This window comes from Protomyctophum bolini, assembly GCF_963924005.1.
Source record: "Protomyctophum bolini genome assembly, chromosome: 16".
Taxonomy (NCBI): domain Eukaryota; kingdom Metazoa; phylum Chordata; class Actinopteri; order Myctophiformes; family Myctophidae; genus Protomyctophum; species Protomyctophum bolini.
In genome coordinates this window covers 7623519-7695607 of record NC_137877.1, presented here as the reverse complement: position 1 = coordinate 7695607, position 72089 = coordinate 7623519, and the positions used below count along the sequence as shown (strand labels likewise).

At 42.7% G+C, this 72089-nt stretch overlaps 2 protein-coding genes across 6 annotated transcripts in view; both read left to right on the top strand.

Annotated features, from left to right (window-relative positions):
- LOC308330211 (uncharacterized protein) overlaps positions 1-9976 on the top strand; it is a 25482-nt gene extending 15506 nt beyond the window's left edge. For 4 of the 5 annotated variants that reach the window (XM_080784985.1, XM_080784986.1, XM_080784983.1 and 1 more), the window contains 12 exons: positions 351-587; positions 1177-1568; positions 1659-1786; positions 3518-3634; positions 4240-4356; positions 5642-5737; positions 6373-6587; positions 6733-6785; positions 7369-7412; positions 8180-8248; positions 8742-8892; positions 9025-9976. In XM_080784985.1, coding sequence (XP_080641111.1) covers positions 351-587; positions 1177-1568; positions 1659-1786; positions 3518-3634; positions 4240-4356; positions 5642-5737; positions 6373-6587; positions 6733-6785; positions 7369-7412; positions 8180-8248; positions 8742-8892; positions 9025-9153 — 1748 coding nt within the window. In that variant the 3' untranslated portion in view covers positions 9154-9976. The remainder of the gene's footprint in view (positions 1-350; positions 588-1176; positions 1569-1658; positions 1787-3517; positions 3635-4239; positions 4357-5641; positions 5738-6372; positions 6588-6732; positions 6786-7368; positions 7413-8179; positions 8249-8741; positions 8893-9024) is intronic. The other variant, XM_080784984.1, reaches the window with a different exon arrangement.
- A 2665-nt stretch (positions 9977-12641) lies between these two features.
- impg2a (interphotoreceptor matrix proteoglycan 2a) lies at positions 12642-43119 on the top strand (the record flags this gene model as incomplete). Its single annotated transcript, XM_080785247.1, has 22 exons — positions 12642-12720; positions 12820-13080; positions 14969-15135; positions 15274-15299; positions 15741-15782; positions 16413-16465; positions 17749-17930; positions 18547-18702; positions 20671-20729; positions 20857-20877; positions 23425-23636; positions 25836-25879; positions 27869-28079; positions 28695-29362; positions 29498-29713; positions 30377-30596; positions 33606-33816; positions 37297-37485; positions 39477-39678; positions 39897-39976; positions 41307-41380; positions 41532-43119. 21 exons carry the CDS (start codon positions 12642-12644, stop codon positions 41350-41352), a joined length of 3345 nt encoding a protein of 1114 aa, XP_080641373.1. The 3' UTR covers positions 41353-41380; positions 41532-43119.
- Between the last annotated feature and the right edge of the window lie 28970 nt (positions 43120-72089).

Sequence of the window (72089 nt, the reverse complement as noted above, 5' to 3'; positions counted from 1 at the left end):
AGGTGCGCCGGCTGGCCAGGGGAAAGAAACGAATGTCTTTATGCTAAACTTATAAAGGCTACACAGTGTACTTAAAAATGTGTCTCTGAGTTATCCGAGTACAAACCGCTTTGAGTACTGAATGTTGACCCCATTATATACAGTATACAGTGCGGAAGAACTTTGATTTGGGTCAACCTAACGGTCGGAATAATGGGATTTCGAGTGGAACCCTGAAGTTGAGCTATAGGCTTTAGACGACGGCGAGACTCTTCACAGAGAAGAGTCTCAGAGTCACAGAGAGAAAAAATCGTATGTTTGCAACCTGGGTAGTTTAGCCTATAGGCTAAACGTTGCCCTATTGTCCACAGATGTGAGTGGCGAGGTGGAGGTGATGCTGACCCTGGAGCGCGAGGAGCTGCTGCAGTACAGCGTGTGGGAGATGCTGGACATGTTCTCCCTGGGCCTGGCATATGACGACGTCGAAGACATCACGGGGCTATCTCCGGCTGCTTTCCTCTTCGTGTACGTGTCAGACACTCTGGCCAGCGCCGTAGAGAGTGACATGCGAAAGCTGTTCGTAAAACCGCAGGAAACCTTTTCCACTGGTAAGACTTAAGTTGCCACAACGGTTACACAGATCAAACACTTTGTATTTCACTTTTTAAGTGGTGCAACCACTTCTACATCCAGCTTTGTCCATGTACCTGTGTACCTGTGTCTATGAGCACGAGTATGTTACTCATTTATACCAGTAGGGGGCGCCAGAAACAGAGAGAGGGGTAGTGCTGTGTCTCTAATGAGAGCGAGAGAGAGAGAGAGGGGAGTTGCACCACTTGGTTCACACAGGTGTGATTTTTTTTTATAACTTAAAATGTTATTGATTTTTCAACAAAGACAAAAGACATAAACATAAAAAATTAAAAAGAGGCCATCGACATTGCGTTTCAAACTTTGCTTGTAACATTACATTTTTCTAGGCATTTGCTATTGTTTCTCATTCCCCCATACTCTTAAATGTTGTCCATTTGGACCATCCTTTTTTTTCTTCCTGTAGCCTCAGTTTATTTCACATTTTTGGACTGGTGAGACCTTTCTTTTTTCTTTTTTTTTCCCACCTGTGGCTAAATTCACTTTTAACGCACATCAGACCCCATTCTAACCCAGTCTTCCGTGTGTGTATATTTTTCTCTTCAGTCAAAGCCAGTCCGTTCCTCCTCATGTGCCTGAAAGAACCTCTGGTGAGTTTGAAGGGCTCATACATGCGTTCCATCCTGGACATTCTGTGTCTCAACGGGCTGACGCAGCAAAAGGGCCTCACGGACTCCAGCCTAGGTTACGAGGACATCGACACGCCTTCCCTCTCGATGGAAGACAGCCTGGAGCTGGTCAGGAGAACGGGTCTGGATCCCCACCTGCTCTGCCTAGTGGGAGCCGAGGACATGATGGAGCCCGAAGGCCACATGTCCCTGGACTGGGACGCCACCGGGCTAAATATGGAATCGTTGCCAGAACCGGACGCGGCGGTGCCTCCTCGGGACAAGCCAGACGTGGACGAGGAAATGGGACAGAAGGAACAGTCTGCTGAGGTGAGGGGTGTGGAAGAATGTGATCGCAGTGTGAATGTTGCTTCGGAAAGCACACCCATCTTTTCCTGACACAAATTTCCTCCAACCCAGGAGAGCAGTGCGGAGCCCACACCCCTATACACCGTGTGCCACCGGAGGACCAGAGGGTCCTACTCCGTGTCCCTCTGCAAACCTGACTCCGGCTGGACTAAATATAAACACCAGGGGCTGTCCCGCAGGCATGTAACCGTAATGCTGTCGTCGTTACCCACATTCAGCTGTTCACTATGCAAGATGTCTAGCCCGAAGGTATTTTTTATGACCATGTAGGGTAGGCCCTAGGGCCTAGGTGGTTGAAAAGTTTAAATTAACCCGTCACCTCTGATGAAAACATTTGACATTTATCATAGAAGCCCTCTGGTCTTTTACGACTAGCGGTGCAACAAGGAAAGTTACCTGTCAACGTACACAACATGTATGCTATTGTATAGGGTAGCCGGTACCCTCACAAAAACATGCAAATAATCCTGGCTCTCTATACTGCCTCTCCCTGGTAAGCCAGGGGCGCCTGATGGAGGGGAAAGGAACTGGTTGGAATAACGTGTTCCTTCCACGCGCTACATCCTGCTGGTGATGTAGCGCTTCTTATCACCCTGTCAGGTGATAAGAAGAGGCCTGCTTACTCCTCACGCATTAAAGGAAGCATGAGCTCAGTTCGGGGTTCTCCTCCGGTTGGCAGAGAGAGTAGTGCCCAGGATTACAGCTCAGGAAATTGGCACCGGGTGAAAATTTGCATTACAAAATCGTGGGATGAAAAAAAATAAAACATACAATATGTATGTGAAAATTCTCCAGTGCAGCTTTAAAGTATTTCTTGTAAAGCTTAATTACGACACATCTACTCATTAACCCATTTAGGCCCGACGTCGAAAAAAAAGTCTTAAAGAATATATATTCAAAGATTTGTGCCGCATTTTTACGATTAAAGTAAGAAATAGCAGACCTACAAGCTCGTAGCGCGCCACTCGGTGGTGCGCTATGAGCTTGTAGATCTGCTATTTTTCAATAGCTAAAGCATAACATAATGCTGACACCAAAAGGGGGATCCCGCCCAAAAAGGGTTTCTGCTACCAGTTGCACACAAAAAAAGCTAATTATAATTTATTACATTCTCCTCGTCACTGCTGGTGACATGGTTAAACTCACAGCTTGGGACAGCTATTACCACAGCTGTTAATACCTGGCTCAGACCAGGATATTACAATATGAATATAATAGCTTATGAGTCAGAGGCAATAACACACAAAAAAAAACGTACATGCTACTGTATGTAGCCCAGCCGCCCAGTAAGCCTTTGTATGTGCAGGACATGTGAATCCGCTCACGCTTGAAATTCTGAAAATGTGTCTACGCCACGAATTAATTTATTCTTACTCATAACTTCGGCCTTGTTGCGTCACAACTGACAGCTTCATACTGTTTGTCTCTCCCCCTCAGTCTGTGAACCTTTTGTGTGGCCTTTTTAACATTGCAGTGCTAATTCAATAGGCAGGTGATTTTCATATATCGAGGAATGTCCCCTCCATTAAAACCCATTCTGGGCGGGAACTCCTTTTGGTGTTAGCATTATGTTATGCTTTAGCTATTGAAAAATAGCAGATCTACAAGCTCATAGCGCGCCACTCAGTGAGCTTATAGGTCTGCTATTTTTTTTTAATCGTGAAAATGTGCCTCAAATCTTTGAATATATATTCTTTTAGAGTTTCGGTTTTTAACTCAAATCTTTGCTTCTGGAGGGTCCCTGGAACAACATATTTTCAGATGGGGGTCGGCGGCATATTACATATAATTTTTGGGGTCCTTGACATGAAATATTGAGCACCACTGACATAGAAACATCTGTTTTTCAGAAAAAAATACATATACAAAAATACAAAATACAATACGTTGAGCTTGTCTCTCCTCCTCAGGTTGATCCAGTTCCCTCCTCCGCCTTCGAAAGGAGGAATCACCGTGACGATGGAGGACCTGCAGTGTCTCGACAGCGGACAGTTCCTCAACGACGTAATCATCGATTTCTACCTCAAGTGAGTGTGGCGTCATTTCTCCGTTTAGACGGGAAGCGTGGCTTTCATCAGATTGTGGAACAAAAGTCACAATTGATCTGAGCATATGGATATCTGGGAAAAAACGTTAAACAAAAACTGAGGAATATGAGTGTGCTCCACTTCCGATCGCATGTGTCTTTGTTTACGTTCCAAACATTCCTAACTGTAGCGGGAGTAGCCAACAGATTCAGCTGCGTAGCTCTGAATCCATCTTGAGATATTAGCCCATTCAGGCCCAAATTAGAAAAAAAAGTTTTCTAAATCATGACAATTTTCTGAAAGATTTGAGGCACATTTTAACGATTTTTCAAAAATAGCAGACCTACAAGCTATGAGCTTGTAGATCTGCTATTTTTCAATAGCTAAATAACATAACATATATGTTACACATATAACATAATGTTTAAAACACCAAAACGGGTTCCCGCCCAGAATGGGTTAGGATACATTATTGGTAGTAAATTAGAACAATAGTAATGCATATATTGAACCGTTCTTTTCCATCCGCAAGAAGCCTCACGTCAGTCAGGTTTTAGAAAAAAACATTTCAAAGGTGTGGTGGATATGTGTGTTTCTGAATCCAGATACCTGATCCAGAATGCCTCTGCCGAGGTGGCCGAGCGCTCGCACATCTTCAGCAGTTTCTTCTACAAGCAGCTGACTCGCAGAGACAACGCCAGCGAGGACGGCACCAGTGCCTCGTGAGTACAGTCGCCCATCTGTCTTTCCCACATTCGCTGATAAGAGAGAGGAGTGTATTTTGAAGGGTGTTCTTGTTGACCACACAATGGCATAATAATAGGTGAATATTCTGCAAAAATAGCAGATCTACAAGCTCAAATCATGTTGCGACACGTGAACTGCTGTGAGCTTGTAGCTTGGCTATATTCGCTATTTGACCAGGGGGGCAGTCAGACGGATATTTTGTGAAGCCACTAAGGAAATGAAAGTTAATATAATGGCCTGTTGTGGCGCTGTCATTGGGCTCAAAAAAACCCATAGCCCCATAGAAGTCCATGTATTTGGGCCCAACTTCACCTAGACTGTATTACCTTAATAAACATGGTCATGAATACTTTTTGCTTCCAGTCACTAGTTTAAAGTCTCATTTCTAATGTCATAATATTCGTTTTGGAGAATTATGGTCCCATTTATTAAAAAAATGACCATAAAGTCGCATGTTCTGAGGGGCGTGGCTACCGTTACAGTCTATGAACGGGATCCCCCACCCACTCGAGTCAAAATAAAAACCAACGAAGAAGAAGGGGGAAGTCCCGCCTCGTTGTCTGGGCCAGCCAATGGGCCAGCTGGCCTGAACTGGGCCAAAACGGATCTAGAAAGATGGCGACTTCCATTGCAAGGACTGACAGGCTTCATTTTACGTTCACGTTAGACCCGCGGAACGCTTTGTCCATATTTTTTACAGTCTATGTATTTGACATACAACCAAGTGTATAGGGTTTAAAGACACAATGACACACACGTTTGATTCTGCATATCACGTGAACTGTTGTGTCTGCTATTCAGGTATATAACAAGTGAAGCGCAAGAAAAAAAAATATATATAGAAAAAAATCAGACCCGTCTGAAGTGAGTGGTGCTGTAATGTACTTGTACTGTACTGTACTGTCCCTCCTTCCTGTCCCTGTCCCTGTGTGTTAGGCTGTGCAACAGTGACACTTGGTGGTGAACAAAGGCTATAACGCTATTTTTGTGCTCGGACACAGGGACAGACCCAGGGACCCTGGGACACACACAAACACACATAGCTGCCTATTGTTGTTGTATTACTGTTTTCTCATTGTTTGTACAGTATGTAATCTCGGCATCATTGTAAATGAGGGGTTCCCTCAATGGTCTCTCCGAGAATTTAAATAAAGGTTGAATGAATATAGGAGTGGTTGCACCACTCAAAAAACAGTATTTTGTCGTAATGTCTTTAGATCGTTAATGTTTTGCTTTCTCTTCCACCGTTCCTGCACTCAGAAGTAATAGACAGCGGCGTCACCAACGAGTGAAGACCTGGACGCGACATGTCGACATCTTCAACAAGGACTTCCTGTTCGTGCCTGTCAATCAGGAGTGAGTAGACGGGTGGTCTGTGTATTTTTTGAAAAATGTAAAATAAAAACAAAATATTAAAAAAATAAAAATCAGGAGTGAGTGCCATGCGTGAACGCACGCCCATGCACAGTACAGTACATTAACACAGTGGTTCCCAAAGTGGGGTCCGGGGACCCCCAGGGGTACCTGAGGGAGTTCCAGGGGGGACCCATCTATTTTGTTCATGTTCATAAAGTGCTAAAGTGTTTAAAGCAGTGGTTCCCAAACTTTTTCATGTCAAGGACCCCCAAATTGACACTACTTAGCCCGTGGACCCCCATTTGAAAAGATATGCCAGGGACCCCCATAAGAGAAGACGTACACATTTAGACGTCTACATTGACGTCTACATTTAGACGTCTACATTTAGACGTCTGTATACATTTAGACGTCTACATTTAGACGTCTACATTTAGACGTCTACATTTAAACGTCTACATTTAGACGTATACATTTATTTTTTATCCGTGTTGCGAGGATGAGGGGGTACCTGGAAAAATATCTACCCCAAAAGGGGTACCTGGTCCAAAAAAGTTTGGGAACCCCTGCATTAACACACTCAGAACTGCACTTAAAACACTTCAATTCATATTCCTCTCTCGTTCTTGATTCAGGTCTCATTGGTACTTGGTAGTTATTTGCTTCCCTGGTTTGGAGGCGCCGTGCTATGAGGTCCAGTCGAGCCCAGCCTCGCCTAAAGGCGTGCAGGACACCATGTCTGCCGAGCCCCAAGCCGAAGAAGAGACCCACGAGTCTAATAAGTCCAATGGCGCCACGGAGGCAGCACTGCACGGATCAAGTCTCGCAGAAAACCAAGACACTCAGTCTGGTATGTGCGTCTTCAATGCTATATGCCTTAACCAAACACGTGTCTGCTCTGAGATTAATGCAGTTGTTGCAGTTGGATTATAATTTTCTTGCACAATCAGGCAGCACCGTTGGGCTCATGACGTTGATTATTACTGTTTTCAAAGGAGTTCCTGAAGATCAAGAAGACCTTACCAAAGAGCCACCACCCGGCCCACTGGTAGGACCTCCTGGATTCTTTACTGTCTGTCCACAAATTGAATTATTATTATTCTTGTCAGCCACTAGAGCGAGGCACATTTTGACCTGGCAGAGTTGTACGTTCTTCGATGTGGTACCAAAGAGTGCCAGCTATCTAGAACAGGGCTGGTGTATAATATATGTAATTAATTAGATTATATACACGGTGTATAATTCACCGCGTTACCCTGCTGCTGTTCATTGGAGCAATGCATCAACACGGCCTCCATATTGGCCTTGGCAAGCTGTGGCTCCTAATGCATGTATGCCCCATGTATTGCCAATGGAGCAGGAGGCCTCTCTCCACTATTAAAATCATAACTCACTGAATTATCAACCAATTGTCAAGCAGTTTGGTTTATTACAAATGTTTCAGACATGTAGTTATGTTTTGATACAGGATACTTGGTTAAATTAAAAAAATGTGGGTTTTCATACCGAAACAGCAGCACATAGACAGATACTTACTGTAATGGTTATAAAAACAGAGGAAAGTTTTAGATTCTTTCTTTCTTTCTTTTCAATCTGAGGCACATCAATTATTTATTCTGATTTATTTGTAGAACTGCACAGAGAAGACCTGCAAAAGAAAGACCGTTTGCAAGAGGTGAGTGCAAGGCTCTGCATAGATCCACTGAATTTTCTCATGCACTTTGCTCAGTATGTCTTCCCAATTTGACCGGTGAGACTTTGAGTTTGTGTAGCATGCCATGCTAATTAATATCAGCTGCAGACAGGATTTCAATGTGAGGCTTACTGCGGGTTGGGTCAACCCCAAAGTTTTAACTGCAGCCTCGGAGCAGACACTTAAACGTGATTTGTTTGTTGAGGGGGTTGGTTCTCTGGTTTTGAATATTTAACCAGTACTGTTGTTAAAGCTTATGCTCTTTGGCATCATTCTCTGTATGAAGTGAATTATACGGTGTAAAATTCCATGTCCCTCTTCAGTAACCTGTGTAAAACATTCAGTAGGAAATAATGTAAATAATAATCTCTAGGTGAAGCTCTATAAGTGGTAAAAAAATAATAATCTTCAACCGCTTATATGTAGTCGGGTCGCGGGGGCAACAGCTCCACCAGAGAGCTCCAGACTTCCCTCTCCAGAGCAACATTAGTAACTTCATTCACTGGGCGGTCCCGGCAGATATTGAAAAATATCCTCTCCGTTCAATTGACTCTTGAGTTATTAATCCCATAGCCAAATGGTTTCAAAAGCATCATGTTCTACCGGAGGAGGCATAGGGTTATTATTTGTGAGGGCGTGAGCATGCTGGTGGGGCGTGGTCCCTTCTCCACCGAGTTACTCCTCCAGTAAAACCCGAGTGTCACGCTGGACTATTTCTTATGAAATAATTGTACTGCATGTCTCTCCAGACCCTGCATTCTCATTATGGACTCCCTTAAAATTTCCCACCATGAGCGAGTCTTCAAACTTGTGCGGGAGTAAGTACGACTATTCTACTAGTGCACATGTGCATGTATGCAAGCATCTATGGGTGTAGTATGTAGGTCTATATAGTGTACAATAATCCATGTGTGTGTGTGTGTGTGTGTGTGTGTGTGTGTGTGTGTGTGTGTGTGTGTGTGTGTGTGTGTGTGTGTGTGTGTGTGTGTGTGTGTGTGGACTTAGATAGCATTTGATAGACTTATAGCATGTTATGTAGACAGCATAAGTGCATTGTATGTAGTCATAGCACGTCATAGTACATATGTATAGCATAGTAGTATAGATGTATAGCTTATATGTATAGTTTCATTATAGATATTCCACTGTTACTTTCTTAGCTTACGCATGTTTCATGATAAATGTTTTTATGTGATGTATTCCCATGCTTTTTTGTTCTTGCTTAATGTAAATCGCTCTGAATTAAGAGCGTCTGCTAAATGCCTAAATTGTAAATTGTGTGTGTGTGTGTGTGTGTGTGACGTGTGTCAGGTACCTGCAGACGGAATGGGAGGTGCGAAGGGGCTCAGTGAGGGACTTTGGTGCCGAGCAGATGAAGAGCTCACACTGCCGCGTCCCCCTGCAGGACAATACCAGCGACTGCGGCCTCTACCTGTTGCAGTATGTCGAGAGCTTTTTAAAGGTGAAGTACTGCTACAAAAAATATGATCTCCTAAGCTTTCTTTTCAGTTTTTTCTTGTGCTCGATCAACATGTTGTAATTCACGCTGCACATGTTGCTCACATCACTGTTAAAAACACTCTTTTACTTCTAGGACCCCGTGGTTCACTTTGACCTTCCTCTATACCTCCAGCGCTGGTTTTCACGGCAGCTGGTGCGACGGAAACGAGACGAGATCAGGGACTTGGTACTTCATCTCTGCCGTCGACAGAACCTAACATAATCCTGTCGTGTTCGTGTAGAAATCAACCAATTACTGCTCATACTGAGCAATAGATATATATTCAAATGTGAATGGAAAATATTTCCTTTCCTTTTATTGCGTTCTTTGTTTTTGTTTTTTAAGCTGTATGACGCATTACTGTTCTCGAAATTAGAAGAGTTTTATTTTGACTAGCTGTGGTTTGGACTTGAGTCATATTTGACATCTTGACTACCGGTATGTGAATATGAAGGGACATCTCACTGGTGCGTTGTCAAATATAATTTGACAACGCAAACGTGGTTTGTTTTAAACATTGGTTTTTTAACAATATTGCCAAACAATTTGTCTGTCAACAGACGCATCCATTTTAAATGCTTGTGTGCCCCATTGCCTTTAAAGTTTAAACATCATAATGTAGTACTATAAACATGCTAAACATGCCCATACAATTTGCAGTATTTGATAGTATACAATTGTTAGTCTTAATGATGTCAAGTGGAATATATGATTTTCGCACATAATTATGCAATTAGTTTCTGTCAAACGAAAACATAATTATGATTACATTTTCCATTCACACATTTTATTCAATGATACATCTCTGTATATTGTTTATAATGCGACTATTTTTTTTACTAATACAATGCAACTAGTATATTTACAATGTATGTGGCTGCATATTGTCTGGAATGGCAACCCGCAGCCACCGTTTCCTATTCATGCTCAGTTTTATTGGTTTTTATTTGGGTATTTATTTGTTTCCGATGTTCAGATTTTTTATATACAGTACATTACACAGACAAAACTCATTAAAACTGTGAGTGAATTAGTGTGAATTACATTGATGTTGTTATGGTCTTATGTGTTCATCCCTGAACAATGGTGCGTGGAAACTACCGCTATATTACACTTTTTTTTTTATTTTATTATATTTTTTATCCCACGATTTTGTAACCCATTTTTCACCCCTGTGTCAATCATCTACTGTGATCCTGGGCTCTACACACCCTCCGCCAACCTGGGGAGAGCAACGGACTTAACTCATGCTTCCTTCATGCTTGAGTGTCCAAGTTGCTCCATTACACCTAACAGGGGGGAGTTTCCCTGGTTGGACGTAGCGCGTGGAAGGAACACGTTATTCCAACCAGTTCCTTTCCCCTCCATCAGGCGCCCCGGCCAGCCAGGGGGGGGAGGCAGTTTAGAGACCAGGATTACTGCATGTTTTTGTGAGTATTTCTGTATATATAATATATTACACTTTCTGTGTCCTAGCCCTGAAATCATAATCATGACATGTCATGACGCAACTGAAGCCAGTTTTACACAATTTACCGCGAGAACGTGTACATAAACATTTAGATTTCGAATATAAAGTACTCACCAAGTGTGCCACGGGCGTTAGAAATTTGCTGGCACAGCGATTAGCATTGCTGCATTCCACGTTGTTTAATAAAAGGCCTTTTTATCCGAGCGCCCTGGCTACTTTTCTCTAACGGCGTCCGTTCGGAAAACTCACCGTCGCGCACCGGGAGCACACTCGCCTATTAGTTTGTATTGGCGTGCCTATATCGAACACACCCAGTGTTTCAGAGTGCCACACTCACGTGATGAGTACATTATATTTCAAATCTGAATGTTTATGTACTATGCAATTTTAAAAGCCACATATAGAAAGTTTGCTCTAGTCTAAAGGATCATGATTTACAGTGCAATATATTACAATGTTTCCATATTACAAATACAATATTCCCCATATCTACTTCTCTCCTAATATAATATAATCTGTTAGAGCAGGCAGGTATCGGCAGAATGATCAAGACCTTTTCGATTACCTTTGATGACAATTACTGGGTTCTAATTTATTTACTTACCTTTTTTGTATACAATGGCATTGGTTACTCTTGACTGTTTAAATGTGTGAGGAAAATGACGTTGATCGATAAACTGCTTTGTTATATAGGTTATGTACATTTCCACATGGAAATATAAATTGAATAAGCTGTAAAGAGACATATTTCCTATTTATCCACATATATGAACCTGAATATGGCATATATATGCAGCATATGCCATATTCTGTATATACAGTACTTGCCCTATATGGGCATACTATGTTAATATATTTTAAATAAAACCATAGCACCACCATTAGCCTTCACATGTCACGCACCCCCTAGAAGGCGCTCGCGCACCACAAGGGGTGCACGCACCACAGTTTGGGAACCACTGGCTCAAGTGGATGCCGAACTGTAAATATTTGTGTAATTAACCCTTGTGACTGCACACTTACTAGCCATTCACAACTATAATCACTTCAAGGAAGCGGCAGCTGGGATTAATTAGGCACTCGGGTCAGTTAAGTCAGTCGTAACTGAAATCCTTAGTATTCAACAACAAGTGTGAGTCGGGGGGTCAACTTTAGCCTAAGCCTCTGACTCTCACTGCTGTGAATATATACAGTGTGAGAGGGATTTACGCTCATCTCCAAGCCACTACGACCTGACGGACAGATAAACGTTTTGTTTGTCTGTATGTGTGGTCATGGTCAAGGCGAATAAGGGTGTGTGTGTGTGTGTGTGTGTGTGTGTGCGTGTGCGCGCGCATACATACAGTATATGTATGTAGAAATGGGCAACATTACCTCAAAGAAACACTTTGATGTTGTAAGTAGCTGTTTGTGATTTAAATATCATCGACATTGCATTACGGTTCTGGAAAACCGTCCAGAAATGTCTCTTGAGCTGTTTGTTGTAAAGGAGAAGCAGATGGATCAGAGAGGCCTTATAAGTGAAACCAGATCAGCATACCTTTCAAGGTGTTTTGTGAAGAAGACTGGTCCACAGAGACACACACACGCATGTGCCTTTTGTTTGGTGAGTTATAATATATATATATTTTATTTTCAATCAATACAAGTGCAAGTGACTGCAGCCTGGCTGCATCCTGCAGCAGCCATGATGACCTCTAAAGACTGTGGATTGAGTGACGTGACACTGTTGCTGCACCCTCGATTAGCAAACTGTCTGTGTGGATTAGGGCCGTCGCCGTCGACTCACTGCAGGCGGCCTTTGCCCCGACTCCTGTCCACCTTTTTCCACACACACACACTAAGCACGCACCCATCCCCTCCCTGCCAGTGTCACCACCGAGTAACTTCTCGGCGATCTGCTCTAAAAGGCTTAAACGGTAAACAGGATTAGAAGCAGCAGAGCAGAAAAATCCTCTCCAAATGCCATCTGCGCGGTGCAACAGGTAACTGAGGAGCTGTTCTTTCAGCACCACCAGGGACACACCCTCCCTTCAGCATAATACAGAAGATAAGGAGAGAAAATAATGCAATTATCGTATATATATATATATAAAAAAACTTTAATGCACCTGTAGAACTCCAAGATATGCGAACGTATGCCAAGGTGTTAACGCCTCTGTCATACATGACCTGAGAGGAAGCGTCCTGTCGACGTGAGCCTTTCCTGTGGATTTACAACATATCAAAGGATCTGAAGATGTCCAGCATGCGGTGGAAATGTGCTTTCTACGCCGCCGTGTTCACTTTTGCCCTCATATTTTTGGATATAAGGACAGGTATGTATCGTCTGCCACATCAATCAAGCCTGCGTACTCCATTCTTTTCACATGCATTGCAAGGCAAAGTGGTCTGATTGTGCTCTACCTCCACCACAGGTGCGGCGTTTGAAGGCTCCGCCATGGGTTACGCAGAAGACCTCCCGAGGACAGAGAAACCAAACCAAACTGGAGTGTCACTCCTCCAGGCGCATCATCCGCACATCGTCCAGCTCTCTGACCCCGTGGTCCACCATGCGGGCCACGGGGTGATCTCTCGCCGCAAGCGTAACATCCTTTTCCCGAGCGGAGTCAAACTGTGCGCGCTGGAGAGCGCTCTGCAGGTCGCCGCAAACCATCTGAACTACTTCCACCTCAGAGGTAAGTGGCAGCCGTGGTGCTACCATGAGCGTTTATGATGGTGAGTCAACCAGATATGTTGACGTTGTTGCTCAATGGCCAGGCCATCATCCAGGGTCAGATAGAGCTGTCTCAGGAGAGTCAGGACAGCAGACAATGAGATTAACAGCAAGATGAATCCCATAAAATATAGAATTAAACTACTGCCTTTCTTGTCCCAGCCCATGTCTACCGATGAAAACACTGTAGTCATGATTTATGTATTTCCCTGGCTTTCCCATAAACCTTAATTCATATATACAGGGTTTATCCAGCAATGTTGTTTGTTCGGTGCCTTGCTCAAGGGCACTGCAGCGGTGGGTACTGCTGGAGGGGTGAGAGTTGTGCATTAATGTTTTCCTTCTGCCACAGGCCTGCTACTACAGTACCTAAACTTTAGGTCGTCACTGTCCTTTAATGTTTTATTCAATGTGAAAAGTGTGCATGGCATACTAGTCCAAGACATCTGTGTGTTCACAGTTAGACAATTAGGCCAGACCAACATGTGGTCCATGATGGTAGAAGCCCACGAGACAGAAGTCTGGTAATTACAGTAACAACACGTGATAATTACAGTAACACACGTGATAAATCCATTTAGACAACTGGGCCACGGTGATCTCCTATACGTTCACACTGGCAGATACACAGGATACCTGTCGCTTTGTAGCTGAAGTTGAAACCAGCTCCACTTATTTGTAGCTTTCGTAACAGCTGCAAACGCCGGATGTAACTTCTTTGTATGTCGTATCGTTCAATGGCTTCCATTGAAAACAAATTAAAGCCTTAGCTTTATAGCCGCCAGTGTGAACGCAGCATAAGGGCCACAGTATACTGCATGGCGGCAGGGAGGAGAGGTGCAAGTGAAATGTTTCTTCGGTTTCTTTCAGTTTCAAAACCAACCGCACTCCCAGGGAGTACTGTAGCGGGGTGCTATTGTGTGAGATTCCATTCTGCGATGCTCTGCTACCTCTTGCCCAAAGGCAGAAATGTTTGCAGGTCTTGCAAATGGCCTTCGCAGGTCTTGCAATGGTCTTTATCTAGTATCTCTATTATGGTGCATGAAACTTATCATACAGGCTGCAACGAGAGGTAGACGGAGAAAGACTTAAGCTTCAGACTTAAGATCTTTGGATCTTGGAGTCTATGTGAGCTTTGATCTTTGATTTGTTGAGATCAAACTTTGAAATCTCAAAGGTTTTTAGGGTTCAAAACCAGCGGGTGTTGGGTGCACAAGTGCAAGATATGTGAGGGTTAAATGGTTTACTTTCTTATGTACAATAGATTTCGCTATCATACTCATAGTGGCCACTAATATGTCAGTCAGGCCTCACTCAGTGCCAATGTTGGTTGGTACGGGTTGTGCAGATGGCTAACTGGCTTTGGCATAGTAGGTAATAGGGTGACTCGTCATCTTCCTCTGAAGTGGTGTTTCCAAAATCTGCCCTTTTCTGCCTTTATTAGATAGTATTATACAGTTTAGGAAATGGGGAATGACACACAGCAAAGGTCATCGAGAATCGAACCCGCAACACACTGTCTATGGCTAGGTGCCCGGACTGCTACCCTAGCCGTCCGGGCCAAATCTGCCTTAGTTTGATGGCAATGTACATCAAATATCCTTAAACGGTATGCATTTCTTATGAATGAACTACTGTGCCTACAAGAGTCACCACCAGATGAGAGGAATTTCATGTCACCTATAAGAGCTTTAACATTATCATGGAGGGAATGCTGTTTCAAAGGCTGTTCCTCTCCATAATGGAAAATGTCTGGTGGGTGAGAAACATGAATGGATAGAGAGAGAGCTACAAGTCTCATCTTCAGTATAAGTTGACAGTGGCTCTTCCCGGTCTTGTGTTTTGACCAGTGTGCCAGGAGACCGTATGGGAGGCTTTCAAAATCTTCTGGGACCGCCTTCCCGAGCAGGAAGAGTACCAACGTTGGATGAGCCAATGCCAGGAGGGTGTGGTCACGGTGCCCGATATCGGCAACTTCTTCAGCCAGTCACCGGAGCACCAGCTTCTCATCGACGCTGTGAGTGGATGGATGCGAGAGTAATACAGACTGTAAACAACATACATACATGCTGTATGTCGTTTAATTATATTACATGCAGCTTGAATGGCTCAGGCTGGCTTCATCTAAAAAAAAAAATCTTTTTTTCTTTTTCAGAGAATGGCATTGCAAGGAATCAGAAGGTAAACAACAACTGCCTTCCCTCAGCTAGTTTAGTTTAGTTTATTTGATCATCTTCACAGTATAATCACAATACAAGAGGTTATGCGCGTGACATCATCATCATCATCATACCCGTGAAGCCTACTGAGTGGCAAAAAACGACTTTCTGGCGTTTTACAGCCCATTATATCCAAACAGAAAGGTCCTATTTGATTACGTTAAACTCACTTTGCCACTCGATTTGCCACTCCACTTTATGCACGCGCATAGCCTCTATCATCAACATAAGACAACTGTTACATATAGTTAATGGTGACTAAAACTAAGGAATATTCACCAGAATAGATTATAAGTGCTCATCCTATACGTACAACATTTGACTTAATACTCAAAACGGTTTCGATAATCGAAAATCCTGCAATAATCAATCTGAACCAAAATAATTATTGTCTGTCCTCCAGCGGCGTTGAGCCCCCCACGTCCTACCAGCAGCCCCTGTGCGGGTACGTACGTTTGTCAAGGCTCTTCCACCTGACCTGTTCATATGGATTACTACATCAAATCCATTCATCACACACACACACACACACACACACACACACACACACACACACACACACACACACACACACACATCTCTAACGCTTTCATTTGCCTCGTCCCATTCTGTTCTCATCTCTTTCCTCCGTCCGCTTTTTGAGTTACAAACGTGTATACCTACTTACTAGGCCAGTGGTTCTCAAAGTGGGGTCCGGGGACCCCAAAGGGGATCTGAGGGTAGTTCCAGCAGGTCCCCAGCTATGATAGATAGTTAGGAAGTTAGGAACCAAATGGACAACTTATATTATGGGTCTGTAACTGAGGCATTGTATACAAATGGAAACCAAATGGACACAATGTATGGACATAAAACGGGGTCCCAGCGATAGAAATGCCATTAAATGGGGGTCTGTATAGCCTAATCCACTTCAAACCTAGGGGTCGACTCCTTTGAGAACCACTGTACTAGACTAGGTGTACCTACTAGATTACCTATTTCCACTGCACCGTTGTACGTAAATTCCCATAAACTCCTCATCTCAGTAACCTATTCGTTGAGTTGACTAAGAACACAGTTTGTTGCCCTTCCACAGCAGTCCGTCCCCCGAGGACCCCGAAGAGCCCGAGGCGGTCGAGGAAGGTCAAGGTCAGTGTCTGTGATGATGACGACGGTGTGCTTTCTCATACAGTAGCTGTGCACTGGGATCACTTACCTGTAATTGTTCTCTTAACAAAATGGAGCTTATACAGGTCCAAATTATCACCCATATCTGTTTACGTTCCATCCATGCCCTGATGCACAGTACAGTGGTGTGTGTCTTTGTGTGCAGTTAGAGAAAATTTGCTAAATGTGTGTCAAATCTTCACAAATTCATACTGTATGTGTCTACTATAACATATACATTTGTTCCAACCCAACTTGAACTCCCTCGGAAAACTTTGTGACAGCTGCTGAAAGTTGGGGTACCATTATCAGCCAATATAAGGAAAAATTGCAAAAATGTCATTATGCTGAATCCATTTCAAGCATTCGTTTTGCACGAAAATACTCCTTGGGCTAAATTCGGCCATAGCCACTTGCCCAAATGTGCCCAAATGTGCTATGGGCATTTTTTAGGCAAAGGAGTGTTTTTTGTGCAAAACTAATGTTTGCAATGGATTCAGAATCATGAAAACCCCCTAGTTTGACATGTCACATGCTACTTAAAGTATAATGAAATTTAGATTTTTCTTTTGCCTTATATTGGCTGATAATGGTACCCCAACTTTCAGCAGCTGTCACAAAGTTTCCCAAGGGAGTTTGGTTGGAACACATTTATATGTGATTGTAGACACCTTTATGAACACATCTGTGAAGAAAGCTAGTGGTAAGCATTTCTTTTGCAGATTTGCCACACATTTCGCTAATTTTCCCGTATTAGTGGAGGCAAGTGTTAGAGCTGTTAGAGCTTTGGAGAGTAGTCGGGATGTTGGGGTGTGGGGGGGATGAGTCTATAAGTCTTTAGGCCTGCAACTATCCATATTAGCAATTACTCTCTCAAATAATCAAGAAGCACGTTTTTCTCAAATAATCTTTTGTAGTCTTTAGATATATCAGCGCATCGGAACAAGAATATAATGGATTATTTATAATTGACTTGATATAGTCTGATACTACTACTTAACCACCTTATTTTATACCTTGCCGTACAACATGCACACATGTTGCCATGCGACACATTGTGAGCTTGTGAGCTCCATCTGCCATTTTGACTTTTATTTCTTTTACTAATATATCTTTCAATGAAAACGATTAGCTTGATGAACTAGTTACGCCACTAAATCAGTGTTAATGAGTGACGGGCATAACATCAGCGGACTCCTGGCTTCTGCCTCCTACACATTATGACCATCGTTGTCACCTCTCTATCTCCGCCTGGACACTCACAGTCGCCGGTGATGCTGACGGGGAGGCAGACACAGCAGCAGAGGTGGAGGCAGAGGTGGAGGTGGAGGCAGAGGTGGAGGCAGAGGTGGAGGCTGAGGTGGAGGCAGACACAGCCGCAGAGGTGGAGGAAGCAGCTGTTGTCCCAGACGTGGAGGAAGACACAGCGGCAGAGATGGAGGCAGAGGTGGGCAAACATGCACACAGAATAATCGAAAAATGAGTTTGATATAAACGTATAGTATTGGACACTAGTGGTTCTCGAACATTTTCATGTCAATTAGGACCCCCACATTGTCAGTATTCTGTACGGTAATTGTAATGTATATAGTATCTGGCCCTGATCTGAAAATGTTTTGTGTTGCCAGGGAACCCTGAGAAGATTTTTTGTCAACATTTTGCAAGATTTAATATGAATTTAGCATTTTATCATTTCTACGCAGTACGCGCACGCACGCACGCACACTTTTAATGAATTACTTACTGCACTTAACCCATTCTGAACGGGAACCCAGTTTGGTGTTGGCATCATGTTATGCTTTAGCTATTGAAAAATAGCAGATCTACAAGCTCATAGCGCGCCACCGAGTGGCGCGCTACGAGCTTGTAGGTCTGCTATTTTTGAAAAATCGAAGAGCGACTAACATTTTTTAGAATCTGATCTCAGGTCAGAATGGGTTAATCAGACCAGTGTGTGTCCAGTGGAAAACCTCGTATGAATCTGATCTCAGGTCAGAATGGGTTAAGGTTGAATGAATGGATGAATGAATGAATTGTGAACATATCCCTCCCCCGGCGTGCAGGTGGACAATGACATTCCCATGGAGCCTCCCACGCCCCCTGTGATGGAACAGGTTGTGGAGCTGAGCATCCTGCTCACTGGGCAGACATACAGCGAGCAGCTCAGAGATCCTAGCAGCCTCCAGTACCAGACCCTCGACAGACAGTTCATTGAAAAGGTTCGTTTCGGTTACGGCTTGTGCTCTCTCTCTCTCTCTCTCTCTAAATTATACCCCATTCCACGATGGTGTTGCTTGCCGACAAGAGTTGATTTAGAAGAGCTGATTTACAAGCTAACAGCGGGTCACGACGCACTGCGCGACGTTAGCTTGTAAATCAGTTCTAAATATGATTTAAATCAGCTCTTGTAAATCACTTTGTGTAAATCAGCGCTTGTCGGCGAGCAATGCAGGCCGTGTAAAACGTACAGTATGTTTAGTATTGGACATGATTCATGACGTGCAGAGGAGGTACGGTACCTCTGTCAAGTGTATTTACAATGTTGGAAGGAAGAAGTACAGTCTCTGACCTGCTTTCTAGTCTGCGTTGAGGTATGAGATTAGAGCTGGTTCTTTATAACGGACACACACACACGACTATTATAGCGTTGTCGTTGTGTGTGTGTGTGTGTGTGTGTGTGTGTGCGTGTGTGTGTGTGTGTGTGTGTGTATACATGTTAAATAGGACACTCTACACTTTTAGGTCAGATTATTTACAATTTGGACGGGGGAATGGAGAAGTTTCGTGGCATCCCACAGGCAGTATAGTAGATTCATTGCATCCCCCCCCCTATGTTTGCACCAAATTTAAGGAGAGGTCAGAGGAGCTCTGGTGTTGTCCTCCATAGAGAAGTACTTTGACAGTTATATGGGCACAGTTCCTATAGTATTTTAAGTAGCTGTGTCTTCCACATTGATCCCTCACATTGTGACACATTTTTGAGGGGCGCCATCCCCATCTAATATGCACAGCTTTGCGTGTATGTCCGTTTGAGCACGGAATGTGTTTGCAGCACGGAATGTGATGATTTGATTGGCTGGTGTGTGTGGTGTATGATGTGTGCTTGTAGATTGACTATTTCTGCTACTTTTGAGTAGCGACAAAGTATAAAATGGGCCATTCATTTTCTGATGACAACACATACTGTATATGAAAGAAATATGGATGCCCCGCCTGACAGCGACGAATTACAACTTTCTTTCTTGTGCAGTGGAAAAACGCAGGAAAAGGGAGTTTAGGGGAGGATGGGAACTGTGGATTCAGAGTAGATAAGAAGTAGGTCCTACAGTACAGGGAGTGAGGAGAGCTGGATAAGCCACAAGGATGTAGGGGGCCCCAGTGGGCTCTGTCTTTATACACCTGTTGCCACTAGGTTGGATGCATAAATTGTGTCAGTAAGTCAGCAGGACAATGTGCCGTGCAATATCTTTCCTAGAAAGGCAGAAGTTGTAAAAAGGCACCAGACAAGAAACACCTGTTTTCAACCTGCTTCCATTTTTTTGCCAAGCTACTGTAATTTAGCTGCTAAATTAGCACATTTTGTTCTAAATAAATATCAGTAGAAATATTGTTTCTGTGGAGTACCGTGTCAGTGCTTATTAAATGGCAGTTTTACAGCATACTTGGTTGGGCATTGTGACACACACCAAAGCTTGTAGATCTGCTTTTTTGCATTGTGCAACAAGGGTTGACAGTGTCACTCAAAAGCTGATTTGCAAGCTCAAAACGGTAGGTTTTTTTCTCGAGTTACAGGCTGCAATAATAACTTTATTAATATAGCACCTTTTTAAAAAAACATTAAAAGAATGTGTTTTTCAAAAGTCCTCCTGGTGGCGCTATAACAGGCCGTTCTGGAGAATTTGGGGCAGAGGAGCGTGTGTGCAAAGTTTGGCATCGACCGGGTGCCGGAAATTAGCTGTACACAGACGGACGGACGGACACACACACACACACACGGACACACGGACGTGTGTGCAAAACATACTCTCTCCCCATGCCTTCGGCCTGTGCTTACTAGCTTGCCATGGTTTTAATCTGCTTAATTGTTTTGACCTAAATTGGAAAACAAACTACAAGATCTGTGTACGGTCTCAAGTGTAAACCAGGCTTGTGTCTGATGGGTCTTTTCTTTTGTTGTCTGTTAACAGATTGACGACGCTCTAGAGGGACTGCCTGGCTTTAAGAATGTCGCCGTGTTGGACTTCAGGTCAGTTTCTTCTCTCCGAACTCGGGTCCTTCTGTTGCAAAGTGAACAGACAATTGAACAAACACAGCATGTAAAGTGTGCTAGATAGATAGAACTCACTGAAAGAGTCTCTCTCTGTTTCTTGCAGGCCTCAAAAGGATTCTCTAAGGTGAGTGATCAAAGCAACACATACTGTACAGACGCTGTCTGACTGCACTGTGGGAGGTATAGGGGTAGAGTGGTTATTTATTGGGACGGTTCAGTCAGACAACTCTTAGAATATATATTTATTCTGCATAATCGAGCATAGATGAAGCATAGTTTGGCGCCAGGGCTTTGTCCCTATTCATTCCCTGTAACATTAACATTTTAGTTAAGTTTACCTGTATAAGCCAAATAGAATTACAGGGCATGACAGGGAAAGGGGGTCTAGAAAACAGAGAGAAGCCATGAATGAGCAGGTAGGCAGAGAAGTTTAAATAGCCGCTCTAATCAGGCCAAGAGTGCATGTGACTAGTCACCTGATCAGGTTGTCTGCCTGAACTAGCTACGCCGGCTGCGCATCATTAGTGAAGCGTGTGTGTGTGTGTGTGTGTGTGTGTGTGTGTGTGTGTGTGTGTGTGCGTGCGACTGTGCGTGCGCGCATTGTTTACCTGCTGTGGGCATGCGTGTGAAGGTGTGTCAAGGGTGGAGCGTCTTAATGGTCTCAGAGCGGTCACTCACCTGATAAGTGAGATCAGGGCTGATTGGACCCAGCAAGCAGCTGCTCTCCCAGAGAGACGATTACCGGGGCATTATGCCCCACATCATTCATTTAAGCCCCCGGGCCGGGCCGGAAGAGACATGGAGAAAAGGTGAAGGATAGAGATGGAGAGAGATAAACATGGAAAGCACGGGGGAAATGGGGAAAGAAAAAGAAAAGATGGAAGTGGATAGAAGTGAAGGAAGGCTGAGTGAAACACGGGGGTCTTCGGGATTTGCTCCGTCTATATATAAGCACTATGGTTTCGCTTAAACCCAAAACTTTACGAAAATAGCACAAGCTTGTACAAATGCAATGTTTTTCTTTTATTTTTTTTACATTTTTATTAATTCATATATATTTTAAAGAATATTGTCCACCTATATAATGACATGCCCAAACGTGACACACGACGTGTAGCATTTCGTCTCATCTTGTCATTATTGCATTAAGGCATACGTCAAAACGGTACCCATATCTTTGCGCCGCGGCTAGACTGTTTGATTATTTTATTTTTTATTTTAGATAATTGTGTGCGTAACCCACATTACGCAGTTGTAACAATATAAAGTGTATGCTCTGCTGTATGTGGCCATGATGAGGCTGGAGGGCTGCCTTTTCCTTTGCTGAGCACGGATCCCCGCAGGGCACACAGCAGGGGTAGAGCTGCATGTAGGCTATAGCACTATGCAGTGTGTGTTTATGTATGGTGTGTGTGTGTGTGTGTGTGTGTGTGTGTGTGTGTGTGTGTGTGTGTGTGTGTGTGTGTGTGTGGCTATACGGGGGGAGAAAAATGTGATCTGCTCCTAAATAGGGGCCGATTATAATATAGTCCAACACGCGTGCTCAGCCCTGCGCCAGGGCCCAACAAACTAGGTCAGAGTGGAGGGCTCCCAATAGTCAAATGAAGGCTGATAGATGGTTTTTTCCAAGGTCTGGAAGTCTCCTGTGGGATCTCTATGTTTATTATTATGATATTGATCACTCTGCTGACTCTGCCATTTTGGAGCGTAATCACACTGTGCGCTCCAAGCGGGAGTAAATCAGCCGGGCCCATCAGTCATGTGCGAGCGCTCTACAACTCTTTTAACAGGTTGGACGCTAAATCAAAGTAATGCCTGAACAATTTTCATGCTCCAAGAAAACGACTCTGTGCCTCCAGGAGACGTTATACATCCAGTCACACATTTTTTGAATACAGTAGCCCGAAATGTAAAGCTTTTTGGACCGACTGGTGCGTCCGTCCGTCTAAAGTAAAGTACAAGATACAACAACGCGAAGCAATTCAAGAATGGTTTTCTGACGGTAGATATTACTGTAAATGCGTGAACTCTCTGCGTGCATGCGAGCGTGTCGTCGACATATCTGGAGAAGAACCGAGCGACCGTACAACAACGGGCACTCTGAATAGTTAACCCATTCTGACCTGAGATCAGATTCATACGAGGTTTCCACTGGACACACACTGGTCTGATGAACCCATTCTGACCTGAGATCAGATTCTAAAAATGTCAGTCGTTCTTCGATTTTTCAAAAATAGCAGACCTACAAGCTCATAGCGCGCCACTCGGTGGCGCGCTATGAGCTTGTAGATCTGCTATTTTTCACTAGCTAAAGCATAACATGCCCAAACCCAAAATGGGTTCCCGTTCAGAATGGGTTAAGCCGCCCACAACACACACCGGGTGCGCAGCGACGCGGCAACAGGCGGAAAATAGAACAGTGGCGTATCGTATCGGAGCGGAGCGTCAGGCGAGGCGTGAACGCGCGTCGTACGCCGCCGGTGTGGGATATATAGGTTCATTGAAAATAACGGAGGCGGTTTGTTTTGACGCGTGGCGTTCGCAGACGGTGTGTGTTTATGGCTTAAGCAAGCAGAAAGGGTACAACGGGTGTCGCGGGAGTGGGGGAAAAATGGACGGCAATGCGATTTTGAGTGTGTGTGTGTGTGTGTGTGCTGTCCCTCTTGTCCAGACTGGACGGCGTGGTGGTGAACTACGCCGTCACGATGCTGGTGGACGGAGCGAGCGGAGCGAGCGCCGAGCAGCTGGACTACCTGACCCTGCAGTCCAACCGGGTGGAGAACTCCTACCGCGAGGTGGAGGAGCGCCCCACCGTGGTCTACACGGTCAGCGAGGTCCGGAACTACGTCACCGAGGCCCTGCACAACGAGGCACTGGAGAGCGGTAAGGCGGCGGCGCGCATACACACATTCTAACAGAGGTGACGTGTTTCTGTCTGTCTGTCGGGCCAACGACCACAGAGTTAACCTAGAATACCTACTACACCACGGCATATTTCCAATGGAGTAGCTAATACAAGGTCACAACTGCAACGCATTGTGAGATTGTACACTCGCTGTTATGTTTCCGAAGATAATTTTTCTTTGGTCATGTGGGTTTTAGAGGGAAAAGATGACGGGGCCCCGGGGGGACTCTGTCTGATCAACAAAGCTCTGTAGCAAACAAAAATGTATGATTACATTTTTTTTTTTTTATAAATGTTCCCACAGATCAACACACCTACCAGTCCAGTGCACGGTGCTAAAGCCTCCCCCCCATTGCATCACAGATCACACTATGCACACCACTAAACAACCACTAAACAACAGTCCAGGCTTTTAGCATTCTCATCCGTTTATTTTTTCATATTAGGCACTTTTTTCCAAATGTAAGGCTTACTGGCATAATTGTAAGAGAGCTAAAAAGCTCAAAAGTGAACAAATAACAGCGAACAGTCCATCCATTACAGGAAGGGTGTGTTCTTTCAGTGTGCCGTAAAAACCCTCATCACTTTAATGGTCTGTCTAATTGAATTCAGCCGTGAGGGACTTTTGTAATTTGAGCTTTTGCCATTTTTTTGTACTGTATTCCAGTCCATTGCCTTTGTGTCTGGCAGTTCATATTTGAGTTTGTTTTTCACTCACATCTATGATAACCACGAGAGGGTACCTCTGTCACATTTTTTCCCCCTTGCTTTCTGTCACTTTTGCTTTTGCACAAAAATCTCCCTGGGAGATCTAAAAAAATCTAAATCGCTGCTTTGCCGTTCATTTTAGCCAGGCATTAAAGTAGGTTAGCTAGCTCTCGCTTTCTGGCAAGCTAGGGCCCTTCTGCTGCTGCAAATGGAACAAAGTGGAGGCGATGATAATGACTATACCATTTCCTCCATCTGCGGGATTTTTATTCTCTGACCGTGTTTTTGAGAGAGCAAGTGTCATTAGTTTACTGTGTTAGCAGCCACTCTGAAGATGGATGCCATGTGACACTGACATTAGTTATATAGGCTGGGACATGTGATAGGACGGTTAACCAATTTTGAGCGGGAACCCCTTTTGGTGGTTACATAATACATACATTATGTTATAATTTAGCTATTGAAAAATAGCAGATCTACAAGCTCATAGCGCGCCACCGAGTGGCGCGCTATGAACTTGTCGGTCTGCTATTTTTTTGTTTTTATTTCAGTTTAGGCAACTTCACAGAATTACAAGTATACATTTTTCTTACAACTGCTTTTTTCTGTTTTTTTCACAACCTCAGCTGTTTCATATACTTTCACAGAATATATATATATATACATTACTCATACACACAAACAACTTCACATACATTCACAAGTATTCACAATAAAGGTCTGCTATTTTTTTTATATCGTTCGAAAATTGTCATGATTTATAGAAAACTTTTATTTTTTTGTAATTTCGACGTCAGGCCAAAACGGGTTAAAAACATTCTCATATGGCCTTCCTGGCACGTCCGCCTGGGGACTTACAGGCACTGCTTGGCTCCGAGCTGCAGCTCTGGTGGTAATACAGTAATAGTTTTGGCCCTCGGAGGAGGATATTTGGGCCAGGACTGAGTGCTGATTGCTGGGGTTCCACTTAGGTAAATGCACAGTCAGCACGACGACTGTCAGCGCTGTAGCCACAGAGAAGGGGGGCATGTGTCTAGTCCATTTTGACCCGGGGAACGATTCTGCAAAATAATGTCTTCTAAAATCCTGACTGTTTTTCTTTGAAAAAGCTATGGTTTTCTACGTCAGTCGTTTCTCAAACACTTTCATGTCACTTTTCACGATTCTTAAAAAAATAGCAGACCTACAAGCTCGTAGCGCGCCACTCGGTGGCGCGCTATGAGCTTGTAGATCTGCTATTTTTCAATAGCTAAAAGCATAGCATAATGCTAACACCCAAAAGGGGTTCCCGTTCAGAATGGGCTAGCTGATGATAAAGCTGATGGAATGAGACAGTGCTGTGGCCGACTGATAACGGGATTTTTTGTTGGATGGGTTTGGGTTGGAGTATATCCGCTCCTTTGATGTATATATTATGCAGTATATCTCTTTGTGCTGACGTTTTGCAATCTTCTGTTTTTGCTTTGCAGCTCCAGAGTTTCATGAAACCGTGCACCCCAGCAACGAGGCCGCGGTGAGTCTCTTAAGCCATTTTGACGTGAGGTCGGATTCTAAAAAAAAATCCGTTTGAAAATGACGAGTTTTCCGAAAAAGCTATGTTTCTATGTCAGTCGTTCTTTGATTTTTCAAAAATAGAAGACCTACAAGCTCGTAGCGCGCCACTCGGTGGCGCGCTATGAGCTTGTAGATCTGCTATTTTTCAATAGCTAAAGCATGACATAACACCTAAAGGGGGTTCCCGCCCGAAATGGGTTAAGCCTAATTTATAATACAATATACACATGTTAGCCATCCGTCATACGATTCTACATTTGTGTCATGGTACCATATGGATCGACTCAACTCAACCAATGGATCAACCCCCACGAATTACACTTTCCCTCTGTGGAAAAAGATGGACAAAGGTTTTGTAAAAAAGGAAAAAAAGTAATTGCTCAAAATACATTATCCACACCTTAACCAGAGCAGGTATGTAGTCGGATGAGGTAAACGGGTGGAGGATTAGTTTGGCTCTAATAATCCTACTGCTATTCTGGGGTCAGGGTTTTAGAGTATAAGCGCCACGATGCGGTTGAGCCAAGAAAAAGGGAGACAGCATAATGTGTATACTGTGCGCCGGTGAGAGATCAAAAATAACAACTTCGGCAGTACTGGACACCGTAATTTGTCTAGATCCTTTCACATCTTTATTTGTACAGTCTCAAGAGGCTCGAGCTGCGCTGCATGACAGTAATCAGACATTCTGGGCCCCGTTTCTATGGGGTCTGCTATTTCACTTTATACAGCCTCTGCTCCCTAACCCATTCTGAACGGGAACCCGTTTTGGTGTTATGGCATCATGTTATGCTTTAGCTATTGAAAAATAGAAGATCTACAAGCTCATAGCGCGCCACCGAGTGGCGCGCTACGAGCTTGTAGGTCTGCTATTTTTGGAAAAATCGAAGAACGACTTGACATTTTTAGAATCTGATCTCGAGTCAGAATGGGTTCATCAGACCAGTGTGTGTCCAGTGGAAACCTCGTATGAATCTGATCTCAGGTCAGAATGGGCTAAGTGATTAAATGGAGCCATTATATAGATTGGGGGGGGGGGAGCTTCAGTAATTAGATTTACTGGCGAGAGTGGCGTGCTGCTACTGTGCCACAGAAGCACCTTGGCCATACTGCCCCCATGACCTTTTCAGACTCAGCTCTGTGGGGTTTTTTTTGTTGTATTGTACAGTATTTAACCCGTTTAGACCTGAGCTCGATTCTACGAAATGTCTTTCTAAATCACGACAGTTTTTCTGAAAAAAAACCCATGTTTCTATATATATATCAGTCGTTCTCAAACTATTTCAGGTCAAGGGAGTCCCCAAATTATATGTAATTGGCCCCCGGACCCCAATCTCAATATATGTAGTTCCAGGGACACCCCCCCCCCCCGCCCAGAAGCAAAGATTTGAGTTAAAAATGTTCACTCTGAAAGAATAATGCAGTATTCAAAGATTTGCGACACATTTTCATGATTTTCCAAAAAATAGCAGATCTACAAGCTCTGTGATCTACAGCGCTATGAGCTTGTAGATCTGCTATTTTTTTCAACAGCTATAAAGCATAATATAAATGCTTAAAACACGGTTCCCGCCCAGTATGGGTTAATGTATCCATTTGAGGATGGTGTGAATCATGACAAAGAGGAGGTGTGTTTAGAATGTTAGCCCATTTACTGTGGAGTGATGCCAGCGGGAATGGATTGATGCTTAACCCATTCTGACCTGAGATCAGATTCTAAAAATGTCTTCTACACATCCTGACAGTTTTCTGAAAAAGCTATGTTTCCATGTCAGTCGCTCTTCGATTTTTCAAAAAATAGCAGACCTACAAGCTCGTAGCGCGCCACTCGGTGGCGCGCTATGATCTTGTAGATCTGCTATTTTTCAATAGCTAAAAGCATAGCATAATGCTAACACCAAAATGGGTTCCCCGTCCAAAATGGACTAAAGTGTTGTTTGTGATGCAGGGCGGTGCCGACACTCTGCCTGATGAGACGGCAGCAGCAGAGGTCCAGGAAGTGGAAGCCAGCGACGGGACCGTGGAGGAAGAAGAAACCCTGTCGGAAATGCCTGAGGAGGGCCAAGTGGTGGAGGCGGCGAATGATGTCATCGTCCTTGAGGAAAGCGTGACCGAGGCTCCGGACCTCGCGCTGACCACGTCTGCCCTCGAGGCTGATAGTAAGTTGTGGATGTTTACACGGCGTGCCGTGTGTGACGGCGTGCCGTGTGTGACGGCGTGCCGTGTGTGACGGCAGCCTGTTTGTTCTCACTCGCCTTGTGGTTCGTCCCCAAACTTTTTCATGTGAAGGAAGGAGGACCCCCCCCCAAATTGACACTTAATTATCATGCCTGCGGACCTCCATTTGAAAAGCCATGCCAGGGGGACCCCCATATAAGAGAAGATTTTTTTACGGCTCTAGCAAGTGATTCTCAACCATTTTAATGGACAGAGGAGACCCTCAGAGACCCCGATTTATATTGTAAAATCAATGTTAATTTAACTCTGTATACTGTACTCTCAGAGTTACTCTCATAAGGGCCCATTTGGTTTCCAAACTATCATTTAGCTTTGGGACCCCCTGGAACCGCCTCGAGGACCCCCGGGGGGGTGTCTTATACGCCATACTCGGAGGCGAGTGGGTGGGGGTGGGAAGTTATACCCTGACTTTATGACAAAAAGACAAAAATGGCTACCTTGTGAATATGGCTAGTTTTGTCACTCACATTCTACTAGTCTCTCTCTAAACACCATTTGCCACGATGTAAAGCCACGTTGTCTTTCTCATTCTATAGGCATCGTGGAGGAGAGCCTGCTGCTGGAGGAAACCCCCGTTGCAGAGGAGCTCCCAGCCGAGCCCACCTCCCCCTCCTTTGAGCAGCCAGAGGAGGACGCCGCACCTCCTGAGGCGGCGCCTCCGGGAATCGAGGCGTCCGAGTCGGCGCCGGAGGACCCGGGCTTGACGATCACGACGGTAGACGACGAACCCGGCGCGGAGGAAGACGAAGACGAGGCTGACGTTATCCCAGAGGAGGAGGAGGTCGTGGCCGAACCTGCAGCAGAAGTAGAACCAGCGCCCGTGGAGGAGGAGGAGGCGGCGGGTGAGGTTGTCGCGGACGTGGCCGACGAGGAGGTCCCGGCAGAACCCGAGACGGAGACCGCCGGAGAGGAAGACACGGACGAGGCGGTGGAGGAGCAGCTTGAGGACGCAGTGCCGGCTGACGACCCTCAACCTTCCGAACACGAGGAGGAAGACGTAGAGGAGGAGGAGGAAGAGGCCCCGGAGATCTCAACCGAGGACCTCACGGAGGACGAGATGTTGTTGGTCGGCGAGATTGTGCCGGCGCCGGAGGTTCCCGTCGCCAAACCGACCGTTCTGTCTCCGGAGAGGGAGTCGCCCTTCACCGTCATCATACCTGCCCCGGACGGTCAGCCAGTCATGGAGGTCTCCATCGCTGTGGAGGTTAGATAATTAATTGACACGACGGGACACAACATCGATGACCACACAATGACACACTTCGGAAGACAAACTGTAGCACTGCACGTTTGGTATCGGAAGAACAGCTAACGCTCTCTAATGTTCCATATGTTCTAGGAGGTGCCGGCCCCTGAGCTGGAGGAAGGAAGCAGTGGGTTCCCTGCCGGTGTGGTACACGGCACGGACCTGGCCAGCATCGCCTTGCCGTCGAACCCCGGACGAGCTCTGATGGTGTTCTTCAGCCTGCGGGTGACCAACATGATGTTCTCACATGACCTTTTCAATAAGAGCTCCGGCGAATACAAGGCCTTGGAGCAACGCTTCACACAGTTGGTAAAACTATTAGTGATATTACCCTTTTTTGCTTGGCATTGTTCCTAGTATTTGTTTAGCAGAGACATACAGTATACGCCGGGGTCGGCAACCTTTCTGACATGAAGTGCCGTGTTTTTTTTTCCTTCTTTATAGTCAGTGTGCTGTGTCAACATTATGTTGAAATTGACACCACATAAAAATAACAGATTGTCCATAAATAGAACGACATCTCTTTAGGACATTGTAACGATCATTAGAAATAATGCACCTATCTTCCAGACTCCCTCCCCAGTTGAATTCATGTAGAATTACGTGCAGGATTTGCATGCATTTGAGAGAGCTTAATTGAATGCTATTTTAAAAAGCCAAATCCTCTCTCTCACACTAATGCCAGTGTGCCAGTGATCACCCTTCACTGTGCCAATGTTATCACTCGTGCCTAAGGTTGCTTACCCTTGGTATACAGTATAAATGTAGTTATAACTACATTCATAGTGAGCATATACGATTGTGTGTGTCTTGCACACAAGGACACCTGGCTATAAAGCAGAGATTTATTCTGGAACCTTCGCTCACTCTTAACAATCAGGCCACCCTGCCTAGTTTTCTTTTTCACCGGTTGAGTTTTTGGACAACTCCTAGCATGAAATTTGACATTAATTTCCGTCCTCCCACACACAGCTCGTCCCCTACTTGCAGTCCAACCTGAGCAACTTCCAGAACCTGGAGATTCTCAACTTCAGGAACGGGAGCATTGTGGTTAACAGCCGGATGAAGTTTGGCAAGCCCGTGCCTCGCGGAGTCACCAGCAGTGTCTATCTGATCCTGGAGGACTTCTGCAACACGGCCTACCAGACCATGAACCTGGCCATCGACAAGTATTCGCTGGACGTGGAGTCAGGTGCGGCTTCTCGCTCGTGGCGTGTGACGCCGCCGCCAACACATCTGTACAGTGTTAACCCATTTAGACCCAAAAAAAAAAAGAAAAAAAAAGGCTATCATTGATTTTCAAACTATTTGAAGGACCCCAACAATCTTGTTGTAAATTGGCCGCCGACCCCCATCTTCTGAAAATATGTTGTTCCAGGGACCCCCCCCCTTCCAGAAGCAAAGATTTGAGGTAAAAAACATTCGCTCTGAAAGAATAATACGATCTTTCAAAAATAACAGATCAACAAGCTTGTAGATCTGCTATTTTTCAATAGCTAAAGTATAACATAATAATGCTTGAAACACCAAAAGGGGTTCCCCGTCCTGAATGGGTTAAGACCTGATTCTCCAAATGTCTCCTGAAACAGTTTTATGAATCTTGTCATGTCAAAGACCTCCAAAATGATATGTATTTGGACGCCTATACCCCATCTCAAAACGTCTTGTTCCCGGGGACCCACAGAAGTAAAGATTTCAGTTAAAAAACGTTTGCTTTAAAACTATAAATATTAAAAAGATTTGCACACATTTTCAAAATGAGTATAAAAGATGGTTAATGTGGTTTAAAAATGATTGTGACGCTAAAATGACACAGATGCTTTCCACGGTTTTAATGAGTTAAAGAAAGTGGTACGAACAAGAGTACACATACGCCCATGCCAAAAACAGTGACAAAAACAATGCTTTAAATCACAAGGAGTACGTATTTACGGCTATGTACTGTATATCAATCAGGCTTCATGAAAGCATCAATTGAGGCTATCATCAGATGAGTTTTAATGGGCGTCTGTGCAATCTCACAATATGACATGGTGAACCAATACTGCAGTGAGTCACCCTGAAAGAAGTGTGCGCGCGTGTGCGCATGCACGCACATGCTTGTGTGTTTGCATAGTTGATGATGGGGTCTGGGAAAGCAGGTGTTTAATTCCTTTGGGGAAACTTCTCAGCAGAACTGTGTTCATGGTCACAGAGACCGGGCCTAGATAATCAGGGGTTTCTTGGAGAGAAGCCGAGGCAACACAAATCATCAACTATTCTTTGGTCCAGACAGTGAGCATTCTCAGGCATTTCTGGTGTTAAAAGGTAACGTGCACAGTAAAATCCCCAGTGTTAATTCGGTGTATAAGTGCAACCGTACACTCTCGGAGTTCGGGGAAAAGAGGGGAAAGGCAGTATTTTCTGTATTTGCTATTACGGCTTCACCCAGCTGATGACGGGTGTTGCTGTGTACTCCTCCTCTGGGACACTTTGACACGTACACGTTCGGCGAGCTGAGGGTCAAACCGGTGACCTTTTGATTCCCAGAATGTCTATCCACTTAGTCATGGCCTTAATGGCTAATTTAACACTGAGAATTGTACTGTGTATGAAAAAGAAAAATCCTTGTACATTTGTTCGTCTCAGCTCACATGAGACACGCTAGTGTGCAGGATGGACATATCTGTTTATAATCACTAATTTATATGTATGCTTATTGCATGGCTGCATCTGAACAAAATCAGTTGTATATTGACATATTGATGTTTAAATGGTATGTCATCAGCTTCTGCATCCATAGCAATGTATCAGTCTGTTGTTGAGGACAGTGGCCCCATAGTTATTTGTAAACTAGAGGGCGGACTGCCCCGCCCCCAGCTATTAATTTCAATGTAAGTTGCTTGCTGGCGTTTGAAACACCCAGGAGGAACGCTCTACTTCCCCATTCTTCTTGAACAGCGGAACACTAACCTCCCTGAACGCGCCTGAATCGATTCATGAACGGGCGCTTAAACCCCCAGCTGCGCGCTCTTTTGCTTGTACTTCGCCCCGCCTGCAGTACCAGCTGTGGCCAGTAGGGCAGCTTCGACATTCGCCAGCCCACGACACAGTTTCCTGCACCACGAAGGGAGGGACCGTCGCCCCATATGGTTTTAGACCGCGACGGGGGTGAACTCGAAGTGAACTCGAGCCACGAGAGAGACGCCACCGAGCGAGCCAAAGCGAGCGAGTTGCTGCGTCGAACGTTGCGAAGTTCGCCTGAGCCGATGAATCATCGCGGTGCTTACGATTACACTTGCACGTCATAATCTGTCTAAACTAGTCACGGCTAAATCATAATGCTGAATTCCATTATGTAAGTACTAGCATGTACATACAGTACAGTGAGGAGGGGTGTGTGTGCTCGTGCGCACGCAAATCTGTCTGTCTGTGTTTTTAAATGGTGCCAGCTGCTTCAACGACTGACTCTGTATGCATGTGTGTGTGTGTGTGTAGGCCTATGTATGTTTGTGTGTACAGTATGTCTCCATGTAGCATGATCACCTGCAACTGATTGCAACACAAACCTGCTACTGATTACAACACAAACAGGACGGAACAGCATGGCACTCACACATGCGGCACTTACAAAGGCACGCACACAAATGCACACAAGTCACTGGCCGGCGCTGCGCGTGTGCGCCACTTATAAATGCACGCGCACACACATGGGAAAGCAAAGTGCGAACGACCATGCGTGATGCACGCACATGCACAAGCACAGACAGCGTGCATGCACGACACATGATGCACACTATGGACTTCCCTGTCTCAGTGTCTGCTTATTTGGAACCCTGTCAGCTATGACATTGGCCTCCCTGTTTCCTGTTATACTCGCAGCGATTACTTCAACACCTGGGTGTGATTTGCTTCAAGCGACACCGTTTAGCAGCCTATTGAAAAATAAGGGCAAAGGGATTCAGCATTGTTCCTCTAATTAATAGCTCAATGGGGGAAAAAAGAGAAAACTCATCAAAGGCACTTCACACTGGGTGTGATTATTTTGTCACCAATGCAATAATAGAGATGACATCAGCCTATTCATAATCCTCGTGTTATTCATAGACAGATGGGATCAATGATTGTATGTGTCAATTAAAACATGCGGTGCAACGTTGCATTGCAATTGCATGTATGCTTAACAAACTCGTGGTCTCGTCTCTCAACTCCTGTTTTGCAGGTGACCAGGCGGACCCCTGCAAGTTCCAGGCGTGTAACGAGTATGCCAAGTGTAAGCCCAACAGGTGGTCGGGCGAGGCGGAGTGCGTGTGCAACGCCGGCTACTTCAGCGTGGACGGCCTGCCCTGTCAGAGCATCTGTGAGCTGAAGACCGACTTCTGCCAGAACGATGGCAAGTGTGACATCATCCCTGGCCAGGGAGCCATCTGCAGGTGGGTTCACGGCTCACGCACGGGTGCTGAGCTGACAGGTTGCGTGCGCGCACGTCGCACGTGTGTGCTGTGTGTGTGTGGCGTGCGCACACAAGCCCTTTGCGGTTAGCATTGGCAGGAGAATTGAGAGTCACAATAAATGACTAGAAAGTTCATGGGAATGTTGTGGTACTCGTCGTATTTGTGGATGATGGATGGAGCCCGCACACCATAGATACAAAAATACTTTCTTTATTCTTCAATCTGACAACGTTCCGATCGATTTAATCTTCACCGGGTCATGTCTCGTCGTATTTGTACCATGTGACACAACAAACAGCATTATTTTGTGCTGTAGTACACTTCAATGAAGTGGAACAAAATGCTAAAACAGACTTTGACTTGGATCTGGTGTGTGTGTGTGGGGAGAGCACGTGTGAATTCATGTGCCTGTCTGGATATTTCTCCGAATGTTTTCCCATAATGCGCGTCGTTGTTGGTGAATGTGTTGCCGTGTGTGTGTCAATGGAGAGTATCGGCGAGAGAATACAGTTCTTACGGTTCTCCTCAGGCTATCGTATGTGGAGCAGCGTGATTATGAACAGACGCACAAACAATACAGTGTTCCAAGTAAGATGAGCGTTGGACCTCTGCTTCACACCCACAACAACATTAAAAACAAACAGGCACAGCCAGATGCTGCTGCATGGCTTGTTTACCTCACGTTGTCCAACTCCAAGGAGTTAACACTCGCCATGGATACAGGGAATAAACATTTGCACAACATGAACTTCACCTTTTCGTGCATTTAGCTCTCATCCAGGGCATAGACGGAGTTAGTATTATACAGGTAAAATAATACTGCAGGAATTATTTGCATGGAGGGAGCCTAGGGCTTTCACTTCTTTTTTACTAGTTGACTAGTGGCCTAGTTTACTAGTCGACTAGTTGTTTAACCCATTCTGACCTGAGATCAGATTCATACGAGGTTTCCAATGGACACACACTGGTCTGATTAACCCATTCTGACCTGAGATCAGATTCTAAAAAATGTCAGTCGCTCTTCGATTTTTCAAAAATAGCAGACCTACAAGCTCGTAGCGCGCCACTCGGTGGCGCGCTATGAGCTTGTAGATCTGCTATTTTTCAATAGCTAAAGCATAACATGATGCTAACACCAAAAAGGGTGCCCGGTCAGAATGGGTTAACTACCTATTATGTAAATTTAAAAAAATAAGAAATAAACTAAAAATATAAATTTTATTTATTTTTTATAATATTTGTAAAACTGTGTACATTCATTGTTTTTTTTTAAAATAATATTTGTAAAACTGTGTACATTGGTGACTATAATATAGCATTCTAGCTGATCTTGAGGCCTACAAAAACGGGGGGAAAACTAGTATCAACTAGTCAACTAGTACCAACAAGGTCGACTAGTGGATTTACTAGTGGACTAGTTGAATAGTGGACTAGTTTCTTAAAGCCCTCCAGTGAGGAGGTATACGGTCTAGAACAGATAAGAGCACATCACTAGAGATGGACAAGCTGGGTCAAATCCTTGACCTTCCATCGGCTCTGTTTCTAGCCATCTGGCTATCTTTGCTCTTTTAACCCATTCTGACCTGAGATCAGATTCATACGAGGTTTCCACTGGACACACACTGGTCTGATGAACCCATTCTGACCTGAGATCAGATTCTAAAAATGTCAGTCGTTCTTTGATTTTTCAAAAAGAGCAGACCTACAAGCTCGTAGCGCGCCACTCGGTGGCGCGCTATGAGCTTGTAGATCTGCTATTTTTCAATAGCTAAAGCATAACATGATGCTAAACACCAAAATGGGTTCCCGTTCAGAATGGGTTAAATGGAAATTATTGCCATATTAAAGGGCTACGTTATTGTATTTCAGCAGCTGTATAAAATCACACAAAATGTTAAATAACAACATAATTATTCAACATTATATACAAATTAAATCCACAATAAAACAGATACTGTAAACTGCTATTCCGTCACCGTGCTCTCTAAAGGAAAACTAATCGCATTCCATCCCATCGTCACATTATGATGGCCTTATGATGCATCAGTGTGGATGTTATTGTCCTGAGTTATATTAACCCATTCTGAACGGGAACCCGTTTTGGTGTTAGCATCATGTTATGCTTTAGCTATTGAAAAATAGCAGATCTACAAGCTCGTAGCGCGCCACCGAGTGGCGCGCTACGAGCTTGTAGGTCTGCTATTTTAGAAAAATCAAAGAACGACTGACATTTTTAGAATCTGATCTCAGTTCAGAATGGGTTCATCAGACCAGTGTGTGTCCAGTGGAAACCTCGTATGAATCTGATCTCAGGTCAGAATGGGTTAACCACTTAAACCCCCTATTATGTACTTAGTGAAGTAATTATGTAGCTGACCGGTGTTGGCTCTGTGCTTCTCTTAGCTGATCTGCAAGCTCTCAACACGTCGCAACGAGTAAACCTAAGGGACGGAGGCAGGGACGTGCAGTCGTGCACGCATAGACATCAAAGGGGGCTTCTCTCCAATGCAGCATTTATTTATTTTTTTAAGTAAATTTTATTCAAAGAGTATGACATGTCATTTTCACAGACAGAGAATATGACTCTTCGTTTTTTTACATTTTCTCCCACAACTCCTTTCCCAGTCGTCCCCACCCACCCACCATCTTTCCCCACGAGGCCAGACATACAAACAACATACAAACACATAAACACAGGTATAAAACCAGTAGGTTGAGTACAAAACAATACACACTACATACAGTATATACACAGGTATAAAACCAATAGGTAGACAAGATACTAAAATACAAAGAAAGGGATCATATGGTTATGATTAATAAACAACTTCAATGGGGGGTAAAATTAAGGGTAGTAATAATAATAGTTAAATAAAATAAAACAAAACATAAAATAAAACAAAGTATAAAAATAAAAAAGAATGCAGCATTTATTATGGTGAAAGAAATGCAAAATGCCACTCCTTTCCATGCCATACCGGAAAGGCAGCATTCAGGAGAATTGCTTTTTTTCCCGAATTCTCCTGAACGTGAACACAGTATTTTGTGCCCAACAAATGTATTTAGAGATCCATGTCGTTACACCTGCAATTCTCCACTAGCTAAAGACTGTTGGGTTGCGCCACCGGAAATACCTGATCTACAAGCTCTCAACGCGTCGCGCTGCGACGTGTTGTGAGCTTGTAGATCTGCTATTTTTGTCCAAAAGTGCCCTCTTGAGTCTGAAACGGGATTTCAGCCCCTGCCCCTCTAACACTCTCTGCACGTTAAAGTGGTTAAAAAGCGTCCACTTGGAGGAGCGTAGCCGGGTATGTCTTTGGTTCGGTGTGTGTGTGTGTGTGTGTGTGTGTGTGTGTGTGTGTGTGTGTGTGTGTGTGTGTGACTGTGTGTGTGTGTGTGTGTGTGTGTGTGTGTGTGTGTGTGTGTTGTTCTGACAGTTTGTCCTCTCTGGTTGTATAGGTGTCGCGTGGGGGAGAACTGGTGGTACAGAGGAGAGCACTGTGAGGAGTACGTATCGGAGCCTCTGGTGGTCGGCATCGCCATCGCCTCCGTCGCCGGCTTCCTGCTGGTGGCCTCCGGGGTCATCTTCTTCCTGGCCAGGACGCTGCGGGATCAGTACGAGAAGGACGAGGACGAAGACCCCATACGGTGAGAACAACAGCACGGGCTATAGGCTGAGAACATAGGGCTATAGGCTGAGAACATAGGGCTATAGGCTGAGAACATAGGGCTATAGGCTGAGAACATAGGGCTATAGGCTGAGAACATAGGGCTATAGGCTGAGAACATAGGGCTATAGGCTGAGAACATAGGGCTATAGGCTGAGAACATAGGGCTATAGGCTGCAACTATCCATTATGTTCTACGAGGTTATTCTAATCTATACCGATTTCCTTTTTGGAATATTTACGTGATCGAATAATTGAGTGTGTTGTTAATACATTTTATCAAGTCAACTGAAAAATGTTCTAATAGTTAAATTCTAAATTTTATAGTCAACTACACTGAGCAATTGTGAAAATAGCCGATTCACAAGCTATCGCAATGACTCATCGCTCTTGCGTTCCATTGTGAATCTAACATTTTTACTAAAATTTAACACACTGTCTGCTAGTGATATAGTTCAGATCAAGCCAAAATGACATATTCATCCATATTTGTAATGAATCAGAAATTGCCAACCCGGCAAAATGCAGGTGTTTTCAGGAGTTTAATTTTAAAGTCAAGAGACTTTGTCCGACAGTTGCGCTGCAAGTAGGGATGTCCGATATTATCAGGCAGATCGGAAAATATCGGTATAGGTTTCTTTATGCATGCTATTTTGTGAGGTCTGAACTAGATACTATATTGGTATTATAGCTATTTCGGTATCAGTTGATATCGGAATTGGAAATTATGAGTTTGACAATATTGGAAATTGGATATCGTCAAAAAAGCCAATATCGAAGATTCCTAGCTGCACGTCTAAATAACAAACCTGAGATCAATAAATTACATTTTTTTTCCCTCAGCTGACAAATTATTTAATAAGCACTGTGTAATGGTAAAGTGTCATTTTCATTGCCGTAATCAACGATAATATGTGTGAGTTCACTGGTGTCTCTGCAGTTTCTCTGCTCCGCTCAGACAGCTTTAGATTAAAGCCATGGAGTCTGGTCTATTTTCTTAGGAAACGGGGAGGCAGCATTAACCGAGACACATCCTGTGACTGCACGCTTGAATAGTCAGCCAAAATAGCCACAGCACCATCTCCTACCCACATAATATCTCAAAAGACTTAACCCACCCACACCCGAACCCACTGTCTCACTCATACTCTTTCTTCTCCTAATATCCCTCTTGTCCTAATATGCTCCTGCTCTCTTCCCCACACACACACACACACACACACACACACACACACACACACAGTTTGGCCGCTAACTTAGACTAGAATGAAGACTCATTTTGTAACTTCATCATTGATCACAACGTTTCTTGTTCATTGAGGTTTGGCCTTATTATAGATGGAAATGTGGCTCTTTACTGTGTGTTAACTTGTCTCTGTATCTGACATTGAGTGGCCCCTGAGCCACTTTAAGTTGAGTAGCCCTGGACTAGTGTGTTTCTGTGTCTGGCTGGCCTCCGAGAACAACCTATCATGGAGAAGAGTTACGTTTAGACGGCGCCAAGTAACCATCGTATATTACGTTGCTCTATCTCTAAACACCTACAATATGTTTCCTGACATCAAGACTTAAGCAGAGGGAATATTCTGAGTTTGATAAAGGAAAGCATGCGCTAAATGCCTTCTGGGGTAGCAGTACTTAGTTTAGACAGTTTAGTCATTAGTCCTACAACCCTCACCCTAAACCTAACCTCCCACAGGGCAGCACACCTAAACCTAACCTTAACCCATGTCTAACCAATGACTAGTCTAAACTAAGTATGCACCCCGCCTCCTGTCCGACTGTGGATACCCTAATGGTCTATCTTCCCCTCCTGCTTCTTTAATTTAGCCGAATTTCTTGGCCGTCAATTACACCAATTAGATATAGCTATAGCTAGATGTAGTATAGCTAGATGTAGCTATACGAGCTATACGCTCTGTTCCACTCTCGCTCGACGTTCCAACTCTGGTTGGTGTTCCTCCTGTGCAGACGAGCTGAAAGTGACCCGTCTCTGGAGAGGGCGACCAAGTACAACCCCATGTACGAGAGTGAGGCGACCACGGGATATAGCCACTACTACCGGCGTTACCCGGAGGCCCCGGTCTACAGCAGTGCCAGCGCCGAGGCCTCCACTGACTTCAGCAGTGAAGAGATACGACACATCTACGAGAACACTGAGCTGACCAAGGAGGTACGTCGTGGATGTGTGTTTGTTTGTGCACTAATATTTGCATGCTGATTGCGGCACATCTGGAATGGAGGTCGTGTCCTCCTGACCAGCCCAATATTCCACATTTAGCCAATAAGCTTTCATTGTATGCCAACATTCCTGTGAGTGAAGTGTCTAGTTTTAATGGATGCTTTGTATTTGACATTCTCTCTCCTGGTTTATTTCACGTGGCTCTGCAGGAAATCCAAGACCGGATTCGCATCGTTGAGCTGTACGCTAAGGACCGGCAGTTTGCAGACTTTGTGCGGCAGCATCAAGCGTGAGTCTTCCTCTTCTTCTTTGTGGTCATGTGTTTTTTTTTATTTTTACGTATGGTACATACAACATATACTAAATGAGGCTATGTGAAATAAATGTGAGTTTGAGTGACTGTAATGAATATTACTAACGAATTGGAGGTAGGGTTAGGGGTTAACAGAAAAGTACCAATCCCAACGCAGTGGGAGGACAAGATATCTGATTCCTTAAACCATATTCAAGGCCCGAGTGTGACGGGAGCGCTTACAATACACAGATACTCCACTCTTGTCTTGTCTGCCCACAGTCTGGCATTAACTGTATTTCAGCATAATCAGTTGTGACTCATTACGTGTTGCCTGGCAGAAGATGTCCCAGCATTTCATGGTTATCTAAAGCACCATCGTAATCATAATAAATATACAGCCTCGTGGCTACGTGTGTGCGGCCTTTTTATAATTTTTACTTATTTATACTGCCTTAGGCCAGCACCTCACCAACACTGGTGTGCGCCCTTTCCTGTTTTGTCTATCGAAAGCACCATGACGTTATCAGATAATGCTGAATTAACTAGTTGGGCTTATTTCTGCACGGTCTAAATCAGTGGTTTTCAACCAATGGTCCGAGGGACCACCAGTGGTCCTTGAGGGGGTTCCAGGTGGTCCCCAGCTAAATGATGGAGAGTTGAGTTGGTAACCAAAGGTATGCTCATTTTACACTCTCAAGAGTTAAATTATTGTTAAACATCTACACTCTCTAATTGTGTACATTAATTACAGCGCCACCTGGTGGTCACCAGTTTAGGCTTTGAGTGCCAATTCTCCCATTATAAAGAAAGAAAGAATTTGTAATTCTATTATGCATGTAATGTGCATGTCATCACCTGTACACCAGATTAGAGGAATTTTCAAAATATGGATGAGGGAAGACGTCTTGACGCCTGTGGCATCCATTACTTAATAGGAAATTAGACGTCTTGACGTTTATGGCTACTAAACAGTTTTAAGTAATGCAGATTTTATTTATTTTTTCATCAACGTTTGCCTGTTATCTCTCCTATGATACCACATCAATACAGCATGGGATTGTGGCCAAAATCCTATCCAACGACAACAAACTCTTCTGTAGTTTTGGGGATAAATCTCGTCAAATGGTGGTCTCAAATGCAGAATAAATAATTGATGGACCTTGATAAGTTGATATGAAAATGGTTGAAAATCACTGGTCGAAAGTGATCAAATGTAATATTGTGTGTTGAGGCATTAGATTGATTTGTACACCACAGCGATATCAAAATCTCTTCTGTCAGTGTTGATAGATTTAATAGATTAATTTTTATGTATCTGTTACAGTGTCCTGGATACCCGCACTGAGAGCTCCTCAACGGCCCAGACATGAAACTGAGTTTTAGTCTGTGTGCAGCAAGGTAATAATACTGTGTTATAGTAGCTATATGGTGATCTTATGGATGTGTATGTCACAGCCCAGGGTATCCTGCAAAAAGTTCTAACACCTGTCATATATTTATATCAAGCTGTTCTCAATATACTGACTCCTCTCTCTCCCCCCCTGAACAGAAACATGCCTTTATATGACAAAACTGCAGCTTCCTGTCAAGACTTTCCTGGCCAGCCCCATTGCAGGTCAAAGCTTGCACTGCAATGTTGAAGATGGACACGGTCATTTAGCAAGGGTTACCTATTTAGCCCCCCCGTTTGCCTCCATTGATATTCCTGTCACCCGAGCCGATGCACTGCATCCTGTCTGCCACCATGTCACTCACTCATCCTACGCTGTTGCTTCCTCCTTCCCTGTGCCTTCTCTTGACTGGGTGAGAGCTGTGCTAAAATGAGTGTGATGTTAAGGGACATCTTTGCTGCTCATCCACTGGGACTTTACTCTTTAGGAAGGAGCAGACTCCCTCACATGCACTACTTGAAATGTTGACAAATCACAATGCCGTCTCTCTCAAACTATATCGGGCGTAATATTTTCACAACATATCTGTCCATTCTAAGAAGCAAGAACATAGAAGATATTTGCGATATATGTGTCGTTTCCATTAATGTATTGTCCACACTAGTGCTCCATGCCTAATGCTTTGCTCGCTCACTTTCACAAATAACCGATTTCCAAACAAGTGCTTGTGTCACTATGTGTCATGTTTATCGCTTAGAGATCTGTTGTTTTGTTATACGATGAGTGACACAGTTGGACCAAGTCTCTTGTAGGACATCTTTGCATCTTCACATGGCATCTCGACCAACCTGCTAACACTGGTACGATATTGAGTTACATTGCTGGTTAAAAAGTAGGTCTAGCTAGCGCAATGACATTTTACAAAGCTTTATGGGCACCATATCTATCATGTACAGGTACATACATTAGTGTGCTGCACTATGGTGGCCAAATAACATTTTACATTGTATGATTATACGCAGTATCAATGTACATGCAACTGTTCATAGGCAGAAGAATGACAGGGTGGCAGGGTTACACCTGATGTTCTACTATAAAACAACCCCTCTGCTTTGCTGAGGTTCATTCCGTTAAAAACAAAGATAAAGGTTTCTGGGGGCGTCTTGGCTGGGTGCTCCTACGAACACAATTGGCTGTGTTCTCGCCGGGTGGGAAGCTATAGCAGGAGAGGCCGATCACTGTTGCGGCACTAGCGACTTGTACGCGTTGGCCTGTTCAGCTGGGCGCGGAACTGGAAGGTATAGCATTACGTCCTTCTGACAACTCCTGTCAGGTGAAGAAGAGAAGCGTCTGGCGATCTATCAAAAGAGACGTGCTCATCTGTGCACACGTAGAGGAGTTGGCAGCGAGAGAATTGGCAAGGACTAAAAAAATTGGGGAGAAAGTGGAAAATCAACTAAAGCAGCTGATGGAAAAAAAGCATGTTTGCAAAATTATTGATGAGGCAGACACGAGAGAAACAGGGTGGCTGTGGGGGGAGAAGGAAAGAGCTCTGAGCCGTGTTTAGAACAGAGATCCAGATATGAGTGAAAACACATTTAGCATGGAAAAGTCTGAGGGGCGAGCAGTCCAGTGATTTCTAGTAATGTAATGCAATCGAAAACATTTTAAATGGAACGGAAAATCTGAAAATGTAAAACTGATTAACCCATTCTGACCTGAGATCAGATTCATACGAGGTTTCCACTGGACACACACTGGTCTGATGAACCCATTCTGACCTGAGATCAGATTCTAAAAATGTCAGTCGTTCTTCGAATTTTTCAAAAATAGCAGACCTACAAGCTCGTATCGCGCCACTCGGTGGCGCGATATGAGCTTGTAGATCTGCTATTTTTCAATAGGTAAAGCATAACATGATGCTAACACCAAAATGGGTGCCCGGTCAGAATGGGTTAACAAGTGATGTTTTGATGAGCAAACCTTCAAGCATGTCCTTTCAATCCAAACAAAAAACATTGACGAAAACCTTTTGGTTAATACCTGCATCTCAAACAATGCACTTGCGACTACTTATTTGGCCACCACCCTGCTTCTCAACCTGAAAGCTTTTGACAGTGTAATTCCAATGTTTTCTCTGGTATATTCACTTGCATACCTCCGTTGGACTTGTTGTGTTTGACCCCTGTTCATCTCTTGAGCGGGTTCCTCGCATCTGCAGCTTATTATGAGTCGTTTAGGTTTCCGTTTTGCCGTCTGCCAGTGTGACTATGAGCGTTCCTATAGCAGGTCAGAAGCAGACACAGAGTTTGCACTAGATTCTTGTTTACACGCTTCTCATCCCTCGTGTTCATCTTGTATGGCTCTCTAACGCAAGGGAAATGCAGAAGACAAGTTACTCTGGCTGGAGCAGAGTTCTTTTGACAGTGTCATGCCTTGGCAATCTGTGTATTTGGTTTTATTTTTATATGCATTCTTTTTCATGCCCACATTCATCTTTTTGTCGTTCTCCACCTGTCAGCTGGACAAATAGCTAATTGTTACATACTGTCATGTAAATACTGTTGGTTGACTTGTAAACTCTTAGAGGGAATTGTAGTTTCCATATATATATATAAAGATTTATTTTTTACTGATGTCCTGTTTTGTTATTATAACAGTGTTATACTAACATACAATCAATTATTCTGACTAAATAAAGAGTTGACACTATAAAATAATAAAATGTGTTTTATATGAAATGTCTTGTTGCCATTTGCCAAGAATGCTTGGGGTGAAAGTGGGAAAATTAGTAGTGGATTTCTCTGAGCAAGTGGTATTTAGGCCAGGAGTTTAGCGATTTGAACCTAATCCAAAAAGCAGATTAGCTTTAACCAGAATGGATTATAGGCTAGCTTGTGACCAAGTTTCTAAAGGTGTCTACCACTAATCAGCCTGCGTCACACATCATCACACTGTAGAATCCTGAACCCCATCACATCTCTCTCTCTCTCTCGTTCACTCGCTCCCTTTTCTCTCTCGGGTTGACTGTCCTTCACTCCCTCCAGTTGGTGCTGCTATCTGTGTATCATGGATTGTGTGTGACCTGCTCAGTAGTATCCACCAGTTTCCAGTGTCCCATGAGCCTTTGTGTGAAATGTGGCCATCAGATAGTCCATCCTGATTGGAGAGTGTAGACAGTAGAGGCGACATGGTTCACAAATCCTAAATGGGCTCCTAAAATGAATTAATGTATTTCTTTGCCTCTGTAGTAGATTATTTTTTATTATTATTTAGATATAGAGACACAAATCATTTGATTTACACATTACTGAAAAATAAACAAATCAATATAAATTCCACAAATCTCTGGATGTCTGTCTTTCAGTTTGTATTGATTCTAAAAGAAAACAGGTGTTTATTGAACATTATGGAAGATGAAGGTAATTTTCAGTAAATGCCAAAGGTCTGAGCTCTGAAATGATGTTTATTTCATGAGGAGGAGAGGACACTGGAGCAGCACGGACATTTAAGTATTTTATTAGGTGCTAGTATACAAGAAAACGTTTCGACCTTGCGGTCTTCATCAGAGTCAGGCTTGAGGCACGTTGTTAGATTCCCTTTGTTCTAAAGTCCAGTGAAGCGCGTTGGTAGATTCCCTTTGATTTTTATTTCATGTTCCAATCTGCTACAGAAGCGGAGGATTTTTTTCCCCTAGGATTTATAGAAGGCGTTTTTAGAATTGGCCGCAGGTCTAAATCAAAAGAATTGAAACCATATCTGGGAAGACAATGTGTGGAGGAGGTATACTTCCTTGGCTTACTGGCATTCTGGCAAGACATTTGGCGCTGTCCAGCAGTTTGCCAGATTTGCCGAAGACAGGCAGACTCAAAGACGCACTTCTAGATCATGGCTTGCCTCCTACAGAGCCACACTGTAAGAAATATGTTTAATAACCTACTCCTGGACATCCTCATCACATGAGGAAATGAGGTCCCTTAGAAGTTTGTTCTTGCACTCCCACTCCAGACCCTGCCTAACTTCCTGTCCGCATGAATTATGCCCATGTCTCTCAAGCCAGACAACACTACTTCCACAATCTTTGAATGCTATACACTACAGAGTCAGTAACGCTGCCTCACAAATGTTGCAATGGGATGCCGTCATATTATTTGTCATTTGTCTGTTCCTAATGTTTTAAAATAATTTTAAAAATCATATTTTTGAATTTCTGCAAAGCAGCAGCATTATAGGCTTTGACAAATTTTGCGTCCTGTAGGACTTAGGTAGGCTATTTACGTTTTCAGCACGTCTGATGTATGGTACTGTTAGTACTACGGTGAAAATGTGTATGAGCCAACAGTCTGTCTAGATTATGTCTGTGTACTCCTCATCTGAACAATATCCAGAAAACAGCTTCTAACAGCATGTGTTGAGGACCTCCCCAAAACCTGGCAAAGAGTCGAGTGACTCACCTTGATGCATCACTGTAAATCCAAATGACATAACAGCTGTAGACATTTGTCCCTTCCCTCTCAATCATTGTTCCTTTCTCATTCTTCAAAAAAGAAGAACCAAAGACGCTAAAGGTTAGGGATGCAAATGATCTATTAATTCGTTAATTGACATCTCAGAATCTTAATTTCCCTTAAAGGACCACTTCACCACTTTTCAACCTATCTTCATATAATAGGTCCTCACTAATAATCATGATAAAATGGCACAATTTTTATCTACTCAGTCTGTGTGTCATAAGAGAGCTGTGGGCAGTTTATCAACCCATTAGACAGATTTTTTCTAACAAGATTCTTTTTACAAAAATGTTTAGATTTGTATTATCGTGAGAATTGTTCACATTGCAACTAGAAAGCCTGCAGTTTCTTTTAGCTTGGATTCCCCGTCGATGATGTCACTGGTGGACGAGTTTCTGAACTGCCCACAGCCCTCCTATCCTAACTTATCCGGAATGAGATGATGTATGATGATGTATAAGAGTGCCCCTCACTTCACACAGGTGTGATTTATGTATGATAAAGGGGGAGGGGTTAGGGGAGGGAATGATATTGTGATGTCACTATATCACTGTTTTTTGAGGGACGCTATAGCCCATTCACTTCACAGGGTGTGATTTCTTTCATTGGCACGTTTGACTGTCAAGGTTTCAGCCTCCAGGAAGAAACAATACATACAAAGGGAATACACCATTCATTGTACAGTACAGTACAGTACAGTGCAGTACAGTACAGTCATACAGTAACAACCACATACGGATCCCCTTATGTTGGTCCACACACATGAAGCTGACCTGTAGTGCCAATGATGGGATTCAACTGGGCGATCTGTTAGTGTTAATGATTGTTTCCCCTTGTGTCTGTTCTTTGTGTTGCCACTAGAGGGCTGTGTCTCTGTTTGCCAACAATTTCCCACATGCTGTCATGTTGACCATAACCTCACACTTAAAGCATTGTTTTCAAGAGTTTAACATTTTTAGAAATAGTAGCGTGTGTGTGTGTGTGTGTGTGTGTGTGTGTGTGTGTGTGTGTGTGTGTGTGTGTGTGTGTGTGAGTGTGTGTGAGAGAGAGAGAGAGAGAGAGAGAGAGAGAGTTTGCGTGTAGGCCTACATGAAAACACTGTTTATATAATGTTTTCTTGTTAATTTGAATCACAAGATTTTAACATTTTAGAAATAAAAAAAATCGTTTTTTATACGATATCTATATCTGTCTCTCTCCAAGAAAATGGAATGGATTTTAGCATAAGAACATACTGCATGAAGCGCCATGAATAAGAAGTTAATTGCTCTCATGTGCTGTAATGGCCTGTTCTACCATACTTACCAGTAAGAGATCAGATCAACATGGAATGTCAGAACAGGTCAGCTCCATATATGGAGATCTAAGGGTGGCAGCGGGGGCAGTGTCTTGAGTGTACAGGGTTTGATGAGGGCCCAGGTAGGGTAGCCTGTTGAGAACTCTAGTTTTCCATATATGCAGATCTCGGTGCTGATCCAGTCTTCTCCATGTATGGCTATCCAGGGTTTGATGAGGTCAGTGTCGTGATCTTCATATATGGAGACGGCCATATTTATGGTGGCGTGACGTGTCACGAGGCGTGATATCACCAGGCGTGATGTCACGAGGCGTGACCATATATGGAGACGTGATGTCACGATCGAGCATGACCATATATGGAGGTGTGACCGACCGAACGACTGATGGGAAATGCATGTTTTCATATAGTAAACTGCGGCCAACCACTTGGATGGTTTTGAAATTAGAAGAGCGGTAATAATAGGTATTTTTTGGTTGGGTCTCTCTCGTGGTCTCTTTGTAAGTGTGTGTAGCCTAATTATCAGGCTATACTGATGAGCCTGCAAAAGTGCCGTTGGATAACTCAATAAGTCTGCAGTTCATATACCGGTAGGTAGCTACCAGGTGTCAGCTTTGGCACTTGTTCAGTGTCAAATAAAAGCCTGCTGATTTATGAGCAGATGACAGTGAGCCTTAACCTTAATCTTCACCACTTGTTTATGGAACAGTTAGTCTACCTGCACCATAGGCTACAGTGCAATAATGTGCTATGCAATGTGAAATGGAAATGTACCAGGAGGTTTTTCTACTGTCGTGGCACTTCTTCTTATTGTTTACTCTGTGGAGTTGTTTTTGTAAAAGATGGTTGGTGGTTGGAACTTGGAGGTAGTTCCAGAAAGGCTGTGATAGCCTAAAATAGTCTTGCCTAGGCTGCCTATAGGCTATATTTCATGTAGTCCATATCCATTATAGGCTAAAAGGCTATAAACAGCCATATCACTTTAAAAGTTAAAAGTTGTAGGCTACTATTGTGCTCAGTTTCACCCAATAATTAATTACCTTACCTCGCACCAATCGCACCTGTCACCAAAGGAAGTTTTCATAGTTTAGTCCTGCAGTTTGCCTGAACTTGGAGAATGTTGTCTGTGGGAATATATTTTTCGACACCCATGATGACAGAAAGTTTCATTCATATGAAACTTGAGGACATGCATAGCTGATCCCGAATTGCAGCAATATAGGCTATATATATATATATATATATATATATATATATATATATATATATATATATATATATGCACATGACAGAATAACTCTTCTGGGCCCCTTCCCTATACTTCCTTCACAGGTGTTAGCGATGATACTGATTAAGGCTCTGTTCCGCCTACAGTGGTTCTCAAACTTTTAAATTCCAGTAACTCTGAGTGTACAAAATAGACAGTGTGTACATTTATACACTCAGAGTTACACACCAGTATCATGCAGCCATTTGGAACACACTCAAAGACACTTTTGAGACCCACTGGTGTAGCATACTAGTGTTTCCAGTGAGCCAACATGCACAATAGCAGCACCCACAAACCACTCTGTTTGACCAGAATGGAACAGAGCCTTAATTAGTATCATCGGTAACACCTGTGCAGTAAGGAAAAGGGGCCATGAATGAAGTTATTTCCAAAATGGCGTACTGTGTGCATATATTGGGTGAGTAATAGCCTACATAGGCATGCAGCACTATAACTTGGCACCAAAATAATTATTTTATTAAACTATCTTAATGTGCAGGCTGCAACTCTGAGCTCTCTCAAAACTGTTGGCCCCGCTATTTTGTAGCCATGCAGGTTTAGTGTGACTGTGAACTGTGAAATCTACAGTAGTCCTATGCTAGATGGAATCGATCTGCTCAACTCTGACTATTATATTCCATGAACACTTGAACAGACGTTCACCTCCCTCGCTATATAGCTCCTCCACACCACCAAACCTCCTCCACTGAACTTCTCCTTTAGTTCTTTTCCCTTATTGCTGCAGTTTCTCCTCCTCCTGGCTATACCCTATAAGTATTTACCTGCCTCCTCCTCAGTCTGATGTGGCCTTGTTAATGTCTCCACTGTGTGTTACTGTTTGATGCGAGAGGGCGGAGAGAATTCAGAAACGCACGTGGCTGGATTACTACTCTCTTTTTGGCGCACGTGCCTCACCAGCAGCTAGCGTATCGCTGTTGCTGCTGCTGCATATTAAAGGGTGAGAGTGAGTTCATTGTTTGATAGGACTGTGTGCAGGTTTGTCTTCTGCAAGTCATCGTGCCAGGAGCCATGGGTGCACTTATACACTGAACCACTCAGAGTCAGAGCACGAGATAGTTTAGTAAGAAGAGTCTATTCCATGCAAAACAAGATGCTATGGCATGGTTTCTCGCTTTCTCTGGGTACTTAGGTTTTAAAACCAGGCAAATAGGTGTTCGAACAGTTAAGCCTGCATGTGTCCACCAAATTGTTATTTTTTCCCAGCTGAAAAGGCAAGGCGTTCTGCTAAAAACGCTTCCAAATGCCCAGTTTTGAACAAAAATATTTCAACTCACCAGGCGTGAACCGTGAATGTGCAGCATAATAGACATGCACGCGGAACCATTTTCAAAAACGCTCCCAAACTCTTGGAATCCCTGGTCATTAAACAATCTGCCCCACCTGTTAAACAGAAACGCAGTGCCGTTGCCAGAGATATGGGACAATTGAAAGAATACATTTCCGTGGGCGCATCCATGTGCGTCAGAAAAACTAGATTTAAAAAAATAATAACATAACTTTACGTCTTGGCACAGAGGGTTTCACTGCTTAAAATGTAACCTGACGTTCCTGGCACAGATTGGGTTAAGTCACAGCCTACTGTACGTGTAATTAAGTAAGTAATAAGTATTTTAATAATTTAATAGTATAATATTTGGTTACGCCTCTTGTACTTTGAAGTTGAAGTTCACCACTGTTATTTATTTAGCGAATGCAAAGTCCTTAAGCCAAGCGGTTGCCTCCTGGTCTGCTGTATGGAGGGTGATTAATCCTCCTTCCAGTCTTTGGAGAGGACAAACTTCTATGATGTGCTCCATAGTTTGCTCCTCACCACACGCACACAGTGGGCTTGGGCTACTGCCCCATTTGTGGAGGCTGGCCAAGCAGGGGCCATGTCCAGTCCTGAATCTATTGAGCGTAGACCACTGTCTCCTTGGGAGGGTGGTGCCAGGGACCTGTTGGTTGGGGTCTGACACCAGGTGTTTGTTTGGGACCTCCAATAAAACCACTGTTATCATTATAGTTGTGGCATGGACTCTGCCTTCCACGTGAATTACAAAGTACCCAGCTTTACTGTTCCTTTATCCATTTACATTGGGCTACAGTACAGTATATCTTGATCAATGCTAACGGCTACAGAGCCTGGCCTTGTGGTTATGTTACAGACAGTAACCTATACTCTATACACGTATAGCAGTGTGAGCTGAGCTGTGATTGGCCTACTTTTCTAGGGACAGAGATGCAATGACATTCAGACAAATCCTATCTGCATGCACCTTCAGTGCCTACATATTAGGTCACAGAGAGGTCTCAGAGAGGAAGAAGAGATAAGATGCATGGTGTAAACTCATTTGCTTTTATTTTTTATTTTTTTGTATCATTTTGTATTTTGTATGTATATTACAAAGTACTAGTACACTAGAGCCATACATTTACAAATTACATTTATACATTATTTGTACAGCATCTATGCATTTGTGGTGGTGGTTGGGGAAATTGTTAATAGCTTGCTGCAGCAATGCACATCCTTCGAGCTCTCTCCTAGAACCACCAGAATCATTGTCCCTGCGCTAATTCAATGTTTTGGCCATTAAAAAGGATTTATTGCACGTTATGATGGTTAAATTCCCATCACTCGGTCCGGGGTCCGTTGCCAAGGGCTTCTCCCTGTCACTGTGAGGGCCCGGTGGTTGATGAGGTAACCTCTCTGTCCATGATTTATACCCCACAGATGTTCTCGGTGAACGGCTCCTTCTGGTGGTGGGTTTGGGGGAGGGGAGGGGGGGGGGGGGGAATGAACGCTTTGATACCTGGGGCTCTCCAGCACAGTCTGCAGGCTAAACCACAGACAGTTCCATGGCAATTGGAATTAAAAGAGATTTCCCGTTCTGCACTCCCACGTCCACCCCCCACCCGCATTAACCATTAAAGAGCATCGATCTCTTTCGGATATACCTCATGTGATCATGGTATTCATATGAAGCAGTTTGTTTGAGTTATGTTGTACCACAAACCCAGATTGTATTGTCATCAAGCAGTGCAGGGCATCCACGGTTCAGATGACTGCTCGGAGTAACAAAATTAATGTTGTCTTGGCGTGCGCTATTCATTGGGAAAGTCTTTGTCCTTGTCTGTCTTTGCCTTTCTTTTGCCAGTATACAGTACATGGACATTAAAGAATTTGCTGCATTTGCAGACAGATTTGTAAGAAGCTGTAAATATTTCACAGCAATACTGTAGGATGGGGTGGACACTTATTATCGTCAGTGTCTTTAATCATGGATAGATTCAGAGCAGGTTCTTTGGCAGCTAGCAGCCGTAACCACGCAGTTATTTATCTGTGAGGGTCAGTCAGATGTTTGGCACCGTGCGATTTGCCTGTTTTGGTGATTGCTATTTTTGTTGTAGAAACTCCTTCGACAGGGAATAATTGAGTTATGTTTCTAGAGAAAAACAAAAGAGAAACAAATAATCTAATCTAATAATAATAATAATAATGATAATGCGGCCGCTGGCCTAGTGGTCCAGGCGCATGCCACGTGTAGGCTCTAGGCCTGACAGCGTGTTACGTGTTCGAGTCCCGTTCATGACGTCCTTTGCTGCATGTCTCTCCCCAAAAAAAACCAACATATGATGAACAGTTTGCAAAAATCGGCAAACACTCAGCAAAAAATACGAGGTCTACAAGCTTGCAACGCATTGTGTGCTTGTAGATCAAATAAATATCCCTGGGGGACGTCCCCAGTCAGTTATTATTAAGTATATCGAGTTGAAGTTGTTAATATAGGGTTAACAAAGGGCATTCGTTCCCAGCAGACGTTAGTGTGATCGTTTGTACCACATCTCATTATTTATTACTGTCTTGGAGCTGTTAAGTCAAGTGTGTGTGAAAAACATGATCTCAGCGAACCGCCGCCAAGTCTACCGCCTGTACGACTCCCTGCAGTGGCGTTCCGAGAGAAACAGTTATTCACATGACTGGCTGTTTCTCCCTGCAGTGGCGTTCCGAGAGAAACAGTTATTCACATGACTGGCTGTTTCTTTGGCACCCCCTCAATTCCATCAACACTCAAGCTAAACTGTTGATAGGACAAGGCAGGTATGGGCTCCTCCTAGATTAGAAGGAAGCCTCTCACATTATCTCCACATCCACTCCTCGCCCTTATAGGTCAACACACTGACTGACCTCATTCATATTGTTTTTCAAAGGCTGCGTAGCAGCCTTCAGCGGTGGAAGTTTCTTCCTCCTCTATGACACAAATAATGAATAATGAATACTGTAATGCATTCTTTCCCCCATGAGGAATGCACGGTCCTTTCAGGACATATTTTAATTGTGCTGCTTTTATGACATTGCCATAATTGTCTTGAATTCCTTGTGTTTTTGTTTTTATAGTGTCACTGTTCCATGGAGACTGTTAATGTTATTGTGTAGCCTACTAGTGATTGGGGATGATTGTTATCTCATGGGAATGAGATAAAGGCAAATGGTGTTCCCAGTATTCTCAAAATTTAAGTCATTAACGTCAACATGCAGGTGGAGCCTGCATGTTATTGTGCATACTACGCAGTAAAATCTTCAATGTCAATTTAACTCTGAGAGAGTAAAAGCAGAAAAGTTGCAAAATGCTAGAAGACTTGGCAGTAGCTAGCAGTCTCAGTATGAACCTGGGTGCTCCGGTTGCACAGTGAAGCTAAGCTGAAGCCCACAAATGTGGCTGATAAAAAAAGGCATATAAATCAAGATACCGGTTGTTTCACGGGGCAACCCGTGCCCTATATACACATGAAACTGCTTAATATGAAAGGACTAATGTTTTAACCTTGCGTATTGAATTAATCACTGATGTATTGTCTCTCCTGAACTTCTGGTGGAAATTCCCTTGATTAGGAATAGGCCAAGTGCTATGCAGGAGAGGGGTGTTTCTTCTTATGCTTTGAGTAATTGTCATTGAGTTTTCATGCTTATTTATATTTGTTTAATTGTAATACATCTTTAGTAATAGTATGTTTTAAGTTACTTTTATACAATGGATTATTTATGGAGGTATTTGTGTATAAGAAATGTTGTTAATTGATGCTGTGTCCTGTGGTAGGATCCACTCCTATTTAAGGGAGGCTGCAGGGACAGAGTAGTCAGTTGGTTGTGGACTTTAACACATTCCTGAGGGAAGAGAGTTCTCATCCTGTTTGGTTTTGTTCAGTTGTGTACCTTCAAAGCACCTCAAATAGGACTATTATTATACATACTATTTCTTTACCTACTTGTTATTCTTAATTATTAATTTTGTTATTTTTTTGTTACAATGTTGAGGAACCAAAACCCATATAACTGCTATTGTGTTATCATATGAGATGAAACGAATCAACCTCCAGGCCAACCTCCTGCTACTGATTACCCCGGTGGGCTTACAGTAGTTATAGAATGTTGACTGTGGTACAGCACAGTCATCTCTACTCAGTCTCGACAGCTTCCAGAAGCTCCTACCCACGCACGTACACACGCACGTGCGCGCACACACACACACACACACACACACACACACACACACACACACACACACACACACACACACACACACACACACTCTCACACACAAGCTTTCTACCCATATAAATCAATGTTTTGCTCCAGGCTAGCTCCCTGTCTCAATCCCTAACGCCTTTGTGTTCTGTGAGCGCACGTGCTGCCTGCCTGTTGACATGCCGCCGGGAATGGCCCAGGCAGCAGCATGTGTGCACAAAAACAATGATGTGTGGAAAAGGAAGCGCCTTGGGAGACGGGGCAGACGGAGACAGTGTCCAGACACACAGGCCAGAGGGGCCCCAAGGCCCGAGGAGGCCCCTCTGCTCATGAGAGAGTGAGACTGAGAGACCAGTTGGAATTTATAACGGAACCAGAGCCAGGTCTACAGGTTTTGGCTGCAAACAGCAGACAGTAGTAGGCCTTCCTATAATAAGCCCCCGTTTATGATCTTCCTTATATCACACCAATGACAGAGTTTTTTCCCCTTACTTTTAAATTTTCCATAATTTCTTGTGCCGTTAATTTGTCATCAGTATCATGTTCATAGTCACTGGCAGCAGTCGTTGTCGTCATCATCATAATCATAATCATAATCATATTATCATCACCACTAAAAGACCACAAGGGGTGTTTTAACATTATTCAAGTTGCTTTTTGCTACAAGCACTCATTTGGCCGCAAGTCACCGATTCCTATTGGTCACACCACAATGTCTGCAACTATGCAACTTTTCCTTAGAATTTCTTGTAGTTCAATAACCACATGGTTAAACTGAGACCTCTCAATGTTGACCCTCCACCCATATTTGTTGCTCTTCTCTATTGGGAAATAAAGGGTGGGCTGTGTAAAACATTTGTATGACTGTCTGGACCTTAATTTGTAAAGATACATATTAGACAGTCAGTCAGCCTTTTATTTAAGTCATAGAACAGATCTGAGAATGGGCTACCCGCGGTGTCTTCCGTAACGGATGAGGAGCAGACGCTTTTGGGTCTGTCTGTCAGTCTCTTGTCTCTCTCTTCCTCCTGGGATCAGCTGATCTTCAAGGCCTCAGAGCAACAATAAAATCTTTGGGGCCTTCTGTGAAAGATAGTTAAAGGGCAGATGAAAAGAATTAGCACTGCTCAGCCCAGCAATTTGCACACTGACTTATTTCTAGTTCTACTTGTCTTTTTTGTAATCAAGCTATGTGTGAATGAGGCCTGCAGAACACAGTGTTATTTAAATTGGCAAGTAGTAGTTGCAGAGTATATAGTCAAGGCTTACATCACCCGCATTCACAACGAACATTGGGAATGGCTGAGTAATGCAATGCTGCAACGGAGCTGAAGGTCCAAGGACATACGACAGAAGACGAAGTAATGTAGAAACATTTTCGTTACAAATGAAAGCCAAAAAACATATGTCCTCCTGACTGATACAAAATATGATGGACGAGGCGCCGTGGAGTTCCTTCCAACGTACATTATTTTTCAGGATACACTACATTGCCAACTTGTCAGTAAATTGCACAAACCTCCAGGAGGGGCGAGATCCAAGTTCGACCGCGACAACCTATTGAAGCAACAAAAGATTTCACAATCGTGTGAGGTAAACTTAAGTGAGGGTTATGTGGCCCGGATGACTAGGGTGGTGGTCCGGGCACCATAGTGTTGCGGGTTCGATTCCCGATCCTGACGACCTTTGCTGCGTGTCACTCCATCTCTCTCTTCCCATTTCTTGTCAGACTAGGCAGGAGGCAGGAAAAGCAAAGAAATCTTAAAAATTAGAAACTCAAGTTTGATTCATTAATAATTGTAGTGCGTTTGCCATCACAGATTGTTTGTAAGCCAGCTATTACATTTTCTCAACAATTTTAAAATTGTCTTCTTCTAATTCCCATCAGGGGTTGCCACGGCTATTTTCTGTGACCATGGTATTATCACAGCCACGTCATATTGTCCCTAGGGGTTATACAGCATCTGACCAATCAGCGCAGCCACCTTGCGCTGAACTGATACTGTGAGCTATCTCGCTGCTTAAGGAACATGGATGAAACTCTGCCACCAAATAATTGCCTGCTTCAGATAGTGTAGTGGAAGTCACGACGGAGGAAACAAAGGAGTTTAAGTGCGGGTGCAAACGTAAGGAACCAAACCAGAGTGGAACTTTAAAACGGTGACCTTGATGATGATTCACAGAATGGCTGTGTACCAACAAAGTCGAGGCATGCCAGCAACACACCTTCCATCATGTTCTGAGCCAGCTCTTTCCCCATACTTGGAAACTATTTTGTCCATTGGGGCAGTTACTTGTTGACAATCAAATGCAATTTTGTCATTGCCTTTTCAATAAACAAGGCTGTGGGGTATGTGAAAAACTAATTAGCACCTCCTGCGAGGGGCATCACCCTTGCCCTCGGTTGGATAATCTTGGGCAATGATCGACGAATGCCTGGGTGATCATCTTAAATAGCATTTTACGGTGACTGAGCTGATAAAAGTTGAAAGAGTGGAGCTGTATTTCCTGAAGGAGAAAAGGAAGAGAAATAGTTTCATGGTTAAGCCGCCCTGCTGTTTCTACTATTCTATTCATCATGTGTTTTGCTTGAGGTATTCCTTGCTATACTGCAGTATGTGGTTGACAGTGATGGTGTTGTTTTAGTTACATGTGGCCCTGCTGAAAAGACCGCAGTTGACAGTGATGGTGTTGTTTTTAGATGCATGCTCCCCACTGAAGGGACCGCAGCTTAACCAAACACAGGAAACAGCATGCCGGGATCTACTCATTTCCGCTGCAAAAGTCATCTACGTATTATGCTCCTTTTTGTGTGTGTGTGTGTGTGTGTGTGTGTGTGTGTGTGTGTGTCCGTCTGTCTGTGAGCAGTCGATCTCCAGGACCGTCCGTTAGCCCGATCAACGTGAAACTTATAGGTCTTCTTCACGGGTCCAATTTGTACCCCAAAAAGAAAATGTACCCAGAACCGAACGGATCCGCTGCAATAGAATTCTAGCTCCGAACCGAAAAGCACCGAGAGATGTCGGAAACCGGAGCCGAACGGACCGGGCTATTATAATAAAATATGAGGCCAGTACTACCCATACAAAGCCTGAAATGACCGAATGCCAACGTTATTATTATTAAATAACCCTTCTTTCTTACCTAAACTTAGCCCGCTGTTGGTTGTCTGACTATTGGTTCTGTACTTCGTAGTACTGTCCTGTACTGTACTGTTGTTCGTAGTACTGTACTGTACTGTACTGTACTGTACTGTACTGTACTGTACTGTACTGTACTGTACTGTACTGTACTGTACTGTACTGTACTGTACTGTTGTTCGTAGTACTGTACTGTACTGTTGTGAGCGTGTGTGTGTGTGTGTGTGCTCTACTGACACATTTTAGGTGTTGCAGCACTTGCAGCACGGACACATACGTACACATACACGTACGCACATGTACGCACACATACACACATAGCTCCGCATAGGAGTGGCGCTAGCACCAATCAAAAACTAAATCCACGTGTGTAGTGTGTGTAAACTTTCTTCTTAGCCATTGCTAATCCACCGTTAATTTATGTCGCAGCAGTTGTTCATTATCTTCCATCGTGCTTTGCAGAGGATATCAAGTTCAATATGCTTTTTACGCTATATGACAAGTCAACCAAGTCAACCTAAATGTTAGCCTAGGGTCCACCTATGCTTTCTATGGCATAGGCAGCTCCCGGCAGGATCCGCCGGGAGAATCTAGACACAGCTGCGCAACATGAGACTAATTCATCAGAGCGACAGAGAGAGAGGTGTGTGTATGTGTGTATGTGTGTGTGCGTGTGCGCGTCAATTTAACAAAGGTGCAGACGATCAGAAATCAGCAGAGAGTGATCGACGTTTGCACTACTCTATGCCGAATTGAAGTGGACTCGGTCCCAGACTTTCTTTTTCTCCCTGGAAATAAAAACATCTGGGTTTCCGTGGCTACCAAAACATTAACGTTAATATCAACAATATATATGATTTATTTCCCCCGACTTCTTTTGTTGTTTCGTAGCGCCTACTTCCTTACTAATTCACATGATGCAAGGCCTGCAGGCTCCCCCTGGCCAGAGGAGAAAAGTAGGTGTGGTAAGGTATGACCTATACCGTAGCTGGCAAAGACCTGTTCTCTGAGGAGCACCTTTTGTAGTTTATTCTGTTTATTCTGTCCGACCTGTATCTCCCCCAACCTCTCATGATGTTTCTAGTGTCCTCATCTCATCCCCAGCTGTCATGTAGGTCATTTTCTGCATGAAAACATTCTCAACACTTAGCACAATCCTCCCTTGTGGCAATGGAGTTTACTTGGGATGGCGCTGTAGGACACTGGCCTCTTGTCCTCGCATGTTTGAGACAGGATATGCCAGTGGCAGTGTGTCATCTCTCCACATCTGTAGCCATATAGGCAAGGGCTTATTGATGAGCTCAGCCTAAGATAACAAATGTGATTGATTAGACGAGAGATCTGGCAGGACTGCAGGGGTTGACAGTGGATCAGACTTGGACCCATGTGTGTCCAAATAAATTACTATTGGTGTAGTCTGATGCATTCTAATTTGATGCAAAGAAGCAAATAAATGGATAAAAAAAAGAATGGGGAATTGTAACTGACACATATTTCAATAGGTCAGGCCCGTCAGGGTAGATATATTGCACAGTAAATTCATGCATTTATCAGGAATCAAAACGTGTATTTTTGAACATAGGCTGTTTGCCTAAAATAACCACTTGGCTGTAAAGTGACTTGCGAGAAGCATCCATCTTTTTGTCAGAGCTTAAACAGATCAGAGTGCTCTGTGTACTTTTCAGGAAGCAATGAGGTCCTTCAGCCAATCGCTGATCTCTGCAAAGCTGATATTGGTTGGTTTCCAGCCAATACTGAGCGCGTCGTTTCTGACAGACATGTGGAAACCAGATGGTCTTTTTTAGCCCAAACAGATCTTCCAAGTCCCAAAACGGCGTGTGTAATCAAAAGTTTTGGGCTTACACACCAACCTGTGAGCTGAAGACAAATACAAGCTTTATTGTACATTTTTGTGTATGCATGTTAATTTGTGTATGCACGTGCATCATGTCCTCATGCAGTGACCTCTGCTCACTGATTGCTGTAGGGAAGGCGTTGTTTGTTGATATGCTTTTGTATCTTGCATCTAGTTGGAACAATCCCCAGATGCATTTGTTATTGTCTTAGACATAAGATGGAAGTACATGGCAAACCTGTACCATTTGTTCTTTAGGTCTAAGTTCAAAGCCCAAACCACACCAAAGGGTCGGGTTGGGACAATTTTTTTTTAAGGTAAACCATACCAATGCAACTCACTGAGTTGCAATGAGTTGCAATAATAACCTTAAAAACCGCTTCGTCCCGACCCGACCCTTTGGTGTACGATTTGGGCTTAAGTCTCTAAGCCTGTGTTTATGCATACATACAAACAACACAAGCGTATGTGCACTGTACTGTTGATTTGTGCATAATACCCTGCCATGTGAGTGAACCCCTTTTGGTGTTTTAAACATTATGTTATAATTTAGCTATTGAAAAATAGCAGATCTGGCGCGCTACGAACTTGTAGGTCTGCTATTTTTTTAATAATCGTGAAAATGTGGCGCAAATTTTGAATATATATTTTTAACGTTTTTAACTCATATCTTTGCTTCTGGGAGGTCCCTGGAACAACATATTTTCAGATGGAGGTCGGCGGCCAAATACAGATAATTCTGGGGGTTCCTTGATTGACATGAAATTGTTGAGCGCCACTGACATAGAAATGGGTTTCTCAGAAAACTGTCATGATTTAGAAGACATCTTGTGGAATCGTGCTCAGGTCTAAATGGGTTAAGCAATGTTGTAAAATAGGCCTCCAATACAAGGGAGTAGGGTGGATGGGGGGTTGCTGGCGGCATTTGGAATCAGGGGCAGTTTTTCCAAACTGTCCGTCTATAATATGCCTGCTGGTCACCTGCTCACAATTAGACCTGGATGTCTTTGCTGCTCTCTCCCCTGACGGCCCCTGCAATCACTGCCTGCACTGGGGCCTCTCGCACTGGTCTTGGAAACACACACATCAAGGAAAGGAAAGCATTGAAGCTGTACAGAAACAGTCTGTCATTTCATATACACTAACAATTGATAAATAATGAATAATATAAATGTATTCTCTGTATTGATGAGTTCAATGTAAAGCAGTAACTATTGCATTTCTGAGATAATAATAATAAGGATAAACTTTATTTATATATCACCTTTCATGACATAAAATGCAAAAAGAATGTGTCGCTATAGGGTCTAGCGAGTCTAGCGACACATTCAATTAAAAAAAGGATAGGTCTATGCCAGCAGAGTCAATTCACTGCGCTTCCTGTAGCTTGGTTTGATTAGGTTTGGCCTGTTTGCTCGGTCTTACACAAGAATCTCAACAACCACAAATTGATTCACTGTTTTGTCTTGGTGATTTTGACAAAATTACCAGCAATTGCCTGGAACAAAGGGCAATTACATGGAATGTGATTTCAGTCGACAGCTCAAATGCTTTGGAACCAAAACGAGTACAAAACAGAGGCATAGACCCACGTTTTGGCAGCTAACGGGATAGAGAATTTTTGGAATCTGTTCAACACCAGCGATGGAACTATGAGGTCCACAGTTCAACCCAAATGTCTGGCGAACACTGCAGCAGGTGCTACCTGAGGCTGGCTGTTTCAGGTCCTCATTTCAATGGCTGGAAACTATTTTAATGTGAAACACAGGGATGGATTAGAGAGAGGGAGAGAGAGAAGCAAGAAGGTAGAAGGTCCCTATTCTCCACTCCAGGCCCAATTAGACGGCGCACTGTTTTTGTCAGGGATCTTTCAGCGGTTGTTCTGTGAATCATAGTTTATTACAGTAAGTACATCCTCTCACCAGAGTCCGGACTGTGGAAAGTACTGTCCCCAAAGAGACGGATAGACAAAGCAATATGGGGAGAGACAGATAGACAGACAGAGATGGAAAAGTTTTTTTTTTTTTTTTTTTTTAAGGTTCACGGTTTACTCACTTTTAATTTGAAATGCCTAATATGTTTCCCCCTTTTTGGTAACAGTGTGAGGTGTTATGCAATGATTGCTCCCGGTAAATTACTGCTTAGAGGCTCATTTGTATCAAATTAAGTGCAATCAGGCGCTAGCGTTGGTCATTACAAGCCTGGCTCTGATGTCTGCCATGGAGAATATCTCCCACATGTTGCACACGATGTCAGGTTATGTACAGTTCACCGACAGAATCTCCTCACATCCCTCCTCCGCTGGACGAGTCTCTCGGGTATGCATGCGTTGCGTTCACATTCCCGCTGTTCATTGGAGGGAGCAGATGCAGGGCTGAGGGTGAGAGTCTGCGTCCCTGTGGTATGTCCGTAACGTGAGGTCAGGGCTGCATGAGCGCAGGCATCTCTGATGGCGTTCACGTGTGTCACCCCCTGCCCCCCCCCCTTACACACACACACAGTCACACACACACACACACACACACACACACACACACACACACACACACAGGCCAAGTGGATTCAAGCCAAGGAGAGATGAAGCAGGAACCCCCAAATACATAATATTGTATCAAATTGTGTTGCAGATGGATAACCTCATAATATTTGTTTGACAGCACTGTCATCATTGTCGTGTAATTGGCCGAAGCCATGGGGAGAGTATGTTTTGCACTCCGTCCGTGTGTCCGTCCGTTTGTCCGTCCGTCCGTCTGCGTACAGCTAATCTCCGGAACATTTGGCCCAGTCTATATGCCAAACTCTGCACACACACACACACTTCCTGGATCATGCCACCGAAGAACCTCTGCCCCAATTTGTCCACAATGGCCTGTTATTGCAAACACATTTCTTTATATTACTCGTAGGCCTACACATTTTATCCATACATCACGCAACTCTGTATACACTATCTCTATAGTCATGTGATCAACACGGACCTGTTCACACCTGTCCCCATATTCCATCCCATTGGCCATTGGCTAAGATTGCCTTCCAAAGTTTGCAGGATTGGTCCGTTTTGAACAAAATGCCTCAAGTCATGAACGCAGAGTGCAATTTGAGGGAAGTTTTCCCTTAAGGATGACGAAATGCCACTTGAATTTTTTCACACCAGCCTCATGGTGGCACTGTAACTGGCCCATTCGTGTTTTTACCTATAACTAGCGCCACCAAGAGTGCCGACTTATGTAAAACATTTCTTCTGATTTCATCCACATCTCACACAAATCGGTACACACGATCTCTTTAGTCATGTGATCAGACACTGGTCTGTTTGTTTTCTCATATTCCTGATTGGCTAACATTAACCCATTCTGACCTGGCACCCATTTTGGTGTTAGCATCATGTTATGCTTTAGCTATTGAAAAATAGCAGATCTACAAGCTCGTAGCGCGCCACCGAGTGGCGCGCTATGAGCTTGTAGGTCTGCTATTTTTGAAAAATCGAAGAACGACTGACATTTTTAGAATCTGATCTCAGGTCAGAATGGGTTCATCAGACCAGTGTGTGTCCAGTGGAAACCTCGTATGAATCTGATCTCAGGTCAGAATGGGTTAAGGCTTCCAAACGTTTCAGGAATGGCCCGTTTTATACAAAGTCCTGCAAAACATTAACACAACGTCCAATTGTGGTGAAACTGTGTGTGCATACTGCATATTCCCATTAGGCTGCCACTTGACATTTTTCCAAAAGTCACTCCTTATCCTGGTGGATCGAGACCTGTGCCCAGAGGGGCACTTTTTCTAGTTGTTGCTCTTTTCTTTTGCTTTGTCGACTTATCTTTTCTATTAAAGGGACACTTCACCCTTTTTGCAAAAAAAGATATGTTAATGACGTTTAGAAGCTTTAGATCACTTTCCTGGGGGTATTTATGTGTGTAATATGTGGTTTTAGATATTTTACATTGTAGCAGTGAGCCTGTTGTCTCTGATGTCATGGACACTGGTCTCACTACGTTCCTGGACTACAATTCCCATAATTCTTTGGTGCACTGCTCCTCCTTGTGGATAGGGGGGAGAGCTGTCTTACTGAGACAACATGTAGTCCAGGAAGGAAGTGAGCCCAGTGTCCATGACATCAGAGACAACAGGCTCACTGCTACAATCTAAAATATCTAAAACCACATATTACACACATAAAGACCCCCAGGAAAGTGTTCTAAAGCTCCTAAACGTCATTAACATATATGTTTTTGCAAAAAGGGTGAAGTGTCCCTTTAATGCTGGATTCATGTTCATGTCTATTTTCAGGCATCTTAAACCGTCCATACTTAGTATAGTAAACCAATAGTGAACTTGACCTTTCACTCTACTCTCTCTTTTTCCACTTAACAGTGGGTTAATGTAAAAAATAATAATAATACAAATAAATAAATAAAACGTTCCAATCAAGATTCGCAGACTCCCCTGTTGTAACTCTAAGGACCCCTGGGGTCCCGGACCCCCTGTTGAAGACCCCTGTAGTAGTCTTATATGGTGGTCGGCTGGTCCCCTTTTTGGCCACTAGTGGCGCTAGTGAGAAATTAATGCATAAATTATGCAAATTAGTAATTAAAAAATATTTAAATCCCATAAATCAACAAATCATATTGTATATATCATAAATATTATAATTAGCATAATCATAAATTCCATAACCATAAATATCCGTAAATATATAATTAGCATATGATATTTATAATTAAATAATAAAAAGCTAATAATAGTTTTTTTATAAATGTGTGCGTGTGTTTTTAAAAGTTGATCTCATCTCTCTCTCCCTCCCTCTCATGTAACATTTTCCAGGCATGCCAAGCCGTCTCAAAGGTGTGAAAAAGAACAATACAAAATGTAAATGACGCTCTGGGGTGAGGTGGGGGATGGGCTCTAACCTCAGGCAATCTTTGTTTATGGGCAGGGAGGCAATGTCTTGAAGTCGTTTGAAGTTTGGTGAGGTGTGAATAGAGCAATAGAAATGTAGATGACATGCGGGGGAGGGGGGTGGGGGCTCCACTCTTTGTGGAAGGCCAGGTGCCAGGTGTAACTTGGCAATTAGATTAACACCGGGGGTGGGGGGGTCCTTATCTTTGAAGTGACTTGTATGCATAAATTATGCAAGTTAGTAATTAAGTTCTTAACATTCCTTAAATTCCTTACATACATTGACAGTGGGTGTGTGTGGGGGCCATGGGTGGGGGGGATCCTTTATCATTGAAAGTGACAGGTGACATGTGACAGGTGACAGCTGACAGCAGGTGACAGCTGACAGGGGAAACACACGGATTTTGTTATGGTTTACCCAGCAATACATTTTCCATGTGCATATATACGTTGGTGTAACGGGGTGTGTAATAGGGGTACACTATTGAGTATAGGTAGGGAAAAATAAAAGTATGAATAAAATTATGCAAACATTTAAAATGTATTCATGCAAAAATAATAATAATAACAATACAAAAATAACTACCAAAAAATAAACCTTGCAACAAAATAAAAAATAAAATAAAATAAATAAAAAAATAAGTTTTAAAAGTTTTTGTGTAAATGTGATTACTCAATTGTACTGCTTACAAAACATATGTATTGTTCATGAATATGATTTATATGACCATCATGTTTGTTGTCTATGGCTATATTCATGGTTATAAAAGAGTAAATCTTATGGAGTGTAGATTACATTAGACAATGGTTGTGGTATCAGAATGAATACCTCTGACTTTTGTTGAAACATGACTAATGAAACTTACCAGACTTAGGAGATAATGATGTACGTGTGAATTCGTAGAGAAGAAAGCTTGAACTTATTTTTGGCTCCTCTCTTCCTGGTATGGAGTGTAAAGAGATCTCCAGAGGTACTCCCCATGCCAGTCTCCTAGCCACATTAGTATGGTGTTTTAAGTCTTTCTAGGCAGCAACCCCAGTATTTAGGAAGTTTCACTGTTAACATGGATTAGTTTCGGTAATGTAGGTGTGGGTATCCTTTCTTTTAGGGTTATTTTGTTAATCATTAGGGTTTTGTTTTTGTTGTTTAAGTTGTTGTTAAGGTAAGAGACCTGTGTTTTTTGTTTTTGTGTCTGGAAAAGGTAAGCGTAGGTTTTTTCTTGTAGGTACTTAATTAACTTACAAGAGGTAATATATCCAAGCATTTTATGTAACGGTGTGAAATCATTGTACTTTGGCTTTTCAACAGGTTTTGGATAACTATATTTGTGGGTGTAATCTAGCCTGACTTTGTTTATTTCTTGTTTAAGTCAAGGATATTCCCCCTAGTGATCAATTTCTATATATATATATATATATAATTACACTGCAATACCAACTATGCCCTGATGTGATTTCAGTCATCTAAGGCAATGTTTTTCAATCAATGGTCTGGGGACCACCAGTGGTCCTTGAATGTAATTCTTGTGAAAAGTCAATGATACCCCCCTAGTGGTCAATCTCTATATAAATATTTACACTGCAATACCATTTATGCCCTGATGTGATTTCAGTCATCTAAGGCAATGTTTTTCAATCAATGGTCTGGGGACCACCAGTGGTCCTTGAATGGGTTCAGGTGACCCCCACCAGCTAAATCATGGAGAGTTGGTAACCAAATAGTCCCCTTATAGATCTTTAACTCTATACTTTTCAATATTTTGTTATTTACAAATTAATACAAGCTAGTAGGATACATGTTTAATGTTTTTGTTTTAATGTATGTATTATATTATTTTTGGTGTGTTGTGTTGTGTCTTTGAATTTTGTATGTTTCATGTTGTCCTAATGTGTCTGGTTTATTGTATGTCTTGTATTATTTTTGGTGTGTTGTGTTGTGTCTTTGAATTTTGTGGGCTATATATATATATAACCCATCGTTTTTGTCATTTCGTCATTTTTTTCAAATCCTCAAAAATGATGAAAAACTGCGCGCTATAGTATGCCGTACGATATGAGTCCAAAATGATGAGAAACGAGGCTAACTTTTTTTTTCAAAATTTCAAAAAACATGGGCTATAACCCATCGTTTTTGTCATTTCGTCATTTTTTTCAAATCCTCAAAAATGATGAAAAACTGCGCGCTATAGTATGCCGTACGATATGGGCTATAGCCCACGTTCCAAAATGATGAGAAACGAGGCTAACTTTTTTTTCCAAAATTTCAAAAAACATGGGCTATAACCCATCGTTTTTGTCATTTCGTCATTTTTTTCAAATCCTCAAAAATGATGAAAAACTGCGCACTATAGTATGCCGTACGATATGGGCTATAGCCCACGGTCCAAAATGATGAGAAACGAGGCTAACTTTTTTTTTCAAATTTTCAAAAAACATGGGCTATAACCCATCGTTTTTGTCATTTCGTCATTTTTTTCAAATCCTCAAAAATGATGAAAAACTGCGCGCTATAGTATGCCGTACGATATGGGCTATAGCCCACGTTCCAAAATGATGAGAAACGAGGCTAACTTTTTTTTTCAAAATTTCAAAAAACATGGGCTATAACCCATCGTTTTTGTCATTTCGTCATTTTTTTCAAATCCTCAAAAATGATGAAAAACTGCGCACTATAGTATGCCGTACGATATGGGCTATAGCCCACGGTCCAAAATGATGAGAAACGAGGCTAACTTTTTTTTTCAAATTTTCAAAAAACATGGGCTATAACCCATCGTTTTTGTCATTTCGTCATTTTTTTCAAATCCTCAAAAATGATGAAAAACTGCGCGCTATAGTATGCCGTACGATATGGGCTATAGCCCACGTTCCAAAATGATGAGAAACGAGGCTAACTTTTTTTTTCAAAATTTCAAAAAACATGGGCTATAACCCATCGTTTTTGTCATTTCGTCATTTTTTTCAAATCCTCAAAAATGATGAAAATCTTATGGAGTGTAGATTACATTAGACAATGGTTGTGGTATCAGAATGAATACCTCTGACTTTTGTTGAAACATGACTAATGAAACTTACCAGACTTAGGAGATAATGATGTACGTGTGAATTCGTAGAGAAGAAAGCTTGAACTTATTTTTGGCTCCTCTCTTCCTGGTATGGAGTGTAAAGAGATCTCCAGAGGTACTCCCCATGCCAGTCTCCTAGCCACATTAGTATGGTGTTTTAAGTCTTTCTAGGCAGCAACCCCAGTATTTAGGAAGTTTCACTGTTAACATGGATTAGTTTCGGTAATGTAGGTGTGGGTATCCTTTCTTTTAGGGTTATTTTGTTAATCATTAGGGTTTTGTTTTTGTTGTTTAAGTTGTTGTTAAGGTAAGAGACCTGTGTTTTTTGTTTTTGTGTCTGGAAAAGGTAAGCGTAGGTTTTTTCTTGTAGGTACTTAATTAACTTACAAGAGGTAATATATCCAAGCATTTTATGTAACGGTGTGAAATCATTGTACTTTGGCTTTTCAACAGGTTTTGGATAACTATATTTGTGGGTGTAATCTAGCCTGACTTTGTTTATTTCTTGTTTAAGTCAAGGATATTCCCCCTAGTGATCAATTTCTATATATATATATATATATAATTACACTGCAATACCAACTATGCCCTGATGTGATTTCAGTCATCTAAGGCAATGTTTTTCAATCAATGGTCTGGGGACCACCAGTGGTCCTTGAATGTAATTCTTGTGAAAAGTCAATGATACCCCCCTAGTGGTCAATCTCTATATAAATATTTACACTGCAATACCATTTATGCCCTGATGTGATTTCAGTCATCTAAGGCAATGTTTTTCAATCAATGGTCTGGGGACCACCAGTGGTCCTTGAATGGGTTCAGGTGACCCCCACCAGCTAAATCATGGAGAGTTGGTAACCAAATAGTCCCCTTATAGATCTTTAACTCTATACTTTTCAATATTTTGTTATTTGCAAATTAATACAAGCTAGTAGGATACATGTTTAATGTTTTTGTTTTAATGTATGTATTATATTATTTTTGGTGTGTTGTGTTGTGTCTTTGAATTTTGTATGTTTCATGTTGTCCTAATGTGTCTGGTTTATTGTATGTCTTGTATTATTTTTGGTGTGTTGTGTTGTGTCTTTGAATTTTGTGGGCTATATATATATATAACCCATCGTTTTTGTCATTTCGTCATTTTTTTCAAATCCTCAAAAATGATGAAAAACTGCGCGCTATAGTATGCCGTACGATATGGGCTATAGCCCAGAGTCCAAAATGATGAGAAACGAGGCTAACTTTTTTTTTCAAAATTTCAAAAAACATGGGCTATAACCCATCGTTTTTGTCATTTCGTCATTTTTTTCAAATCCTCAAAAATGATGAAAAACTGCGCGCTATAGTATGCCGTACGATATGGGCTATAGCCCACGGTCCAAAATGATGAGAAACGAGGCTAACTTTTTTTTTCAAAATTTCAAAAAACATGGGCTATAACCCGTCGTTTTTGTCATTTCGTCATTTTTTTCAAATCCTCAAAAATGATGAAAAACTGCGCGCTATAGTATGCCGTACGATATGGGCTATAGCCCACGGTCCAAAATGATGAGAAACGAGGCTAACTTTTTTTTTCAAAATTTCAAAAAACATGGGCTATAACCCATCGTTTTTGTCATTTCGTCATTTTTTGCAAATCCTCAAAAATGATGAAAAACTGCGCTCTATAGTATGCCGTACGATATGGGCTATAGCCCACGGTCCAAAATGATGAGAAACGAGGCTAACTTTTTTTTTCAAAATTTCAAAAAACATGGGCTATAACCCATCGTTTTTGTCATTTCGTCATTTTTTGCAAATCCTCAAAAATGATGAAAAACTGCGCGCTATAGTATGCCGTACGATATGGGCTATAGCCCACGTTCCAAAATGATGAGAAACGAGGCTAACTTTTTTTTTCAAAATTTCAAAAAACATGGGCTATAACCCATCGTTTTTGTCATTTCGTCATTTTTTTCAAATCCTCAAAAATGATGAAAAACTGCGCACTATAGTATGCCGTACGATATGGGCTATAGCCCACGGTCCAAAATGATGAGAAACGAGGCTAACTTTTTTTTTCAAAATTTCAAAAAACATGGGCTATAACCCATCGTTTTTGTCATTTCGTCATTTTTTTCAAATCCTCAAAAATGATGAAAAACTGCGCGCTATAGTATGCCGTACGATATGGGCTATAGCCCACGTTCCAAAATGATGAGAAACGAGGCTAACTTTTTTTTCCAAAATTTCAAAAAACATGGGCTATAACCCATCGTTTTTGTCATTTCGTCATTTTTTTCAAATCCTCAAAAATGATGAAAAACTGCGCGCTATAGTATGCCGTACGATATGGGCTATAGCCCACGGTCCAAAATAATGAGAAACGAGGCTAACTTTTTTTTTCAAAATTTCAAAAAACATGGGCTATAACCCATCGTTTTTGTCATTTCGTCATTTTTTGCAAATCCTCAAAAATGATGAAAAACTGCGCGCTATAGTATGCCGTACGATACGGTCCAAAATGATGAGAAACGAGGCTAACTTTTATTTTCAAAATTTCAAAAAACATGGGCTATAACCCATCGTTTTTGTCATTTCGTCATTTTTTTCAAATCCTCAAAAATGATGAAAAACTGCGCGCTATAGTATGCCGTACGATATGGGCTATAGCCCACGGTCCAAAATGATGAGAAACGAGGCTAACTTTTTTTTTCAAAATTTCAAAAAACATGGGCTATAACCCATCGTTTTTGTCATTTCGTCATTTTTTTCAAATCCTCAAAAATGATGAAAAACTGCGCGCTATAGTATGCCGTACGATATGGGCTATAGCCCACGGTCCAAAATGATGAGAAACGAGGCTAACTTTTTTTTTCAAAATTTCAAAAAACATGGGCTATAACCCATCGTTTTTGTCATTTCGTCATTTTTTGCAAATCCTCAAAAATGATGAAAAACTGCGCGCTATAGTATGCCGTACGATATGGGCTATAGCCCACGTTCCAAAATGATGAGAAACGAGGCTAACTTTTTTTTCAAAATTTCAAAAAACATGGGCTATAACCCATCGTTTTTGTCATTTCGTCATTTTTTTCAAATCCTCAAAAATGATGAAAAACTGCGCGCTATAGTATGCCGTACGATATGGGCTATAGCCCACGGTCCAAAATGATGAGAAACGAGGCTAACTTTTTTTTTCAAAATTTCAAAAAACATGGGCTATAACCCATCGTTTTTGTAATTTCGTCATTTTTTTCAAATCCTCAAAAATGATGAAAAACTGCGCGCTATAGTATGCCGTACGATATGGGCTATAGCCCACGTTCCAAAATGATGAGAAACGAGGCTAACTTTTTTTTTCAAAATTTAAAAAAACATGGGCTATAACCCATCGTTTTTGTCATTTCGTCATTTTTTTCAAATCCTCAAAAATGATGAAAAACTGCGCGCTATAGTATGCCGTACGATATGGGCTACAGCCCACGGTCCAAAATGATGAGAAACGAGGCTAACTTTTTTTTCCAAAATTTCAAAAAACATGGGCTATAACCCATCGTTTTTGTCATTTCGTCATTTTTTGCAAATCCTCAAAAATGATGAAAAACTGCGCGCTATAGTATGCCGTACGATATGGGCTATAGCCCACGGTCCAAAATGATGAGAAACGAGGCTAACTTTTTTTTTCAAAATTTCAAAAAACATGGGCTATAACCCATCGTTTTTGTCATTTCGTCATTTTTTTCAAATCCTCAAAAATGATGAAAAACTGCGCGCTATAGTATGCCGTACGATATGGGCTATAGCCCACGTTCCAAAATGATGAGAAACGAGGCTAACTTTTTTTTTCAAAATTTCAAAAAACATGGGCTATAACCCATCGTTTTTGTCATTTCGTCATTTTTTTCAAATCCTCAAAAATGATGAAAAACTGCGCGCTATAGTATGCCGTACGATATGGGCTATAGCCCACGGTCCAAAATGATGAGAAACGAGGCTAACTTTTTTTTTCAAAATTTCAAAAAACATGGGCTATAACCCATCGTTTTTGTCATTTCGTCATTTTTTTCAAATCCTCAAAAATGATGAAAAACTGCGCGCTATAGTATGCCGTATGATATGGGCTATAGCCCACGTTCCAAAATGATGAGAAACGAGGCTAACCTTTTTTTTCAAAATTTCAAAAAACATGGGCTATAACCCATCGTTTTTGTCATTTCGTAATTTTTTTCAATTCCTCAAAAATGATGAAAAACTGCGCGCTATAGTATGTCGTACGATATGGGCTATAGCCCACGATCCAAAATGATGAGAAACGAGGCTAACTTTTTTTTTCAAAATTTCAAAAAACATGGGCTATAACCCATCGTTTTTGTCATTTCGTCATTTTTTTCAAATCCTCAAAAATGATGAAAAACTGCGCGCTATAGTATGCCGTACGATATGGGCTATAGCCCACGGTCCAAAATGATGAGAAACGAGGCTAACTTTTTTTTTCAAAATTTCAAAAAACATGGGCTATAACCCATCGTTTTTGTCATTTCGTCATTTTTTTCAAATCCTCAAAAATGATGAAAAACTGCGCGCTATAGTATGCCGTACGATATGGGCTATAGCCCACGTTCCAAAATGATGAGAAACGAGGCTAACTTTTTTTTCCAAAATTTCAAAAAACATGGGCTATAACCCATCGTTTTTGTCATTTCGTCATTTTTTTCAAATCCTCAAAAATGATGAAAAACTGCGCGCTATAGTATGCCGTACGATATGGGCTATAGCCCACGTTCCAAAATGATGAGAAACGAGGCTAACTTTTTTTTTCAAAATTTCAAAAAACATGGGCTATAACCCATCGTTTTTGTCATTTCATCATTTTTTCAAATCCTTAAAAATGATGAAAAACTGCGCGCTATAGTATGCCGTACGATATGGGCTATAGCCCACGGTCCAAAATGATGAGAAACGAGGCTAACTTTTTTTTTCCAAAATTTCAAAAAACATGGGCTATAACCCATCGTTTTTGTCATTTCGTCATTTTTTTCAAATCCTGGAAAATGATGAAAAACTGCGCGCTATAGTATGCCGTACGATATGGGCTATAGCCCACGGTCCAAAATGATGAGAAACGAGGCTAACTTTTTTTTTCAAAATTTCAAAAAACATGGGCTATAACCCA